This window comes from Lepus europaeus, chromosome 5 (genome assembly GCF_033115175.1).
Source record: "Lepus europaeus isolate LE1 chromosome 5, mLepTim1.pri, whole genome shotgun sequence".
Classification (NCBI taxonomy): Eukaryota; Metazoa; Chordata; class Mammalia; order Lagomorpha; family Leporidae; genus Lepus; species Lepus europaeus.
This window is the reverse complement of record NC_084831.1, coordinates 126402166-126461332: the sequence shown is the minus strand read 5'-3', so window position 1 is coordinate 126461332 and position 59167 is coordinate 126402166. Positions and strand designations below refer to the sequence as shown.

General features: G+C 53.2%; 4 protein-coding genes across 8 annotated transcripts; all 4 read left to right on the top strand.

Moving 5' to 3' along the window:
• Window positions 1-2172: 2172 nt before the first annotated feature.
• On the top strand, window positions 2173-18388 carry NECTIN4 (nectin cell adhesion molecule 4). Its single transcript, XM_062192583.1, has 9 exons — window positions 2173-2248; window positions 10836-11195; window positions 12432-12722; window positions 13677-13797; window positions 15076-15224; window positions 15453-15609; window positions 15989-16064; window positions 16420-16494; window positions 16832-18388. Exons 1-9 carry the CDS (start codon window positions 2173-2175, stop codon window positions 17054-17056), a joined length of 1530 nt encoding a protein of 509 aa, XP_062048567.1. The 3' UTR covers window positions 17057-18388.
• Window positions 18389-19464: 1076 nt separating this feature from the next.
• ARHGAP30 (Rho GTPase activating protein 30) lies at window positions 19465-38032 on the top strand. 2 transcript variants are annotated; one of them, XM_062192581.1, is made up of 12 exons: window positions 19465-19582; window positions 22842-22944; window positions 28210-28354; window positions 30174-30256; window positions 30395-30502; window positions 31071-31198; window positions 31681-31852; window positions 31932-32035; window positions 32112-32189; window positions 32642-33031; window positions 35438-35703; window positions 35796-38032. In XM_062192581.1, the coding sequence occupies exons 1-12, from the start codon at window positions 19486-19488 to the stop codon at window positions 37407-37409; spliced, it is 3288 nt and encodes a 1095-aa protein (XP_062048565.1). In that variant the 5' UTR covers window positions 19465-19485; the 3' UTR covers window positions 37410-38032. The 2 variants fall into 2 exon arrangements, with proteins under 2 accessions (XP_062048565.1, XP_062048566.1); XM_062192582.1 differs by lacking the exons at window positions 19465-19582; window positions 28210-28354 and having other exon boundaries at window positions 22887-22944.
• A 1072-nt stretch (window positions 38033-39104) lies between these two features.
• USF1 (upstream transcription factor 1) lies at window positions 39105-45307 on the top strand. Of its 4 annotated transcripts, none has more exons than XM_062192578.1 (11): window positions 39105-39231; window positions 41042-41134; window positions 41512-41561; window positions 41717-41832; window positions 42164-42265; window positions 42357-42468; window positions 42794-42881; window positions 43728-43786; window positions 43934-44028; window positions 44277-44405; window positions 44560-45307. In XM_062192578.1, the coding sequence occupies exons 2-11, from the start codon at window positions 41127-41129 to the stop codon at window positions 44647-44649; spliced, it is 849 nt and encodes a 282-aa protein (XP_062048562.1). In that variant the 5' UTR covers window positions 39105-39231; window positions 41042-41126; the 3' UTR covers window positions 44650-45307. The 4 variants fall into 4 exon arrangements, with proteins under 4 accessions (XP_062048562.1, XP_062048559.1, XP_062048560.1 ...); XM_062192575.1 differs by having other exon boundaries at window positions 42357-42552; XM_062192576.1 differs by having other exon boundaries at window positions 40988-41134; window positions 42357-42552.
• Window positions 45308-45411: 104 nt separating this feature from the next.
• On the top strand, window positions 45412-46824 carry TSTD1 (thiosulfate sulfurtransferase like domain containing 1). Its single transcript, XM_062192580.1, has 4 exons — window positions 45412-45645; window positions 45859-45981; window positions 46430-46592; window positions 46678-46824. The coding sequence occupies exons 1-4, from the start codon at window positions 45570-45572 to the stop codon at window positions 46727-46729; spliced, it is 414 nt and encodes a 137-aa protein (XP_062048564.1). The 5' UTR covers window positions 45412-45569; the 3' UTR covers window positions 46730-46824.
• The last annotated feature ends 12343 nt before the right edge of the window (window positions 46825-59167 follow it).

Genomic DNA, 59167 nt, shown 5'->3' with positions numbered 1-59167 from the left:
ACTTAGGAGATAAACAGGATGGAGGGAATGAGGGGACAGGATTTGGACGTAGGTGTTTGTGAGAGGAGAGAGAGCTCTCTACCTCAGTATGGGGTGGCTACCTGACCTGGCAGCTCCCTCTTAGGCCCCCACTTCAGAGCCACCTCTGGTGCTTACCAGGACCTAAACACACCCTTGAAAACGGGCATGGCCATTGCTGCAACACCACCTGTGGGAGTGTCTGCCTCTGCGCCGGGCTTGCCAGGGCTCCAATTGGCAGGGCTGAAGGCCTCCTCCAGCACTTTGCTGGGAGGGGTCTGTTGTGAATGGAAAGGCAGAAGAAGACCGACTGAACTGCTTTCCCACCCCCGTGCCTCAGTTTCTCCTGTGGTTTCCTGTACCCGGAGGGGTGAATCCGTGGGAAGGAGAGGAGCTCCTCTGAAAGCAGGTGATAGGATCCAAGGTGCGATAATTATAATTATAACACAGGATGCTTCTCCCTCCCATTCCCCCGGCCCTACTCCACCCCTACCAGAGTGGATCTCAAAGCAGCATCGGGGTGGGGCAGTTCCCCTGGCAGAGATGGGGACCTGAGCCCTGAAGAGGGGAAGGGGTTTGCCAAGGTGAAGGTGGAGAGAAATAGGGGACTCATGGTGTCCCGCTTGGCTCTTGAGACTATCCCTGACCTACTGAAAATATCACCCAAAAAAAAAAAAAAGAGTCACTGTTGGGAGTTGGGACCTAGAGCTGGATCTGGGTCACGGTCCAGAGGCAGAGTTAAAGTCCAGGTTGCAACCCAGGTTGAGATCTCTGCTTTACGGACCCTACCTCACCACCTTGCCATGCCAACACTTGTTTATTCAGAAATTCTTGACTTTGACAAAAATGTGTCACGTGCCAGTGGGGTGCTCTGGACTGTCCCAGCATGTGTGACTGAGAGGATTATAAAGCAACTTGCAGAGAGTTCACAGACCATGAATCTCGTCTTGCCCCTCACTTGAACAAATTCACTGAATCCCTGGCACACAGCAGGTCTCAATCAATGTTTCTTGAATTGAAGCTTACAATTTAATTAAGGAGATAAGATGTGCACAAATTATGAGTGCATATGCTATAATAAAGGGACTTGCAAGGACTGAGGAAGAATGGAAGAGAAAAGAAGATTAATTCTGGGTGGGAGGAGCAGCGAAGGCTTCCTGGGAGCCATGGCATTTGAGGTCAGCTAGAAAAGGGGTGCAGGATTCTGGCAGGTGCAGCTGATGGAGTGGTGGGCACTCGTCAGTCAGTTGGCCTCTTATATAGGACTGGGGCTGGATTGGGGTGGGGGGCATCACTTAAACTCTTTCTCAGAGGTCTCTGACCCAGCTGCCCACCTGAGGGACAGCGCCATCTGAGCAAGCTGTGGCTCCAAGCTGTGCGTCCCTTTCCCTTTCTCGGCCTCAGTCCTCCCATCTAAAGGAGGAAGTATATGGGCCAGCACCGCTGGGATCTCAGTTCTGGCTGTCTCTGATCCTAGAGCTCCAAATCGGAGCCCCTCCAGGAGACTGGGGAATTCGTCAAGACCCCCAGGAGGCAGCAAGCCTGGCTGGGGTGCGGGATGCTCGGGTTCCTTCCCACCCACAAGGGCCTTGCCCTGTTTATCCTGGCCTGGCCCAATGCCTCCCTCTCTGAGACACCCAACATCTCCCCCCACCTCTGTGCCCTCGCCTCCCCCTTCAGAGCCCCTTCTACACATGCATGGGTGAAGCCTGAGGCCGAGGATGGGATCCCACAACCCACATTAGGTCCTTCCCTCCTCCCTCCCTCCTTGGCGCCCATTAGCCAGCCCAGGCCGTGGGGGCGGTGGCTGCCGAGTCTCCGTGCCAGGCCCAGCCCCCGGAGACGCACCTGTTCTGACCTGCTGAGCAGGTTCCCAGGTTTCTGCCGTCGTTGTTGGCCACAGCGTGGGAAGCAGCTCTGGGGGAGCTCGGAGCTCCCCGATTACGGCTTTTTCGGGGGGCAGCTACGGCTGGGTGGGTAGAACGGGGCTGGGTCCCCTAGTGGAGACCCAGGTGGGAGAGGCAGGTGCCTCAGTGCCTCGGGACTCTGCAGCTTCCTGCCTTCTGGGTCAGCGCCTTATCCAGCGCTAGAGCCGGCTCCCAGGGAGAACTCGGCGGAGCTTCAGAAACGCTGGGCAGGTCTGCCTTTCAACCAATGCCCCTGTCCCTGGGAGCCGAGATGTGGGGGCCTGAGGCCTGGCTGCTGCTGCTGCTCCTGGCATCATTTACAGGTAGGACTTGCCTGAGTCATCAGGACCCTTGCTTCTGAGCCCAACCTGGGACAGACACGCACACACACATTCTCTTTTTCTTATACTCTGGACAGAAGATCTAATCCTTCTCCCACCCCAGCAGCTACCAGCTGTGCACCCGGAAAAGCCAATGTAGCTCTTCCCCTTCAAACCCTCTCTTAGCCCCAGGCCAGGTCACTCTGTCAGGTAGTCCCCGACTCCCTCTGCCAAAGCCTTGCCTAGGCCCAGGCTGCCTCTCGGGGAATGAATACGGTGACCCTGGTGCAGGCGGGCAGGGAGGTGGAACCAGTGAGGACCCTGCTCAGTGCAGGGTTTCCAGGAGGCCCCTTGGCCTACCCCCTGGGCTCCAGAGCTGCTGTGTGGACTTGGGGCTGACTCAGGGCTGAGCTGGTCTCAGCAGTCATCGGGGTGCAGGAAGCCTGGAGCTCAGGGAGTGGCTGGGGGTATTTCTCTCCCCTTCTTTCTCTCCCTGATGCTGCGGCACACCAGGTTCAGCGGCACCTGTTTGGGGACTATAGGAAGACTGGGATTCCTCTTATTCTGGCCCCTTCCTTTCCCTGGGAACCCTGTTAGGTGCCAGGGTGCTAATATGGGGGTCATTTACATAGCTGGGGGTCTAGGGTAGGGAACTTTCTAGATAGGGTGTGGTCCTCTTTTGTTCAACTGCTGTCCCTCATTTTCTCAACTAGATGCCTGTATTGCTCCCCACCTCCTGCTGGCCTAATGCATATACAGCAGAAACAAATTGTCGGAATTTATAACCTTCAGAGTGAGGAAGTGTGTGTGTGTCTGTACACTGAGACCCCAGTGAGCTGTATATAGACCGATACCAGGGTAAGGTGTAACCGAGAGCTCTTTCTCCTGGGACGGATGAGGCCCTGAATGGATAGGACAGCTGACTCTCAGCACCAGGAGCAGCAGCAAGAGAGAGGCTCAGCTGTCCAGCAGGCCTCCCGCTGTGAAGCCCCCCACCCCCGCCCCGGCTGGGGTTCACAGGAGGAGAGCAAGGCCTAGACGTGCGCATTGGTGGGGGTAGGGGCTGCTCTCATTCTGATCCTCTCATGGAAGAGTCACTGGCCCAGCCGCTAATCATAGGATATTGAGCTCCAACCCCTTCCACCACCAGCCCCATCCACCTGATCCCATGTTCCAGACAGCTTTTCTTAACTTGTTTAGATCGAGTGTGAGGCCTGGTGGCTGGGACCAGGGACCCCAGCAGTCGCTTTGCTGTAGGATCTACCCACACCTAAGGAAAGGAGCCATGCTCTCTCAGAAGTTGGCAGGGATCAAAGAGATCACTGCTCCGACTCCCTTATTTTATGGATGGGAAAATAGAGAGAAATAGATAGGCAGTGAGATCTGCAAGATTACTCGGTGTTAGAAGCATAACCGGGATTAGTGTCTTGGCCTCGTGGCTCCTGTGTCATTAAAGAATACTACAGCTGAGGGCTTACCGGGTAGAGCCAGGCTGCCAGATTCAGGAGAGACGGTGGTGAATCAGACAGGGTGCCCACCTTCCTTTTTCATGCCACAAAACTGTTCTAAGGAGACCCTCTTCTGGGTGGGAAGGGACCGTTGAGCTCACTCAGTGCCTGACTGGAGGGTGCTGTGGGGTACATGGAGAAGGAAGACTGGTTCCAGGAGTTCCCCAGGAAGCTGCTACCTCCTGAGAGCCACTCTGCTGTTGCTGCTGCTACCATCCACTCAAGGCTGCTCCAAGGGCTGGAGGCAGACCCCAGTTGCTAGCCTGAGGATGAGACGGTCCCAACTCCACTGCATCCGCTATTCTATTTTGTGTAGGCGTCTCCTTAATGGCCCCCCAGGAACCTGGTATGTTTCATGTTTGAAAAATCCTTGGACTTGGAAGTCAGGAGTCTTGAGCTCTGACCTCATTTCTGCTATTTATTTGCTAGGTGACGATCCTAGGCAAGACCAAGGTCTTCGGTAGACCAAGGTTCTTTGGTAGACCAAGAACTAGGATGGGAGGGGCTCCAGGAGCCTTCCAGCTCTGCAGTCCTGACCATGTGTGCAGCCTCTGGCTGAAGTGGGGTGCTGAGGTGTAGGAAGAGGTGGTCACTCTGACTGAGAGAGCAAAGGGGACCTTTCTGCAGGATCTGACCTTCCCGGCCTTCTCCAGACTAGTACACCCCCCCCCCCAGACTCCCAGCTCCTGTGAGCCCCAGGGCCCTGCCCCACCCTTGACAGGGAGAGGAGCCCAGCTTGGGAGGCGCCTGCGACACCACAGCTCTTTGTCTCTCCTTAATGGGATGAGTTTCCGGGTGAGGTCTCACCCTCCTCCCTCTGCTGCCCTGGGGCTTTTGGACCCAAATCTATGAGATAACTGCCCCCCACCCCCACCCCAGTGCAATCCTGGGCACTGCAGATCTGTGAGTGCTTCTCTAAAGTCTGGGGTCTGTCTTGGGAGGGCTTGGATCAGCTTTTGCCTGGGGTTGGTTTCCTAGAAAGGGAGGGGCCCCATCTCTGCTTTTCTACTCCTATTGACAGAGAGAGGCAGGCCCTTTCCTGTAGGAGCTACCCAAACCCAGGGAAGCCAGAAGGGGAGGCTACCTTCCCGCCCAAGGTGGCAAGGACTAGAAGAATCCCAGGGAAGCCCCATGGCCTTAGTGACCTAGGTCCCAGAGCCCCTGGTCACAAAGCTGGCGGGGAGGAGCTTCCAGTGCATGTGCCCGCTTTGGGACCACAGCCTCAGGAGCCCATCCCCCAGGCAAAGGGAGTGGGTGCACACTTCTAGAGGCACAAGCCCAGCAAGGGGAGAAGGAGAAGACCTATGTTTTCTGGCCTCCAAACCTTGCCCTTGCGTTGACCAAAGCCTAGGTGGGGAAAACCAGTGGAGATGATACGGGAAACTGAGTCAGGAGGGAGGGGAGCAGAGGGGCCTAGGGTCTGGGTCCCGGAATGGAATCTAAGATGAGGGGTGACGTTCAGAAGCAGGGACGCGTCCCCTGTGTCTCCTGGAGGAAGGCTGTGGAGAGGGCAGGTGGGATGGAGCTTTCACTGGAACAGGGAGCTGCTGGCCTCAGATTTTCCCATAGGTTTCAGGCCGTCTCCCACCTCCAAGGCTGATGTGTCCTGGGAGCTAGGGTTGAAGGTGTGATTTGGGGCGGGGCAGAGCTGGCCACAGTAGGGGAGGGGACCTCATTGGTGGGGAGAGGAGCTCAGGAGTTTGAGAGAAGCTGAATTCTGGGTCTCCCACCCACAGTGTGGCTGTGGTGACTCAGCCAGGCTCAGACTCTGGCTCCGGGGGGTTTAGGGGACTTATCTGTGCTGGGAGCTTTGTCTGGGCCAGAGCCGGGGCTGCCTCAAGGCCCCGTCCTCCCTCATTGTTCCCGTCTCTCTTTGTGATCCGTGGCATGGCCCCCCTCCCCAGACACTAATCTGCAGGTGGGCGCTTTGCCCGGGCTGGGAAGCTCTTGCTAATCTGGGGGGCTTAGGACAATGGGGGGTAAGTGAGGGAGGCAGACAGAGGGGGAGGGAGAATCTTCTGGTTTTCAAAGTTCGTTAGCACTCCAAGGCCAAGGTTACGGGGGAAGGGTGGACCAGGCAGGCTTTCTTAGCTGTCTATGTCTCCTGCCCTGGCTGGCAGGCAGACTTCGGTGCTGCCTTCCCAGGGTCTCCCCACGCTCTCCTGAGTGGAGGCTGCTGCTGTGGGGTGCGGGGAGGTAAGAGTTAACAAAGGAGAATGAGACCCTAGAAACTTGGCCCCCTCCCCCTAGCCCCAGGCAGCCCTCCCCCCCTTTCCCACCAAACCCGCACCAGACAACCCTTACCCCAGGCCTGGAGCTGGAGCTGGTTTTTCTGGTGGTGGCAGCAACAGAGCCCTGACAGATTCCCAGGGAGAGGCCTCCTTGGGGGGCCAGAGGTGCTGGGGGGCCTAGGGGAGTGGCTAGAGGAGGGTGCGCAGGTGGGAGTCTCTGAGGAGGCAAGGCAGAGGGAGCCCTGGTTCTGCGCTGCTGTGGAGGCTTAATGGTAATTTCCCATCACCCGGAGGTACGTGACCTCACCTCGCGGTACCTCTGCCTGGAGCCTGAGACAGTGTGCCCTCAAGTCTCGGGGTGAGCCGAGGAGGGATGCTGGGCGAATCTCCAGACAGGGTGCAAGGGCAAAGACTCAGCCACGCACACCAGGGACCAAAGGCAGCTGAGACAGGCAGACAAGCAGAAGCCAAGATAAACCGACTTGAAAATATTTACTATGTGTGCAGAGTTCCGCAGCACCGGGACGCACACCGTGCTCACAGAGGGTGTGAGACACTCATGTAATGATGCGTGCAAGAATGTTTGCACGTAGACACAGACACATACCACGCACTTCCCTGAAGGTACATCATGAACATATATATATATATATATATATATATATATATATATATATATATGAAGTTAACCTCACATGCACAGGAACTAGAAAGAGTGGCCACACCCTCGCCCAAAGGGACCCATAACGCAGACCATCCCGTCCGGATGGCCTTCATCTCCGGGTCCCCTTCTGGGACTGCTATGCATACTCTTCCCTCTGGGTGCTGGCAGACCAGGAAGGTCCCTCGTAAAGAAAAGATCGGCTCTCTGCAGGTGCCAGCCTCCGTTCCCTTTCTGAGACCAGAGGCCAGGCCTTATGCAGAAAGGGAAGTTGAGACCCAGGAAAGGGTAGGGGAGTAGCCAACCAGCCCAAGCCCGGAATGGAGGGCCTGTCTGGGAGCAGGCGGGGTACACAAAGGGCAGGGCCCCAAAGAGGCCCGTGGGGGCCTGGCCAGGGGTGGGGGGAGGCCAAAGGCAGGGATCCCGTCTGGCCAGTTGGGCCTGTTCTTTCCCTTGCGCAAGGTGGTGGCGGCTGTGGCTAGGCCCGCTGCTGTGTGGCAGCCTCTGAGTCACCAAGGCTCCTGACCAGCGTCCGTCCTGGTGCTCCTGGGAGGAGGGGTGGGGTAGGTCAGAGGGAGGAGTGCAAAGCTAGCCAGAGTCCGCCAGCCTCAGCCAGCAATTTGCAGCAGAAGGGTCTATGGGCTTGGCCCGGCCTGGCCACCACATGCCCGCGGGGTGACCTCAGCAGGCAGATGGTGTGTCTCCTTCAGGCTGGTGACATCATCATGCTGACGCCAGGCAGGCACTGGGTGGGGGAGAGGAGGAGGAGGCAGTCCTGGCCTGCCCTGGCTTGGGAGCCTGGGCTTCTGGGTCCATCTAGCCCAGGACAGGGGTTCCAGGCCCAAGCTCTCTTTTCTCTTCTCTTGCAGCTCAGGGACAGGGTGTGTGTGTGTGTGTGTGTGTGTGTGGAGGAGGTGTTGCCCAGGCTGAGCTGCTCCTACTGCACCGTGAATTTGGGGCAGTGCGGGGGGGGGGGGGAGCTGGGGGAAAGATCCAGTTTTACTGGGTTCTTCATTCTGTAAAGCTTGACCTTGACCCTTGGGAGTTGGGTTCTTGGACTCCCAAGCGGGAGGACATGGTAAATGGGGTCTCAGGTATGTGCTGGGTACCTCACATTCCTGCTGTGCCCTAAGAAGGTGTTTTGTTTGTTTTTCGAAAGATTTATTTATTTGAAAGGCAGAGCCACACAGAGTCCTTCTATCCACTGGTTCACTCCCCAAATACCTGCAAGGGCTAGTGTTGGACCAATCAGACACCAGGAGCCTGGAACTCCCATAGCGGTAACAGGAACTCACGTACTTGGGCCACATCTGTTGTCTCCCCCTTGCATTCGCAAGAGGCTGTATGTGAGGCAGAGGAGCCGAGACTCTATCCCAGGCACTCTGATATCGGAGTCGTAGTGGCGTCTTAACCTACTGCACCACAGCACCCAGCACAAGATGTGTGTGTGTGTGTGCGTGTGTGAAATATGAGTGATTTGTGGTGGTGAGGAGGCAGGTGCTTGACAATGATAGCGATGGGGATGGGAAACGTGTCATCTGATGTTGTCCCAGAGATAGTCTTCAGAAGGCTTTGAGTGTCTCACTGGAGCAGGGCTTGGGGTCCCTGTCACCTGCAGAGACACCAGTGCTCGAAGCAGAGGATGTGGGGAGCTGTCCGAAGCACGGCTCCAGCCTTTCTTTGCAGCCCTGCTCCCTGCTGGGAGGAGGTGCCTGGGAGGGGTAAGGTGGTTAGCTGGACTCCCAGGCTTGGGCAGGGTGGGACCAACATTAGCTCAGGCAGGTCAGGGCCCTGGTATCTGGCCCTGCAGGTCTGTCCCGTCAGGTTCAGGCCCTCCCAGCTTCCAGCAGCATCCTCTCCCCTTCCCTCCCTCTATTCCTGCCAACAATGCCCCGGGATCCCTTCCTTGGCCTCACTGGACCCTCCTGGGACGCTCTGGTGGAGCTTCGATTCCTCCCTCCCTTCCTTCTTTCTCCATCCGTCGTCCGGAGCTGCTTGCTTTGGCAGTGAACTCAGCCAGCCAGCCTATCCTTCCTCCACCCCAAGGTTGCCATGTCAACGCCCTCCCTGCCCAGCCCAACCACGGACTGCTCATTCTTCCTCGTTCTGCCCTTTCCTTCTGCTGCTGCTCATCTTTCTCAGTCAGTCAGTCAGTCAGTCAACAAACATGAATTAAGCACCATTATGTGCCAAGAAGGGAAAGCACAGATCACGGAGTGTTAAATCATAAACTATGTTTCCACGTGTGATGTGAGACCCCTTTATGGCACTCGGTCTAGTTTGCAGTAGACAGGACAGTAAGCAAATGCCACCAGTGGGATAAAGCGTTATGATGGGAGCCAAAGCCAGGCTTTTTAGGGGAGTATGGCAAGAAAGGGCACCCCAGGCTGCCCGAGGTGGGGGTGAGGCGAGGCGCCTTGAGGAGGAAGTGCCCAAGCAGGATGAGTAGGAGTTTTCCAGACAATGATGAGTAGGAGCTCCCAGACACAGGGAGCAGGGCGTTCCAGGCTGGGGGGACGGTGTGCGCAAAGGTGAGGAACAACAGGGGTGTGTGGCGCACTGGCCACAGGCTGGAGGGCACCTTCCAGGCCCCGAGCGCTCGCCATCCCAGAGCACGCCTCGGCGCTGCTCTCTCACGCTCTGTGCCACAACTCCAGGTACAGTTCTTCCCAACTGTGAGCTTCCCCAGGCCCTGCCTCCCTCAGCTGTGACTCATTGGAGAAATCCAGGAGTTATCTCCGAGCCTTTCCTCGCCCTCATCTCTCTTTCTGGTCTTACAGAATTCCTGTCAAGGTTCCCCCAGGAACCGCCTCCTGCTGTCCAGCCCAGTGCCACCACACCAGGGCTGCCCCTGCAGCTTCCTGGTGCGTGACCCTGTCTTCAGGCTCCCTACTTGCTGCACATTACGCCTTGCCTCCGCCACTCCCCGGCTAAGGAACCTTCAGTGCCTCCCCCATTTCCTCGTGACCAAATCTGAATTCATTTGCTTGGCATGGAATGGCCTGGGTGATTTGGCTCCACCTACCCAAGCCATATTTTCACCTTGCTCAACACACACACACACACACACACACCTGGCCACAGGCTGGGTCCTGTCCTCTCTGCTTCCTGAGCCAAGCAGCCTCCCGACCTCTGCAGTGTTTGCTCACTTTGATCCCTTCCTTGGAATGCCTTTTCAGCTCTCTACCCCTCATAATCCCGGCCAGCTCATGCATGAGGCCCTCCCCTGTGACTCGGCCCGCAGTGACTGCCCCATCCCAAAACTGGCCTGCAACACAGCACTGAGCACTAACCCAGCACCTGCCATGCCTCTCTCCGTATGCGGTTCTTGCGACCAGAACTCAGCGTCCGTTACCTGCAGATGAGGTTCTGTGATGCACAGCTTTGATTCCAAGTTCCTGAGGGCTACATGCGCTCCTCGTCCATGCACCAAACACCAGCCCTTCTTCTTCCCTGGTCCCTGGGCCTCTGATTCTACCTCGTCTCTCTGGGCCTCTGACCTGGGCCCTTTTTGTCTTCAGTTACTTGCTCATTCCTGTCTCCGAGCCATTCCTCCCACATGGAATACCTTCTTCTCTCTGGGAATCCATGTCTCTCATCCTGAAGCCATGAAAAGAATGTTCTGAAGTCCTCCCGGGATGGACCTCTCTCACCCTCCGTGCCCCATCCCAGACAGTGGCGGTTCAGGACACTTGCTGTGGCTCCTGGCCACTCTTCTTGAAAGCACCTGCTGCTACCCTGTGGTAGGCTGAGCCTCCTGTGAAAGTTTGCTCACGGTTGTCCCTGGTCCCTGTTTCCGGGCGCTTCAATTTCATTTCCCTGACTATGAGCTCCCTGAGGGCAGGGGCTGGGGCTCTGGGCCTGTTACTACCTTCCACCTTGCAATTGCTCAGGATACAACCCTCCTGCAAGAGGGTGTGAGTCTTCCATAAATCGTCTGTGTGGCCTTAGGCAACCCACTTCCTCTCTCTCTGGGTCTCAGTTTCCTCATCTGTTAAATGGCGATAATAACGCCTACCTCTTGGGAATGTTTTGTGGATCTAATGAGGTAATGAACTGAACGCGCTTTGCAAGCATAAAACGCTCTAGGAGTTCCGGTGGCCTTCGCAGCGGTCACGGTCATTAAGGCGTGTGCTCCCACTGTTCCGGCAGCGCCCCTAACCCTGGCTGCCGTTGTCTGCCCCCTGCAGGTCGATGCCCCGCAAGTGAGTTGGAGACCTCGGACTTGGTAACGGTGGTGCTGGGCCAGGATGCAAAGTTGCCCTGCTTCTACCGAGGGGATCCGGGCGAGCAGGTGGCGCAGGTGGCATGGGCTCGGGTGGACGCGAACGAGGGCCCCCAGGAGCTGGCGCTCCTCCACTCCAAATATGGGCTGCACGTGAGCTCGGCCTACGAGGGCCGCGTGGAACAGCCACCGCCGCCGCGGGACCCCCTAGATGGCTCCGTGCTCTTGCGCAACGCCGTGCAGGCCGACGAGGGCGAATACGAGTGCCGGGTCAGCACCTTCCCGGCCGGCAGCTTCCAGGGCCGGCTGCGGCTCCGAGTGCTGGGTGAGTGGGGGCCGGAGCTGCTGTGTGCGTGCAGAGCTACCAAGACCCACGCCTGGGGTCGTGGGGCGGGAGAAGCGGGAGGCAGGGCGAGCGGAGATGGGTGGGGCGGAAGCAGAACAGGAATGAAAGAGGCTGCCCTGGAGGGGTGGGGGCCCCACCGGCCCACCCAATCTAGATGTCCTCTCCCGGTAACCCCCAAAAGCTGAGGACGAATCTGTGATACAGCAAGTCCTTCCTTCCGATGGCCTGTTACTTTGGCTCCCTGGAGAAATATGGCCAGGTCTTGCTCTGTCTCTTCCGCACCACTGCTTCCCAGAGCTGCAGACCCTTGTCTTGGCCCTCCTCTTCCACGAGCTAAACCACCACTTCCTGCAGCCCAGACACTGCTTCAAAGCCTCGGCGGCCATGGTGGGCTGCATGGTTTTCTTTTTTCTTCTTTTTTTTTTTTCTCAGCAGCCTCCCTCCCTCTGGTCGGGCACTGCAAAACACACACCCACTTCTGTCCCCTGTGTTCCTGGAGGCCGCAGCCGCATGGTTTTCAAATGTGGTGCGCACACGTGGCCCGGGCAGTGAATGTGGTCTCAGATCCCAGTCCCCTTTCAAACCACCACTTGGCACTTGTGGGCGCTTGTGGTCAGCCCTGGGCCTGTGGTCAGCTTATGTCTTTTCCATTCTGGGCTCGGGCTGCTGGTGTTTCCAAGACCAAGGCCTTTCCAGTTTCCCTTCATCCACCTGGCCGGCAGTCACACCAGCCTTGGAGCAGAAAAACGAGTGTGAATCGGGGCTTTGTCACCTGGGAGCTGATGACCTGACACAGCTCCTTTAATCTGCCTGAACTTCAGTGTCCCACCTGCAAAGGAGGGATAATAATACCTACCGCACGGGTTTGTTGACAGACTCAGCTGAGATAACGTTTATAAAGCGCTTGGCTTTCGCAGTTGGCACATAGTAAGTGCTTACTACATGGTGGCTATTATCGTCATTACTATCATAGATGATAGCTGCTTAGTTTTTTTAATTACTTCATTAGTTTTGTTTTAAAAATGACCCATGTTCATTGTAAAAAAAATTCAAATAATGGAGAAAGATGCACAAAGTCACCTGAAATCCCGCCCCGACTCTTGCGTCTTTGATGGTGGAATAGGAATAGAAGCTGGAGCCTGGAAGCTTGCACTTGTAGGGGACTGGGACGGGATGAGGCGGGGCCTCCTGACTCACACCGTTGCTTCTCCCCAGTGCCTCCCCTGCCCTCCTTGAATCCTGGTCCTCCTCTGGAAGAGGGCCAGGGCCTGACACTGGCGGCCTCCTGCACAGCCGAGGGCAGCCCAGCCCCCAGCGTGACCTGGGACACGGAGGTCAAAGGCACCGCCTCCAGCCGTTCTTTTGCGCACTCGCGCTCTGCCGCTGTCACCTCGGAGTTCCACCTGGTTCCTAGTCGCAGCATGAATGGGCAGCCGCTGACCTGCGTGGTGTCCCACCCTGGCCTGCTGCAGGACCAGAGGATCACCCACACCCTCCAAGTGGCCTGTGAGTACTTGGCTGCTTGGGTGTGGAGGCACCGTGGGTTCCGAGAGAGCTGGGGGCAGACACTCTGCAAGGCCCTGAGCCCGCCCGAAGCTGGCCAGCTTGGATCCTGGAGGTCATACTGTGTGAGAGAGCACTTGTCCCTGGACAGCATCCTGGGATGACCCCAGCAAATCACTTGGGCCTCCCCCCAGCCAAAAGAGCATGCCCAGCTTCACCTGTTGTTGAGAGAATCAACTACAAACACGGAATTGGAAGCACTTTGTGAAATATGTAGTTTAGAGTTTGGAGACGGATAGACTTGGAACGAGCCCGCCTTCTACAGTTTGCCAGCTGTTATTTAGTCTTGTTAGGCTTCATCAGCAAAATGAGTGTAATTATACCAACTTTACAGGGTTTTGATGAGAATTAGAAACCGCGAACGCACAGCGTCTCTCGCAGCGCTTGGTGCATGTGCCAAGGGCGCTTGGTGAACGGGAGATACAGTTTTCCCAGTGATAGACATAAGCCCCTGGGGAGAGCAGACTGATTTCAGCTGAGACTAACCCAGCCTTTGGCACAAAGCAGGTCCTCAACCTATAGCCCTTAAGGAAATGAATGAACCAGGAGGATCATTAAGCCTTCCAGGAATCAGGTGGCAGTTCTGAAGCGCCTGTTCTGCGGCTACCACAAAGCTAGTGCCTAGCTAGTGCAGGAAGAGTGTGACTCATCACCATGCTGGGGGACCCACGGGCTCCCTGCCTGCACAGCAGATGGACCGAGACTCTTGGCACTTAGGGCAGGGGACCCGTGTGGCCTGATGCTGTGATGAGGAGGGGGCTGAGCTGGGTTTGGGATCGGGTGAGTAGGAGTGTTCAGGGCAGTGGGAGGCCGAAGCAGGCCGCGTAGGGGCGCTTAGAGGAGCCACGTGATCACGGGCATCCTTCCCATTCTTTCTCTTCCCACCTCCTGTTCCAGTCCTTGCCGAGGCCTCCGTGAGGGGCCTGGAAGACCAAAAGCTGTGGCACGTTGGCAGAGAAGGAGCCACGCTTAAGTGCCTGAGCGAAGGGCAGCCTCCTCCCTCATACAACTGGACGAGGTAAGAGCCTGGCCCGCCCCAGGGCCTAGCTTGCAGCTAGGGTCCTTTCTGCTCAGGGCCAGGATGTCCTCATTCTGAGCTGGGCTAATATATTCTGAACATCAGATACATTGTCACACATGTTCAGACCAGTGCAAAAATGTGCATGGTCACCAAATATGATTGGCTTGTCTCAGGGACTCTGGGCCACGTGGTCATTGGTAGGGAATCCACCCACAAATAAACCTGACTCTTCCAACGTTCACATTGTGAACCATAATACAGTCTTTTTTTTTTTTTTTTTAAAGATTTATTTAAAAGGCAGAGTCACAGAGAGGCAGAGGTAGAGAGAGAGAGGTCTTCCATCCGATGGTTCACTCCTCAACTGGCTGCAATGGCCAGAGCTGAGCCGATCCAAACCCAGGAACCAGGAGCTTTCCCCAGGTCTCCCATGCAAGCCCAAGGACTTGAGCCATTTTCTACTGCTTTCCCAGGCCACAACAGAGAGCTGGATTGGAAGTGGAGCAGCCGGGACTTGAACCGGCGTCCATATGGGATGCCGGCACTGCAGGAGGTGGCTTTACCCACTACGCCACAACGCCAGCCCCCACAGTATTTTAAGTATTAATATTTTGTCTATATGTGAGTGTAAAAGACAAAAAGATACAGCTGACTAGCTGCTGTTAAGCCAGCACTCCTGTATCCATTACAGTGTTGCCAGCTCCCCAGAGACACCCACCCACCACCTCTGCCAGTTCCTTCAAGGAGTCTTTGGCTTTTTTCCAGAGTCTGAGAGGTCCAGAGAATCCGAGGGAGGTCAGGTGCACATGTGTGCCGTGCCAGACGTGTTCTCACATGTGAGCATGTGAGCGATGCATGTGGCCTTGTGCCTGGGGCTGCGTTCATGTGCTCTGCCGTGCAACACCACAGGTGTCGGAGCACGAGCCAGGTTTTCCCAGTCGCCTGTGAGTCAGCTAGGAGTGGAGTGTCCTGTTGGGTGGACTTTATAACACGCAGCCCTGGTCCCCAGTGCTGGATGACGTGATGCCTGTGGGAGCATGTGGGATGGCACGCGTGTGTGTTCTCCCCGAGTGTGTGTGGGGGGTGCCCGGGTCAGGCTGGGCGGCAGGGAGAAGGGCCTCTGCCTAGACCTGCCCGGGGAAGGAGGGGCACCGTGGGAACAGCCGGCGGCTCCGGGTGACGTCATGGGGGTGGGGGGTAGAGAGCTGCCTGGGCACGTTGGGTGGTGGCAGCCTCAGCCTGTCCCAGCGGGCACCCTTCAGCTTCCCTGTCTTCCAGGCTGGACGGGGCTCTGCCCAGTGGGGTGCGAGTGGAAGGGGACACCCTGGGCTTCCCTGCGCTGACCACTGAACACAGCGGCATCTACGTCTGTCACGTCAGCAATGAGCTGTCCTCCAGGGAGTCCCAGGTCACTGTAGATGTTCTTGGTAAGCCTTGGAGGTGGCAGCCAGGCCTCTGGGCAGAGGGCTTGGTGGGGGCAGCGGGCAGCAAGGTGGAAAGGAGGACATGGGAAGGAAGTGGAGGGGGCAGTGTTGTGTATTCTGCTCAGGGGTGGGGTGGGTGTGTTTTGTTAGGACGTTGTTTGGGGGGCTGTGGGCTCTGGGGCGGGTCAGGGGGTCTGGGAGTCCACCTAGACAGCCGCCTGTCTCCAGCAGACCCTGAGGAAGCCCCGGGGCAGAAAGTGGACCTTGTGTCGGCCTCGGTGGTGGTGGTGGGTGTGATTGCTGCACTCCTGTTCTGCCTGCTGGTGTTGGTGGTGGTGCTCATGTCCCGGTATCATCGGCGCAAGGCCCAGCAGATGACCCAGAAGTAGTGAGTACTGGCCGCTCCTGGGTGGGTGGTGCTAAGCCAGGAACAAAGAGGAGGCCGGCAGGAGGGAGACCTCTGCCAGCCAGGAGACAGGGGGCAGGGTGGCCTGACAACTGGGGAGCTTACAGACCACAGGTGAGCAGGGTCTTTGGGGAGGAGAGAAGGGGCCTGGGGTCTGTACCACAGCTGGGTAGGGGGACCGTATGCCCTGAGGACCAGATCTGAATGCCCAAGTGTCACCAAGTACACACACTCACTCTTGCACATGCCACACTCATGCCCTTTGACCACAGCGCCCCCTGTCAGCATAGCCTGGGCCAGGCCGGGCTCACCCTGGGCAGCTGCTGCTCCCTGACCCCTGACAAGCAGGTGTCTTTCCTAGTGAGGAGGAGCTGACCTTGACCAGGGAGAACTCCATCCGAAGGTTGCATTCCCATCACTCGGACCCCAGGAGCCAGGTATGTGCCAGGAGTGGATGAGTGCAATGGGCATGGCCATACTGGGGGGTGGGGTTGCTTGTGCCCGGCCCCTCTGCAGACCCAGGAACAGAGCCCTCCACCAGGTCTGGCCATTGACTCCCAGCTGGTGCTGGGCTTGGGTGGAGGTGGGAGGGTGTAGCTACTTCCGGGCTGCCAGGGTCTCGGGGTTGCACTGGGAAGCCAGCATCGGACCTGGGGCAGTGGTGGGGGAATGAGCAGGTCTGTGTGAAGGAGAGACAGGACCTGTGGGGCTGGGGGACAGGCGGTCAGGAGGACCCAGGAGAAGAGGTGGAAGGGCGGAGGCTGAGCTCCGTTCTGACTCCTCCCCCTGCAGCCGGAGGAGAGTGTAGGGCTGAGAGCCGAGGGTCACCCTGATAGTCTCAAGGACAACAGTAGCTGCTCTGTGATGGTGAGGCCCCCGGCCCCACCGGTGTCCCCTCTACTCTCCTCGGGCCCCTCTCCTGGCCCCAGATGTGGTGCGTCACCAGCCCCCTTACCTCTCCCTGTTGCCTCCGCCCCGGCGCCCACGGCCCAGCCCCCAGCTCTGCTGTGCCTTTGCCCTCCCGTCTCCCCTTCCCTGTGCCTGGCTCCTGTGCCTCTGAGACAACCACAGCCCTTGCTTGTGCCTGACCTCTGACCCCACCACGACCCAACCACACCCCCCCCCCCCCCCCCGCCCTAACCCGTCTGGCTGCTCCTGCCTGGCTGGCTTCCTGACGGGCCCTCTGCCCTTCCTTGGTCGCCAGAGTGAAGAGCCAGAGGGCCGCAGCTACTCCACGCTGACCACGGTGAGGGAGATTGAGACGCAGACGGAGCTGCTGTCTCCAGGCTCTGGGCGGGCCGAGGAGGAGGACGATCAGGATGAAGGCATCAAACAGGCCATGAACCACTTTGTTCAGGAGAATGGGACCCTGCGGGCCAAGCCCACGGGCAACGGCATCTACATCAATGGGCGGGGACACCTGGTCTGACCCAGGCCTGCCTCTTGCGCCCAGACCTGGCTCCTTCTGCTGACACGGGGGGTTTCGGCTCATTTTGAGGGAGGGGGCCTCCTGGAGTGCCCCCCTATCTTGAGGAAGATGCTTCCCACCCCACTGACTGCTCCACCTTTTCCTCCAACCTTTCTGTTCATGGGGAGGGCTCCCCAGTGAGCGCCTCCTACCGAGTGAGTGTGTGTGTGTAGGTCACCGTGTACGTGTGTGTGTGCGTGTGTGTGTCAGTGCTCATCAGCGTCCAGGTGAGCGGCCGCGTGTGGACCACAGGTGCGGGAGACTCCTGGGGCTCGCCAGCTCAGTGTGACTTGAACATCACGTGGCCGTGTGACCTCTGCCTGTCAATGCAGACATTTTCCGCAGACCCCAGAGCAGTATTAATGATGCAGAGGTTGGAGGTGAGCGGTGAAGGGTGGGCCAGACCCAGGTGTGTGGGCGTGGCTGGAGCTGGAGTCTGGCCCGCCCCAGTCGGGGAGCCGGGCTCCCGCTACTTGGGGAGCCCTGGGGCAAGTGTGAAGCAGCTGCCCAGGGGTCTGCTAGAGGTTCGGACTGTTCCAGAAGAAGCCCTCTGCCCTCTGGTGGCCTGTGCAACTGCTGCATGTACGTGTTTTCTGTAAATAGGTTTTCCCAGGGGAGCAGCTTTCCGGACCGCTGCTCCTAATCCCCTAACACGAGAAATGACTTTTGAAAACCTTTGCTATCTCTCCACATTTGTTACTGGGGTCGCTTCAAGTGAGGCCAGCCTCCAAGGGAATTCAGCAGAGCTGCCCTCACTGGGGCCCCACCCCAGGGGGTTCATTCCTGTGCCTGAGTGGATGGGGTCTGGAATTAGGTGTGTGAGCCCCGTGGTGTTTGGCTAAGGGAGGAGGAGCCCGCTGGGCTTGGAGCCCTGGCCTCCTCTCCTGTTTTAGTTGCATCCACAGTTGTTTGCGGTCCCTTGGGGGAGTTGCTGGGACGTGGTGACAAGGGCTCCTGGTTTGCTGTGTGTAGGAGGGAGAGGGTAGTGACTGCAGACCAAGGGGGTGGGGTGTTCAGGCCAGGTGACCCAGGTGCTGGAGGTGAGGCTGTCCCTCCCCCCCCCCGGGGGGGGTGGTTTCTAGGTCACTGATTCTGCCCTCTTCCTGCAGGTTCTCTGGGGTGGGGGCTGGGGCTCTAGAAGGCTTGTTTTTACCCAGGCCACCCAAAGACACTCAGCCAGTGTTTCAGGCCCTGCTTGGCCTGAAATCGGTGGGGTTTCTGGACTGAGGGGGAGGCTCGCATCCTCCCCTGGGTCCCCAGGCAGCCCAGGACTCCGAGCGTGGGACACGCAGATCTGGGGCCCTTGTGTGTACATTTTGTGTAAATATGTGCATATTTGTACATAAAATGATATTCTGTTTTTAAATAAACAGATAAAACCTGTTCTGTCTGGCTCCTGTTTGGTCCCTTCAACCACGTGAGCCCTGACTCCTATACTTTCCGTGTCAGTCCCGTCCTCCCTGTGGTCCCAAGCAGGGGAGGAGTTAGGATGCCTGTCACCTGTCGCCAGGAGGAAAAGGGACAGCACCAGCCTCCATGAGGCCTCCAGCGTCTCCAAGTTCCCAGGTAGGAAGTGGGGCCAGGAAGCTCTCCCAGGTGGCCAATGCGTGAAGACTCCCAGCAACAGCTGTGTGGGCTCTTTCTACAGAGCAGATACAGAAACTGAAACCCAAGTTCAGTGAGTTCTACAGACCGTTAGAGCCAGCAGGACCGAAAGCGCTTCTCATCTACGCCCTTCATTTCCCCTCGTGTGGAAACTGAGGCACAGCGGAGTCACATGGCAGGCCCCCGAGAGGCAGACCCCGGAGCCCTCCTCTTGGGGTGCGCAGCACAGCCCTGTGCCCCCTGCTTCCATGGGCCTCCACCTCCGACCCAAGAATTCTGGTCTCTAAGGGTGTCGGTCACCTGCCCAAACCCTGGACGCCATCACCCCACCCCAGGGCTCTGACATCATCTCCCCTTGACCAATGAGGGAAGACGCAGCCATGAGTGAGGATGTGAATGTCAGCTACCCCCCCCCCCCGCCGCCCGCCCCCCCTCCCGCCCATGGCCCTGTGGTTGCAAAGATGCTCTAACAGGAAGCGGGTTTGAGGCGCTGCACAGCTTCCTGCTCCCGCAGAGCAGAGTGGGGCAAGAAGGGCGAGTGCCAGGCTGGGCCACGAGACAGGGTCCTGGCAGCTTCCCCTTCCCCAGCCACTTCCGCGTGGCCGGGGCCCCAGAGGCAGGAGCCTCTGCCTTGTTGCCCAGGCCACCCTCCACCCCCAAGTTGGGAGCCCTGCCCCCCTGGGGCTGGGCCAAGCCCAGTGGCTGGCTGAGAGCTCATGGGGGACTGATAGGGCAAAGGTCTTGGGGGACAGACGTGGCCGGGCCAGAGCCCTGGGGCTCCGGCCATGAAGTCTCGGCAGAAAGGAAAGAAGAAGGGCAGTTCGAAGGAGCGAGTGTTTGGGTGTGATTTGCAGGAGCACCTGCAGCACTCAAGCCAGGAGGGTAAGGAGGCCAACTCAGAGCTGCTGCTGGGTGGGTGAGGAGGCACGGAGCTTCTCCAGGAGGATCTGGTCTGAGGGGCGGAAGCAGCTTCTGGGTGCTTCTGGGGAAGGGGCAATGGCCTGGGGTCACCGCCCCAGAGACCTCTGAGTTGGCGAGACCGGAAACGTGGCTCAGCGAAGAAGGCAGGGTGTCTCCCTTGGGTAACTCTCTGAGGTTGGGGTGGCTGACCAAGGGAGCGGTGAAGAGAGAGGATGGAGAAATTGGAACTCCAAGGAGGAGCGGACAAAGGAGAGGAGAGGAGGTGGCCACTAGGGACAGGAGAGGTGATGGGAGAGGAGTGGCTGAAGGGGCAATGGGTGGTCCTTGTGTTTGAATGGAAGGAGGCAGGAGAAAGGCTCTGGGGTCCAGGCTCCAGGGAGAAAGGGGCTTCCCAGCTGGAGGAGAGCACCCAGGGACAGACGCCTCTGCGGTCTCGCTGGGCCCCGGTGGCGTGTGGGGTGGGACAGCCTCCTCCCCACTGCCTCTCTGAGTCTCCTCTTCTCCCAGTGCCAAGGAGGGAGAACTTCACTGGGGAGGGCAAGGGGACAAGCTGCTGAAATTCGGACCCTGGCCAAGTGAAGGAGATGGCCTGAGGCCTGCTTGGAAGCTGGGCATGGGGGGTGCGAAGGTGGGGCGGTGAGGGAACTGCTTGTGTGCTGGCCAAGCTTCCTCACTGAGTTGCCTTGGAGTGGGCTTGGAAGCCAGCAGGACCAAGGACATGGGGCTCATGGCCGCTGGGTCTGGAGTGGGGCAGTCACATAAAACCGTCTCTTGGTTGGGTTTGAAATTGAATCCAGGCATGCTGGCTGCCCAGCTTGCCTTGTTTTTTGGCGCTTGGAGCTCCTCCCAGACAAGGGCACGGTCCTTCCCTCACTGCCGCACCCTACCCCAATCTGTCATTTCCTCTTTGTCCCCTCCTCTGCTCTGTGCTGTGGTGCTGCAGTAGAGGGAGGGTGATGGTGGTTCCCAGCTCATTTCCTGCTCTTAGCCCTGCCCCTGCGTCCCCAGACACCTCCTTCCCCTTTTCTCCTCCCCTGCCTCCCCAGAGGGCCCCCATCGCCACCAGCTTCAGTTGAGGGAAAGCCCTGGGCCCCAAGGCGGAGTGCTCAACGCCCGAAACAGGCTCTGCACCTTCCTCTTCTCCCTGGGCAGAGTGGACACAGCCCAGCTGTCAGTGTAGGCTTTGCTCTTTTACAACAGACTGCTCCTGAGCGGGATCACCCTCGGCCAAGGACCCCAAGGTTTAATTAGGGATGATGAGCTTCTTGTGGCCCACCACTAATCCTGACTTGAAAGGTCCAAGCCATAGCTGGCCCAGACCCTGTTTTGGCAGCCCTCCTGACCTCTGCCTGCCTTCTCAGTGGGTGAGGTGTGTGCTCCCCAGAGGGATGGACCTTGGGGATCCTTGGAGTGGCACAGGAGCCCCCTTGTCCCCATTAGAACCTCACCTGGGTCCAAGGTTGAGTGATCTTGGACCCTGGAGCAGCGGTGGTGTCCTCCCCCACCATCTCCTATTACAGAGAAGTGGAGAGGGAGAGACAGGGAAGGGCAGATGATGGCTTTCTAGCAAGAAAACGAAAGCCCAAGCCAGAGAGATCTACTCCGTGTTAACTTATCCCTCTAATCATCTTGGTTCCCCCATCCTCACAACCTTGCCCTCTCTCAGGCCTCTATCCCAGGTCTTTGCCCCCCTAATGAGTCTCTTCCTTCTCCAACTCTCCGTGCATCAACTTCTTCCTTTCCCTAATCTTCATTTCTTTGCTGTTACCTTGCTGCAGATTCCGTTTCTCCAGGTCCCTGAGCTTCGGGTTCTCACCACTGATGCCAGCCCAGTTCTTTGCCTTCATCAGCCCAACCATGACTCTCTTATCTTGTCTCCCTCATCTCTGTCTCCCCGTCTGCCCCGCCTCTGACATTCCTCTCCCCTTCCATCTCCTGAGCCCATTTCCTCTATGGCACCGACTCCTGAAGGCTCTTGAGTGCCCTGTTTTAAGGGCCTTCTCTGAAAATCTAAAATCCGCCAAGAAGGACAGGATGAAGAAGACCTATTTTGGTCACTGTTCAAGTGATAAGGACCTGGGGGTTCAGGTGATGGCAGACTATGAGTCACCAAAATAAGGTGGTGACCAAATGAGTTGGTATAGCATTAAGTACGCAAGAACAGAACAGAAACTCAAACCAGGAGGACCTGCCCCATTTCTGCATCCAGTGCTCGCAATGGAGGTCAGGCAGGTTCTGGCAAGCAAGAACAGGTCCTAAGGGATGGACAGTGAACATTGAGGCTGGGGCTAGAGTGAGGCAAGAGAAGGGACTAGGGTGCACAATTTAGGAAGCACCAACTTTCAAGGCGTGCAAGTGCCCCAGGTGCCTCATTCTTAAGGAGTGCACTGTTGGCACTTGCACGGTCCCAAGAGTGAGCGCTTCCTTAAACTTTGCACCCTAGATGCCTCCCTTATCTTACCCAATCATTGGCTGTGGTGTGCAGGAGGGCAAATGGAAACCAGGCCATAAGAGAACAGTTGAAAGACTGAATGATAGTGAGTGATGAATTTTTTAAAATTGTTTCCTTCATTCTGTAGGGTTTTTTTTAAAGCAAAAGGAATAAGTTTTTTTCAATTTTTATTTATTTGAAATGCAGAAAGAAAGAGAGAGAGAGAGAGAAAGAGAGAGAGAGAGAGAGAGAGTTCTCATCCCTGCTTCACTCCCTAAGTACTGCAATGGTTGGGTCTGGGCCAGGCCAAAGCTGGGAGCTGGAAACTCCATCGAGGTCTCCCATGAGGGTGCAGGGACCCAACTACTTGAGGCATCACCTGTTGCCTCCTAGAGTGCACATTAGCAGGAAACTAGAGCTGGGAGCAGAGCTAGAACTTAGACCCATGCACTTGGACATGGGATGGGGGCATCTTAACTGCTAGGCCAAATGCCTGTCCCTGAAGGCAAACCTTCCTAACAAAGCAATGAGCAACTAATCTGGAGAGACAATGATTCCCAACCCCCCTCCCCTACTGGAAGAGTTTTTGCCAAGGCTCCAGGACCCAAAGGATGGAGAAATTGTAGAGGAATTGGCAGGTTGGAGTTGATGACCTGTAAGCGTCTTTCTGACGCGTTTGTATGCAGTGAGCTTTGCCCAGCTCCCCATTGCCTGATGCTTCTGCTTCTCAGATCCTCTGGAGTCTGACCTCCCAGACCTGACTTCTCTTCCTCTGTCCTGTGTCCCCAGTGCCCCAGGTGCTGAGGAGCTGTGCAGAGTTTGTGGAGGAGTATGGAGTGGTAGATGGCATCTACCGTCTCTCGGGGGTCTCCTCCAACATCCAGAAGCTCCGGTGAGTCAGACAGAGCAAGAGGGCTCTGTGGCCAGTAGAACAGGGGTGCAGAGGATCATGGGGAGAGCTGCTGGGGAGAGCAGAGGGGGGATGGGGGAACTGGGAGGAGCAAGGGTAGATGCCTGGGACTGTCTTGAGAGGAGCTCTAAAGCCTCCTTGAGAAAAGAAGAGACCATGGGCTCTACTCCCCCATCACACATACACCCTCCACCTGCACCTCTATGCAACATTTAAAAAAAATTTAGATACAATTAATGTACCATGAAATTCACCATTTAAAAATGTACAACTAAGTGATTTTTAATAGATTCATAAGGTTGTACAATTATCATCACTATCTAATTCCAGAACATTTCATCATCCCAAAAAAGGAGTCCCATACCCATTAATAGTCACTCCATACTTCCTCTCCCCCAACGCCCGGAAACTGCGATCCACTTTCTGTCTGTGAATTTGTCTGTCCAGGACATTTCATATAAACAGAACCATAAATGCATGACTTTGTGTTACTGCCCCTTTTCACCTTGAATGTTTTCACAGTTTGTTCATGTTGTAGCATGTCCCAGTCTTTGTTCCTTCCTATGGCTGAATTAATATGCCACTGTATAGCTTTGTCATGTTTTGTTTATCCTTTCAGCAGGTGATGGCTATTTGGCTTATTTCCACACTTTGACTATTGTGAATAATTCTGCCATAAACATTCATGTACCAATTTTTGTGTGGACATATAGCTTCAGTTCTTTTGAGTATATTCCTTAGAGTAGAATTGCTGGGTCATATGGTAACTGTTGAACTTTCTAATTGCCAAACTGGTTTCCATAGCAGCTGTATCATTTAACATCCTAAACAATGTATGTAGTTCTCCATTTCTAGTTTCTCCACATCCTCATCAACACTTGTTACTCTGCATCTTTTTCATTATAGACATTCTGATGACTGTGAACTGATATTTCTTTTTTCAAAAAATATATATTTTCCAAAAGCTGTACCTATGAAATTTATATTTCTTAAATAAAAATTTTCTAAAAATATATACTTTTTAAAATATTTGAGAAGCAAAGTCACAGACACAATGAGGGAGAGACATAGAGGTATTCCATTTGCTGGTTCACTCCCTAGATTGCTGCAACGGCCAGAGTCAAGCCAATCTGAAGCCAGGAGCCAGGAACTTCTTTCAGATTTCCCACGTGGGTGAAGGGAACCAAACATGTGGACCATGTTCCACTGCTTCCTCAGGCCATCAGCAGGGAACTGGATCAGTAATAGAGCAGCTGGGACAAAAACCATTGCCTATGTGGGATGCTAGCACTGTAGACAGAGGCTTAACATACTATGCCACAGTACCAGCCCCTGTAAACTGATATTTCATTGTGATTTATATTTGCATTTCCCTAATAACTAATGTTGAGCATTTTTTTCATGTGATTATTGGCTATCTGCTTATATTCTTTGGAGAGATATTTATTCAAATCCTTTACTCATTTTTAAAAAAGATTTATTTATTTATGTGAAAGGCAGAGTGACAGAGAGAGAGAGGCAGGGAGAGAGAGAGACCGACCTTCCTTCTGCTTGTTCACTTCCCAAATGGCTGCAATAGCTGGAGCTAAGCCAGGCTAAATCCAAAAGCTCAGAACTCCATCTGGGTCTCCCACATGGATGATAGGGTCCCAAGTACTTGGGATATCTTCTGCTGCTTTCCCAGGCTCATTAACAGGGAGTTGGATCAGAATCAGTGTAGCTGGAACTTGAATTGGTACTCCAATATGCTGGTGTTGCAAGCAGCTGTTTCACCTGTTCTGTCACGATGCCAGCCCTTGTCTTCACCCTTCCTTTATTTTTTTTTCTTCCTTTCTTTTTTAAGATTTATTTATTTGTTTGAAAGGCAGAGTTACAGAGAGAGAGAGACAGAGACAGAAAGAGAGAGAGAGAGAGAGAGAGAGAGAGAGAGAGAGAGAGATCTTCCCTCTGCTGGTTCACTCTCCAAATGGTTGCAATGGCCAAGGCTGTGTCAGGCTGAAACCAGGATCCAGGAGCTTCATTTGGATCTCCCACACGGGCACAGAGGTCCAAGTACCTGAGCCATCTTCCACTGCTCTTCCAAGCGCATTAGCAGGGAACTGGATTGGAAGTGGAGCAGAAAGAATTAAACCACATGGGATGCCGGCGCTGCAGGCAATGACTTAACCTGTTGTGCCACAGCTCCGGCCCCTTCCTTCTTTTCTTCTTTCCTTCCTTCCTTCCTTCCTTCCTTCCTTCCTTCCTTCCTTCCTTCCTTCCTTCCTTCTTTCCTTCCTTCTTACCTCCCTTCCTTTTTTTTTTTTTTGAGGATTCATTTATTTATTTGAAAGTCAGAGCGAGAAAGAGAGAGAGAGAGAGAGACAGACAGACAGACAAAGCTTTTCCATTGCTAGTTCACTCCCCAGATGGCCATAACAGCCAGGGTTGGTAAGGTTGGGGCTAGGCTGAACCCAGGTGCTTCATCCAGGTCTCCCATGTGGGTGCAGAGCCAGAACACTTGAGCCATCTTCCACTATTTTCCCCAGGCCAATAGAAGGAAGCTGGATTGGAAGAGGAGCAGCCAGGACTGGAAATGGTGCCCATATGGGATGCCAGTGTCTCAGGCAGAGGCTTTGCCAGCTATGCCATCAACACCAACTCTCACTTTCTTTTTTGTTTGTTTGCTTTTAAGATTTATTTATTGGGGCTGCTCTGCTTCCAGTCCAGCTCCCTGCTGGTGTGCCTGGGAGGGCAGCAGAGGATGGCTCGGGTCCTTGGGCCCCTGTACCCACGTGGGAGGCTTGGAGGAAGCAACTGGTTTCAGGCTTTGGCCTGACCCAGCCTTGGCCATTGTGGCCATCTGGGGAGTGGACCAGCAGATGGAAGACCTCACTCTCTGTCTTTCTCTCTCTCTCTCTCTGTAACTCTGCTTTCAAATAAACAAAATAAATCTTTTAAAAAAAAAACTCACCTCAGTTCTACATTCATCTCACTCTCAGTAATTCTTTAAAAAAAAAAAGAAAAGAAAGGGCACTGTGGCGCAGTGGGTTAACACCCTGGCCTGAACACTGGCATCCCATATGGGCACCGGTTTGAGACCTGGCTGCTCTACTTCCCATCCAGCTCTCTGCTATGGCCTGGGAAAGCAGTAGAGGATGGCCCAAGTTCTTGGGCCCCTGCACCCATGTGGGAGACCCAGAAGAAACTCCTGGCTCCTGGCTTCGGATCAGCACAGCTCTGGCCGTTGCGGCCATCTGGGGAGTGAACCATCAGATAGAAGATCTCTCTCTCTCTCTCTCTCTCTTTCTCTGCCTCTTCTTTCTCTGTGTAACTCCGACTTTCAAATAAATAAATAAATCTTTAAAAAAAAAAAAAAAAGAAAAGAGAAGAGGGGCCAGCCCAGTGGTGTAGTGAGTGAAGCCACCATCTGCAGTGCTGGTCCCATGTGGGCACTGGTTTGAGTCCTAGCTGCTCCACTTCCAATCTAGCTCTCTGCTGTAGCCTCGAAGGTCAGTAGAGGATGGCCCAAATCCTTGGGCTCCTGCACCCATATGGGAGACCTGGAGGAGGCTCCTGGCTCCTGGCTTTGGATCGGCCCAGCCCTGGCCATTGCAGCCATTTGGGGAGTGAACCAGCAGCAGATGGAAGACTCTCTCTCTCTCTCTCTCTTTCTCTGCCTCCCTCTCTGTAACCCTACCTTTCAAATAAGTAAATCTTTTTTTTTTAAATAAACATTTATTTATTTATTTATTTGAAGGCAGAGTTAGAGAGAGAGAGAGAGAGATCTTCTATCTGCTATTATATTCCCCAAATGGCTGCATCAGCTGGGACTGGGCCATGCTGAAGCCAGGAGCCAGAAGCTTCGTCTGGGTCTTCCATCTGGGTTTGGGGGCCCAAGGACTTGAGCCATCTTCTGCTGCTTTCCCAGGTGCATTAGGAGGGAGCTGGATCAGAAGTGGAGCAACTAAGAATTGAACCGGCTCCCATATGGGATGCCAGCACCGCAGGCAGCAGCTTAAGTTGCTACACCACAGCGCAGCCCTCCTCCCCCTTCTTCACAGTGCTTTTTTTTTTTTTAAGATTTATTTATTTATTTGAAAGTCAGAGTTACACAGAGAGAGGAGAGGCAGAGAGAGAGAGAGAGAGAGAGAGAGAGAGGGAGAGAGGTCTTCCATCCGATGGTTCACTCCCTAATTGGCCGCAATGGCCGGAGCTGTGCTGATCTGGAGCCAGGAGTTTCTTCTGGGTCTCCCACGCAGGTACAGGGACCCAAGGACTTGGGCCATCTTCCACTGCTTTCCCAGGCCATAGCAGAAAGCTGTATTGAGCCGGCGCCGTGGCTCAACAGGCTAATCCTCCGCCTTGCGGCGCCGGCACACCGGGTTCTAGTCCCGGTCAGGGCACCGATCCTGTCCCGGTTGCCCCTCTTCCAGGCCAGCTCTCTGCTGTGGCCAGGGAGTGCAGTGGAGGATGGCCCAAGTGCTTGGGCTCTGCACCCCATGGGAGACCAGGAGAAGCACCTGGCTCCTGCCATCGGAACAGCGCGGTGCGCCGGCCGCAGCGCGCTACCGTGGCGGCCATTGGAGGGTGAACCAACGGCAAAAGAAAGACCTTTCTCTCTGTCTCTCTCTCACTGTCCACTCTGCCTGTCAAAAAAATTAAAAAAAAAAAAAAAAAAAAAAGAAAGCTGTATTGGAAGTGGAGCAGCTGGGGCTCGAACCAGCACCCATAAGGGATGCCAGCACTGCAGGCGGCGGTTTTACCTACTATGCCACAGTACCGGCTCCTTCATGGTGCCTTTGACACATAAAAAAATTTTAATTTTGATGTTTACTTTTCCTTTGACTGCTGTTCTTTTAATGTCATATCTAAGAAACTATTACCTAATCCAAAGTCCCAATGCTTTCTACTCAGCTTTCATTCTAAGAGTTTTACCCAAACATTTCATGCATTCCCAGAAGCACATGTCAGGTCCATTCCCCTGCTTCTACTGATTCCTGTACCTACAGCTATATCCCTGACAGACCCCTGTTCAGGCACAGGTCCACTTACTGTGCATGTGTCTACCCCTATATCCACATCTAAATACCAACAATGCCATAAGCTTGCTACTATACACACACACACACACACACACCCCGGCTTTGTCTGCCCAGAGCCCCACAAGGTGACCTACGACCCTGCCTGGAGCCCTGGAGCTCTCCCCTCCATCCCCCGAACCCTACCTCCCTTGATCCTGACCCTCCTGACCACTCTGCCTCTCCCCAGGCAGGAGTTTGAGACCGAGCGGAAGCCAGACCTGCGGCGGGATGTTTACCTCCAGGATATTCACTGCGTCTCCTCCCTGTGCAAGGCCTATTTCAGAGAGCTTCCAGATCCCCTGCTCACCTATCGGCTCTATGACAAGTTTGCTGTGAGTTGAGAGGCAGGAAGATAGGGCTCGGGGTGGCAACTCCGGTTTTGATATCCCAGGCTGTCACATGCTGAGTGGAGTCCTGGTGACTCTGAGTGACAGAGACCACAGTATAGCATGCCTGGGAGAAAAGACCCCTCCTCTCCAAATCTCCTAGTTCCTGCTACCCTTGCCCTCCCCTGTCCCCCTTCTCATCACTCTGCCTTAACTGTGTCCTGAGGCCTGCAGACTATGCACAAGGCACTTGTCAGACCCAGGAAGGGGTGGGCGGGTGATCAGGGCTGTGAAGGTGCTGAGAAAGCACCTACACTAGAGCTTGTCTATGCTTAGGAGAATGAGAACACGTGTTAGAAGTCTAAACTTTTTCAAGGATGCGCTTCTGTGAACTGTAATTGGATGTAGAACATCTTTTGAATAAGAAGACAGCTGCCAACAATGCTATCCTGAATTGAGTAATACTTTTTTAAAAAGATATTTATTTTCTTATTTAAGAGGTAGAGTTATGGCCAGCGCCACGGCTCAATAGGCTAATCCTCCACCTGCGGTGCCAGCACACCAGGTTCTAGTCCTGGTCGGGGCGCTAGATTCTGTCCCGGTTGCCCCTCTTCCAGGCCAGCTCTCTGCTATGGCCCGGGAGTGCAGTGGAGGATGGCCCAAGTCCTTGGGCCCTGCACCCCATGGGAGACCAAGATAAGCACCTGGCTCCTGATTTCGGATGAGCGCGGTACGCCGGCCACAGTGCGCTGGCTGAGGCGGCCATTGGAGGGTGAACCAATGGCAAAGGAAGACCTTTCTCTCTGTCTCTCTCTCTCACTGTCCACTCTGCCTGTCAAAAAAATAAAATAAAAAAATAAAAAGAGGTAGAGTTATAGACAGAGGGAGGAAGAGACAGAGAGAGAGGTCTTCCATCCACTAGTTCACTCCCCAAATGGTTACAATGGCAGGCGCTGCGCTGATCTGAAGCCAGGAGTCTGGAGCTTCCTCCAGGTCACCCACATGGGTGCAGGAGTGCTAGCATTTGGGCCATCCTTTACTATGGCTTTCCCAGGCCATAGCAGAGAGCTGGATTGGAAGAGGAGCTTCTGGGACTCAAATCAGCACCCATATGGGAAGCCAGCACCATAGGTGGAGGCTTAACCTACCACATCACAGTGCTGGCCTAGACTAATACTTTTTTAAAAATATTTTTAAATGTTTATTTATTTGAGAGAAAGAGAGAGAGAGAGAGAGAGAGAGAGAGAGAGAAAGCTTCAATTCCCTGCTTCACTCCCCCAAATGATTGCAACATCCAGGGTTGGGCCAGGCCAAAGCCAGGAGCCAGGAACTCCATCCTTGTCTCCCACATGGGTGGCAGGGGCCCAAGTACTTGGACCATCGTTTGTTTACTTCCCAGGAGCATTAGCAGGAAGTTGGATCAGAAGCAGAGCTGCTGGGATTTGAACCAGCATCCCATATTGGGATGCTGTCATAGCAAGTGGTGGCTTAACCCACTCTGCCACCACATAGATCCCTTCCTGAACCCTTTGAAACAACACTTCAGTCCCTGGGGCACCCCCAGCATGGGACCACTGATGCATCCAGTGGCAGGGAGCTGCCCAAGACCACTGAAGCTGCTAGGTGGCATAACCAAGATTCGGCTGCTGTTTTCTGCGAGCCCCAACTTCTTCCCACCATGTCAGTGTATCTCGGAAGAGCCTGGGTGCAGGCAGTGTGGGATGCAGCCCAGGTTGTTTCTGAGAGTGGTTTGGAGCCCCAAGGCGTAAGCAGAGTCCTGGCTGGACTGCTGACCCCAGCTTCTCGGACCTTACTCTCCTATCAGGAGGCGGTGGCGGTGCAACTGGAGCCCGAGCGCTTGGTCAAGATCCTAGAGGTGCTTCGAGAACTGCCCATCCCAAACTACAGGTGTGTGGGGCTGTACCTGAGGGTCCTGGCTGCCCCACATAGCCAGGTCTCACTCCACCGAGAGCCTTGACTTGTCCCTGCCCGCCACTCGCCTGGGTGTCCCCTGTGTGAGCACCGCCTCCTCTCCCCTTTCTGCAGGACGCTGGAGTTCCTCATGCGGCACTTGGTGCACATGGCCTCGTTCAGCGCCCAGACCAACATGCATGCCCGCAACTTGGCCATCGTATGGGCCCCCAACCTGCTGAGGTGAGCAGCCTTGCAGGGAACCTGGGCGAGACTGGCCTCTGGAAGGCTGGTCCCAGGATGCAGTGTGGCTAAGTGCGTACACTGGAGAAGGGCATGGGGTCTTACACAGCTCACTGGGAAAGGCAGGCTCAGGCTTACATGGAGAGGACTGGGGCCCACCCACTAGAGGCCCTTTTCAGAGCCTTTGTGTTTTCCTGGACCACGTTACTGAGCACAGAGACAGGAACGTAAGTCTGCCATCTGTTTGTTGAACAAACATCTTGCAGTTAGTTGGAGGTCTAGGCCTGTGTCTCACTCACTGTGGTACAAGGAGGACTATAAGAAGTCCTGTAACTCATTATTATAAACAAACACCCTCCTGTACAAATGGAGACAAAGTAATCCTGAGGAGGGTGTCCAAGAAGGCTTCCGAGAGGAGGTGGCATTTGACACTTGGATCATGCGTCAATGGTTTAAGAGGTGGAGATGGGGTTAAGAGCATGCAAGGGAGAGAGTATAAGGGATTTGGGAGAAGAGTTTGGTGGAGAAGTGATGGGACTGAGGGAAGAATCCCTCCACCTCTCCACAGGTCCAAAGACATAGAGGCCTCAGGCTTCAACGGGACCGCAGCCTTCATGGAGGTGCGTGTGCAGTCCATCGTCGTGGAGTTCATCCTCACCCACGTGGACCAGCTCTTTGGGGGTGCCTCCCTCTCTGGTCAGTGTCCTTCCTGCCCACCACATCGCTGTTCTCCGGCTAGGGAGGCGTGCCGGAATTACAGAGGTCCTCCAAGACCAACTAGTTCAGGTTCTGTTTCATGGATGAGAAAAGTCAGTTTTACAGAAGGGACCCCAGAGAGACAGAGGGGACCCCAGAGAGACAGTGGTGCAGTCAGGACTCGAGAGGTGACTTCCGGAGTCAGTCTAGTGCATAGCTTGATCTCTAAATCACTGCCCTGGCTCCCAAGGCTAGTGATGACACACACCTGCCCCAGCCCACCAGGCCAGTGTCCTGGCATCCTTTGGCCCTCTTTCCCTATAAGGACACCATCTCGAGGAGCTGGAAATGGAGGGCCTGTCTCCAGGGCCATTGGAGGGTAACCCTAACCTGGTTGTTGGTGAGGGAAGAAGAAGGGCTGGACGTCCAAAGTTCTCCTTTTGGCTCTGTTCTTGGCTGGCCAATTCCTTTTCTTTCCCCAGGTGATGAGATGAACAGTGGATGGAGATCACTTCCAGGTGCCCGAGCGTCGAGTAGCTCTGAGGACCTCATGCCCAGGTCCCTGCCCTACCACCTGCCTAGCATCCTGCAGGCTGGGGATGGACCCCCACAGATGCGGCCCTACCACACTATCATTGAAATTGCGGAGCACAAGTAAGGCCCCTTCCCACGCTCTCCTTGCCTGCACTGACCACCAGCCTCCAGTCTCCAATTATTTCTCTATCCCCTGCAGGAGGAAAGGGTCTTTGAAGGTCAGAAAGTGGAGGTCTATCTTTAATCTTGGTCGCTCGGGCCATGAGACAAAGCGTAAATTGCCACGGGGTGCTGAGGACAGGGGTAAGTCTAGGGAGACGGGGGAGCTCTGCTGAGGGGGTGCAGTGCCCTGGCTCCATTACACATCCCTGTCTTGCAGAGGACAAGTCCAGTAAGGGGACCCTGCGGCCAGCCAAGAGCATGGACTCTCTGAGTGCTGCGGCTGGGACCAGCGATGGTGAGTATAGGTGTGTGTTCCTGTGCATGTACGTGTGTGTACTGTGTGGCCAGTTGCATGGCCAACTGTGTTCAATAATTTCAAAAATATTTAATGAGTGCCTATCATACAGCAGCCATAGTGCCAGATGCTAAGCAGGGCGTGGTGAGTGCATCGGGTAGTCTGTGAATGTGTTTGTTAAACGTCTGTACTTGGAGAGACACCACAGGATGTGTGTGAGTGCGTGATAGGGGTAGCCAGTGACCAGATCTGCAGGGAGGAAGTGGGCTCCATAGGGATGCACAGGTAGGGTGACCTGTTGTTCAGGTGGTGCGTTTGTAGCAGGGTTTGAGGGAAGCTGGGGCTGCCACTCAGGCCTGAGAGAGCAGAACGTGTTCTCCAGGGCTTTGCTGAAGTGTGTAGGCCCCTGGAGTTAAGCCTATTGCCTACTTAGTCCTCTTTCTCCTCCACAGAGCCAGAGGGGCTGGTGGGATCCAGCAGTTCCCAGCCGAGCTCATTGCTACCTGAAAACCTGGAGAATGATTCCATGGAGATAGCAGAGGGTGACCATGAGACAGAAGCAGAGGCACCGGGTGGCACCAACTCCGAGCCAGGCACACCGCGAGCTGGGCGGTCGGCCATTCGGGCTGTGGGCGGCAGCCGTGCCGAACGCTGTGCTGGTGTTCACATCTCAGACCCCTACAATGTCAACCTCCCGCTGCACATCACCTCTATTCTCAGTGTGCCCCCCAACATCATCTCCAACGTCTCCTTGACCAGGCTCACCCGTGGCCTTGAGTGTCCGGCCCTACAACCTCGGCCAAACCCTGCCTCTGGCCCAGGCCCTGGCCCTGGGCCCCCAGGTGAGGACCCAGGGATGCTCAAGGACTGTGCAAGGGTACTAGAGCTTCAGGCTCAAGCTGTGAAGCTGGAAGATGCACTGTTGGAAAGGCAAAGGCCTCGAGCCTTATGCTCTGGGGTGGTTACCTTAAGCTGCCTTCCTGGATACAGGGTTGGGGGGGATTTACTAACATTCTCTAGTTATGTGAAAACCATGGAGAAGGGCTCTTACCAAGTCTTCAGATCACTGATGTGCCCAAGAGTGTGGTCTGCATCAAACTAGTAGAAGGGAACTTCAGACAGCTCGTGGAGAATGGAATTGAAAGATAATGCAGGGCCTGCACTGTGGTGCAGTGGGTTAAAGCCCTGGTCTGCCGCGCCGGCACCCCACATGGGCATTGGTTCAAATCCCAGCTGCTCTACTTCCGATCCAGCTCTTTGCTATGGCATGGGAAAGCAGTAGAAGCTGGCCTAAGTCCGTGGGCCCCTGCACCTGCCTGGGAGACCTGGAAGAAGCTCCTGGCTTCAGATTGACACAGTTCCAGCCTTTGCGGCCATCTGGGGAATGAACCAGAAGAAGGAAGACCTCTCTATCTTTCTCTCTCTGCCTCTGCCTCTCTGTACTCTCTGCCTTTCAAGCAAATAAATAAATCTTTAAAAAATAGAAAGAAAGAAAGTGCACATTTCCCACCAATTTCTTGAATTCCCCTCATACAGCAGGGCTTGCTAAGTACAAGTGTAGGAATATATGATAGATGATGAAAATAATAATTGTCACATTAGCACTAAATGCTAGCATTTTAAAAAAAGATTTATTTATTTATCTGAAAGAGTTATAGAGAGGGAGAGACAGAGAGAGATGGATCTTCCCTCTGCTGGTTCATTCCCCAGATGGCCACAACTGCCAGGCTGAAGCCAGGAGCCAGGAGCTTCTTCTAGGTCTCCCATGTGGATGTCAGCAGCCCAAGAACTTTGGCCATCTTCCACTGCTTTTGCAGGACATTAGCAGGGGAACAGGATTGGAAGTGGAGCAGCCAGGACTCGAACCGGTGCCCATATGGGATACCAGCATTGCAGGAGACAACTTTATCCACTATGCCACAAAGCTGGCCCCTAAATGCTAGCATTTATTGAAAATTTATTATGTGCCAAGGGCTCTGTCAAGCACTTTGCAGGCAACAGCTTTATTTTCTCACAATCTTATGATCCAGAAATGTGGTTATCCTCATGTTACTATGGTGGAAAGCTGAGAATTAAGAGTAAGCGATTTGCTATTGATTTAGGTAGGGAGTGGCAGGGCTGGGATCAGATCCTGCTCTGACCCCAGTTGCCAACGTGTCCCTGATGAGAAGTCCTGAGGCAGCACAGGAAAGTGCATGGGCTGTAGAGTTGAGTAGATGTGACTACAAATTTTCCCTAGTGGGGCCAGTGTTGTGGTGTAGGGAGGTAAACTGCCCCCTGCAGTGCTGGCATCTTATATGGGCACCAGTTCAAGTCCTGACTGCTCCACTTCCAATCCAGCTCCCCGCTAATGCACCTGGGAATGTAGTAGAAACCTGGAAGAAGCTCCTGGCTCCTGGCTTCAGACAGGCCCAGCTGCTGCCCGTATGACCATTTGGGAGAATGAGCTAGCTGATGCAAGATCTGTCTATCTCTTCCTCTCTCTGTAACTTTGCCTTTCAAATAAATCTTCATTTTTTTCTTTTTCTTTTTCTTTTTGCCTAGTGGCCCCTATTGGCTGTGTGACCTTGGGCAAACTGCTTAATATCTCTGAGCCTCAGTTTCCTCCTATGTAAAATGAGAATAATGCCCTAGTTTGTTTTGCACATTAAATAATCACATTGTTGGGCCGGCGCCGTGGCTTAACAGGCTAATCCTCCGCCTTGCGGTGCCGGCACACCGGGTTCTAGTCCTGGTCGGGGCACCGATTCTGTCCCGGTTGCCCCTCTTCCAGGCCAGCTCTCTGCTATGGCCCGGGAGTGCAGTGGAGGATGGCCCAGGTCCTTGGGCTCTGCACCCGCATGGGAGACCAGGAGAAGCACCTGACTCCTGCCTTTGGATCAGCACAGTGTGCTGCAGTGTGCCAGCCGCGGCGGCCACTGGAGGGTGAACCAACGGCAAAAGGAAGACCTTTCTCTCTGTCTCTCTCTCTCATTGTCCACTCTGCCTGTCAAAAAAAAAAATAATAATAATAATCACATTGTAAATAGTAAGTAATTACATTGTGTATTAAGTAAATACATTGTATAATGTATGGCGCAGGGCTTGGCTTCTGGAAGGGGTTCAATAACAGTAGCTATAAGCCAGCAGTCAGGGATAATGCTCTGATGGCATCAGCCATGTGCAGTATCTATTCTGGGAGTGCTAGGAAGAAAGGGTCAGGGCTGGCCTTGACCTCTGTGTTCCTGGGACTATTTCTCTCTTGACAGATAAGAAGTTGGAGGCACGTCCGGTCCCAGGTCCCCTGGCTGACTCAGTCCCAGTGGACGAGGCTCCTGTCCTGGAGGACTCCCTGTCCCAGGAGGTGCAGGATTCCTTCTCCTTCCTAGAGGACTCAAGCAGCTCAGAGCCCGAGTGGGTGGGGGTGGAAGATGGGGAGGTGGCCAAGGCAGGAGCAGCAGGAGCGGCCTTCTCCCCTGGGGAGGACGACTCTGGGATGGGCTACCTGGAGGAGCTCCTGGGAGTTGGGCCTCAGGTAAGGAGCAGCTGTGCTGGGTCTGGGGGTGGTAAGGGGTCCAGAGAGTAGACAAGGCCATGTGGTCCTGAGCCTCCATGCTTTGCCTACAGGTGGAAGAGTTCTCTGTGGAGCCACCGTTGGATGACCTGTCTCTAGACGAAGCGCAGTATGTCCTGGCTCCCAGCTGCTGTTCCTTGGACTCTGTGGGCCCCGGGCCTGAAGTAGAGGAAGAAAATGGGGAGGAAGTTTTCTTGAGTGCCTATGATGATCTAAGTCCCCTGCTGGGGCCTAATCCCCGCTCCTGGGAGAGCACAGAGAACCTGCAGGATGAGACGGCAGGGTGTGGAAGACAGACTCCAGGACCGACCAAGGAAGAGCAGGCACGTTTGGAAGTTGAGGAAGACAAGGGAGCTGAGCCTGGAAGGAAATGGGACATCAGGACACAGGCTGCAGGGGGCCCAGGGGCTGGGACAGAGGTTGGAAAGGCTGGTGAGGAAGGAAAGGAGGCTGCAGGGAGCCTAGAAGGGATGGTCAGGTTGGAGGAAGGGAGTGGGGAAGAGGCAGAGGCCAAAGGACATCAGGAGGCTGAAGGCGTGGAGGAGACTAAGATTACGGAGGAGCCAGGAGGAGAACAGGATACAGACAAGGAGCAGGACAAAGAGGCTGAGAGAGAAGAGGCTGAGGGAGGAGAGGCGGCTCAGGTAGACGCTGGAAGGTATCCAGAGAGCGGGGCCCGGGAACACCTGGCTGCTGAGAACTGGGAAGTTGTACACAAACAAGAGGTTGATGGAGGCACAGAGGATGAGGTCAAAGGACAGAAGGGGAATGGAAGCCATGAGACAAGAGAAGACCAAGGAGATGGCGAAGATGGCAGAAATTCAGCAGCGGCAGCCAAAGGAGGAGACAGGGAGGTTAGCAAGGAACGGGAGAGTGGGGATGGAGTGGCTGAGGGAGCTCAGAGCGCTGGAGGGGACTGTGTAGAAGAGGGGCCCCTCTCTGGGGGGTCAGGCATGAAGTTCTTGAGAGATGATACTGCCAAAGAGGGCAATGCTCAGTCTTCTGACGTGGAACAGGTAGCCCCCCAGCCACCCCAGCCAGAGGAGCTGGAGCCTGATGGTCAGCCCAGTTCTGAGGGTGATGCTCTGTGTGCCTGCTCCCTTGGCTCAGCGGGCGGTGTGGGCATGCGCCTGGCTTCCACCCTGCTTCAGGTCCAACAGGTCCACTCTGTGCCTGTGGTACCCCCCAAGCCACAGTTTGCCAAGATGCCCAGTGCAATGTGCAGCAAGATCCATGTAGCCCCTGCAAACCCATGCCCAAGGCCTGGCCGCCTTGATGGGACTCCTGGGGAAAGGGCTTGGGGGTCCCGAGCGTCCCGATCCTCTTGGAGGAATGGGGGCAGTCTTTCCTTCGATGCTGCTGTGGCCATGGCCCGGGACCGCCAGAGGACTGAGGCTCAGGCAGTCCGGCGGACCCAGACCTGTACTGGGGGTGGGGACTACAGCCTCATTCCCAGAACCTCCCTCTGTAGCACGATCCCTGCCCATTCTTCTCGGCCCCTTAGCTGCTTGGAGCACCCACCTGAAGGCACAGAAGGGCCTGGATCCCGGAGTCGGCTTAGTCTGCCCCTCAAAGATCCCCAGCCCCCTGATCTCCTTATGTGCCCCCAGCGTCGGTCATATGCATTTGAAACACAGGCTAACCATGAGAAAGGTGAGAGACTGTGATTAGGACCAGAACATTGGGCCAAAGGGACCAGGAAATTGTCTGGAATCTTTGGGGTCCCTGGCTAGCTGTCTCTTCTGTAGCCTGAGCAGCTGTAGTGCCCCACTCTACAGAACTTTGGTCCTCCAGCTTCTGTTTCTGACAGTGGGAGGCACTTTCTCAGCTGGAATACCTGAGCTCGTCTCAGACTTTGAGCACTTACTTTTCTCTCAGGAGATTTCCCAAAAAAGTCACCAAGATCCTGTTCCCAGGGAGTGGGGTCATTGGCCAAGGGGAACACAACGGTAAGCAGAAAATTTAAGAAGTTCTTCAAAGTGAAGAATGGAGGGGGAATTCCAGACAAGTTCCTGCTCTCCTCGGAGGCTTCTTTATAGAAGCCCAAGACAGAGGTGAGGACTGGGTCATGTCAAAGCTTCTCTCTCTCTTACACACACACACACACACACACAAAGTTGTCCATCCCTACATCCTTGGATACTTCCTGACCTTCTTAGCTCCAGATTAACAGCATGTCCAGGAATTTCTTTGAAGTCCTCAGTGTTTGAAAGATGGCCTGGACCCCTCCCTTCCCCTCCATCTGCCTCTCCGTATATTACAGGAGAAAGGTCTTGTGCACATCTCTCTGGCCTCTGGCCTCTCCTTTTTCCTTTGGAATAAAGCCCTCCTATTTCAGAAAATGGGGATGGCCTCACTCAGGCTCTTGGACTGCTCTCCAGACAGGCGGCGGGCACAGGTCTCACTCTAGAAGGGGTTGGTATCTCAGAATAAAAGTTGTATTTTTACACATAAACATGTGGAGTCTCATTATTCTGACTAAAACCTTGGGTGATAGGTATCACATTTTCATACATTTGGCCAAACTCCCCCCCCCCCTACTTTGTTCAGGGCTGTTTCTCAGTTGTCACGGAGACTAGGCTAAAAACCAGCGCTGGGGTCAGTGGTCGTCAGGAAATGGGGAAGGGAAACTTGTATTTACATAATGTTCATTATGCGCCAGGAACTGGGCTGGGCAGTCTTGTGTATAGAATCTATGTCTTTTATTAATTCCACTTAGCAATTCTGTAAGGTAGGTACACTTAGGTGGCTCCATCTTACGGATGAGGAAACTAAGGCTCAATTAAGTAAAAATGCTTGTAAGATCCCAGCGGTAATAAGTAGAAGAGATGGATTTGAGAACCAGGTTTAAATGGCCTGGTTTCTTTATTTTTCCCATTATACCATCCTACTCCAAACCCATTAGGAAGAATGGGAATCAATCCTCTCGCAAGATGTAAGCCTCGGGTGAGTGACTAGCGACGCTAACAGAAAGGAGGTATGCTCAGATCTATCTATCTATGCCCAGAGTTGTCTCCATCTCCCGTAGCAAACCCTTAAAAAAAACTGCCCTTATCCAAGATGGCCTCCCAAACAGCCCTTGTTAAAGATGGCGCCTCCGCCTGGCAGCCCTCCCTCCATCCCCGCCTGCCGCCCCACTCCCTTTTCCCGGAATCAAAAAATCCCTGCCCGGCCCAGAGATGGTAGCGCACGCTAGCCGTCCTTCTCCCGCTCCCGCCCAAAGCGGCCAGGCCTCGAGCGACATTCGCCAGCGGCACCCCTCCGAGCCTGCCCCCACGCCCCCATCCCTCCAGCCCAAGATGGAGCGAGCGGAAGTGGAGCGGCGCGGGGGCTGTGAGTGGGCTGGGCGGGTCGAGAGAGACACTTCCGCCCCTCACCAACATGGCCCCGGGCCGGGAGTGCGCATGAGCAGCTGTCTATGGAGAGACTCGGGTCGGGAGAGGGAGAACACGGTCGGGGGGAGATCGGCGGCTGAGGCGGCCTGGGCCGGTGAGTGCAGGGCCGCACGGCAGGGTGGAGGCGGGATGGGTCGGCAAGGCGGGGCCGCTTGGGTTTAGTTTCCGTTTTCCAGGATGGGAAACTCTTGGGGGAGGAAGCCTTTGTTTTGGGGGAGGGGACCGTGCCTGGTTCTTTTCTTTGCCATCCCGCTTTGTGGGCCAAAGCCGCTCCCCGGCCTCCTGCGCTGTCCGGCTGCGGGCCCCCGAGCCCCCGGCGCCCCTTCGCTGCCTGCTCTGCGAAGCAGCCGCGGCTGGGCTGGCCGGGTCGCGGCGCGGGCTCCCGGGCGCGCGCCTGGCGGGCGCTCAGCTCGGTGAGCGCCTGCAGCTTGGTGGGCCTTCGGGGAGACGCCTCGTCCTCAGGCCTGGTTTCTTTCCGGGCTGCATCCCCCACCCCCACCCGCTTTGTGTCCAGACTCGGCCGGGGGTCTCGCTGGGCCCTCGTTTGCCTGAGCGTGCACAGCGCAACATCCTATCCCGGCTCCCGTGTCGCCCATCTCCCGAAGGCTCAGGAAATGCTTCCGGATGTCCAGCTCGGGGTTGAAGAAGTAGCGCGACCCCGCTGCGGGGCGTCCTCGGAGGCCGCCCTTGGCTGACAGCTGTGGGCGATAGAGGCGCCTCCTACTCCCTGCCTTCTCTTTCATTGCTTCCTCCTGCAGTCGGCGCGACGAGCCTCGGAGGGGCACTTTTCCCACTCAGGTTGGAGGATGGAGACCTGGGTGGTCCCAAAACACCAGGGCTACTTCTCCTGCGGAGCTGGGATCTCCTTGCAACATTACTTCCTTCGGACAGTTTCGCTTTCAGTTCCTTTTTGTTGTTGTTGTTGCCATTTTCCTTGGCCACGGGCTCTCCAGGGCTTCTCCGCTGAAGATTTTTCCTGGGATGGAAAAGGCCAGGAGAAACTCACGGATGCAGAATTTACAGAAATCTTGCCCCTTTCGTGTTGGGATTATTTTACTGCTTTGGACCGGCTAGCTGTTTCTTTTTGGCATCTGCCCGCTTAGCCCTTTGTTTTTCCTGTCGTCTGGCTGCATGTCGGGGTCCTAAGGCAGGCACCTCCTAGATGGATTCCTCCTCCATTGTCTCTTCTTCGGAAGCCTAAGCCTGGGCTTTTTTTTTTTTTTTTTCTTTCCCTCCTTACTGAGGCTCAGTTGATTTGGAGTTGTCATGGCAACGTTTTAGCAACTGTGTTGTTCTACAGGAAGGCTTAATGAATAATAATAAAGAAGGCTTGAAGCTAGTGCACTTGGATGTTAGGTTCTCTAAGGGATGATACCAATCTGGGCACCCCCTGCGCCCAGATAAGAGCCCTTTCAGTTGAGTGGAGCCCAAGGGCCAGTCTTTGTTGTTAGCATCCGTTTTCCAGTGGTGTGGGCTTCCTGTGTCCCCTCCCTGGATTGATGCAGCTGGAGGCTGAGAACCTGCAAGAAGCATGGCTGTCCATGGCCCTGTGTTTTGGTAATGCTGGTCTCAACACAGCCCTCCCTAATTTCCTTGAAGCTGCTGTTGTGGGAGATCATGATAGCTTTAATAATAATCCTTTGAGAAATGTGTTGTTTCTCAGCCTTCCAGTATAATGACCCCTTCTCCACCAAGAGTCGGGGTGATAATGAAGGGGTGAGGAGCTTGATATGTAGGGTTGCTTTTTCCAACAGACTGGCCCTCAGCATTGGAATGGGGGAAGCTGATTGTCCTTTGCAGGTGACTGGGTTCTTTTCCTGGCTGTGTGTTCATGGAGCCTTGGTCCCAAGTCTAGGGAGGCTGTTCAGCCCAACACTCACTGCAAACTCCGTGATTTCTACCAGGACTTAGTATTCAGGCCTGTGAATCAGGAGATACGAAGACTCCAAAAAAAGGACCAGTTCCTCGGATGTGCCCCCTCACAGAGAGATGAAGGGGTGAGTAAAGCAGAGGTAGGGTCTGGGGTGAGAGATGGTTGGCCTGGGAGAGCATCAGACGCTGAGAGCACTGGCTGTGCGGTCAAGCAGACCTGGAGTCAGGTCCAGTTCTGTCCCCTACCAGCTGTGTGATCTGATTTCCCATTTGTAGAACGGAGGTAGTGCCACCTGCCTTATAGTGCTGTTAGTATTCACTAAGACAGGACATGTTAAATGCTTAGCTTGAAGCCTACTGCATAGTAAGTACTAGTTGTTATTCTAATGTAACCCAGCATCTGTTGTGGATGCCAGTGGATTTGGGAGTTCTTTGCCACTGGGCAGTAGCTTCTCACTCCCTTCTTCCCTTATTCTTTCTTTCGCTCTTTCACCACAAACAGGCAGCAGAAAACAGCTGAAACGGAAGAGGGGACAGTGCAGATTCAGGAAGGTGAGTGTTAGAAACGGAACCGAGAGCCCTGATGGCACCTGTCCCTCCACTGGGCCACCTCTCGAGTGCCCCTCCTCCTTCCACATGTCGTGCAAGTGGAACAGAAGGAGAAAGGCAGTTAACTCAGGGACCTTTCCTGTGCTCTCCTACTTCAGGTGCAGTAGCTACTGGGGAGGACCCAACCAGTGTGGCTATCGCCAGCATCCAGTCAGCTGCCACCTTCCCTGACCCCAACGTCAAGTACGTCTTCCGAACTGAGAATGGGGGCCAGGTAAGGGGAGGAGCCAGGTGGCTGCAGGTGTTACTTGGGGTTGGGGTTGAGGGAGGTTTGGAACATGTGTTGGGAAGATGTGGCTTGGAGGATGAGGGGGAAATGTGGACTCTTAGGGTGGGAGGGCTGATATGAGAGTTGGGGTAGAGCCTGGTGTGGGCCAGGGGTATGCTGAAGCCTTGGGACAGGGAGGGAAGGGAGAGCGGCTGACTGTGTCTCTAAGAGGGTGTTATCTTGGGGCATTCCCCAGGGAAAAGTTTGCGAGGTGCCCTGGGAGTCCCAGCATTTACTCCTCTCTCTTCTTCTCCCGCCCCCTTCCTCTCACTTTTAGGTGATGTACAGGGTGATCCAGGTGTCTGAAGGGCAACTGGATGGCCAGACTGAGGGTACCGGCGCCATCAGTGGCTACCCTGCCACTCAGTCCATGACCCAGGTACTGCGGTCTGGGCTGGGCTGGTGACCGGATCTCTGGGCAGTGAGAGGAAGAAGGGAACTGGACTCTGTCCTCTTGCTCTCCTCTCCAGGCCGTGATCCAGGGTGCTTTCACCAGTGATGATACGGTTGACACAGAGGGGACAGCTGCTGAGACGCACTATACTTACTTCCCCAGCTCTGCAGTGGGAGATGGGGCAGGAGGTACCACATCGGGGAGTACAGCTGCTGTTGTTACTACCCAGGGCTCAGAGGCACTACTGGGGCAGGCAACCCCTCCTGGCACTGGTGAGATATCGCGTGAGGATGCTGGCTGGAGGGGCTAGGAGAGGCCATGGGACATGGCTGGTGGGCAGTGGGCCTTCACTCTTGACCCTTCCTGATTCCTTAGCCCCGGGCAAGGCAGTGAGTTGGCCCCCCTCCTAGCAGGAGGAAGCCTGTTTTCAGAGGAGGATCCCAGGGTCGTGGCCTCAGGGCATGGTCATGTGGCCGGCCTTTGTCGGACACAATCTATCCTACGTCTTCACAGGTCAGTTCTTTGTGATGATGTCACCACAGGAAGTGTTGCAGGGGGGAAGCCAGCGCTCCATCGCCCCTAGGACCCACCCGTATTCCCCGTGAGTGATCCCGTTTCTTAATCACCAGGAGTGGTGGTGGTTTTTTTTTTTTTTTTTTGAAAGATTTATTTATGTATTTGAAAGGAAGAGTGAGAGGGAGCAGAGTGACAGAGAGGGGGAGAGAGAGAGATCAACCTTCCATCTGCTGGTTCACTCCCCAAATTCCTGCATCAGCCAGGGCTGAGCCAGGCCAAAGCCAGGAGCCTGGAACTCCATCTGGGTCTTCACGTGGGTGGCAGGGACCGAAGTACTTGGGTCATGATTTGTTGCCTTCTGATGCCAGGTGCATTAGCAGGAAGCTGGATCGGAAGCAGAGTAGCTGGGACTTGAACCTGTACCCTGACAAGGGATGGGGGTGTCCCAAGAGGCAGCTTAACCTGCTGTACCACAACACCCTCCCTGTAAGCCATCTTAACACCTGCTGAATCTTGTTTAATGCCTTACCCCAAATTCTAATCTTAGTTTTATTTTTAAAAAAAAATTTTTTTTTTAAAGATTCACTTATTTATTTGAAAGGGAGAGGGAGAGAAAGAGATAGATATCTTCCATTTTCTGGTTTATTCCCCAAATAGCCACAACAGCCAGGTCTGGGTCAGACAGGAGCCAGGGGCCAGGAACTCCATCCTGGTCTCCCATATGGGTGGTAGTGGCCCACAACATCTTGGGGTGTTTGCCCAAGTACATTAGCATGAAGCTGGATTGGAAGCCAGAGTAGCCTGGCATCAAACCAGCACTCTGATAAGACATGCTGAAGTTGCCAGCGGCAGCTTCACCCACTGCACCACAGTGCCAGCCCCTAATCTTAGTCCTTGTCCTTACTCCGGCCACCCTGGGTTCTGTTGGCAGGAAGTCAGAGGCCCCCCGGACGACTCGGGATGAGAAACGCAGGGCTCAGCACAACGAAGGTGAGCTGGATCTGAGTGTGAATCAGGGGGCAGTCGTGTGGGAGTGGGGGCAGCAGGGACATCTGGCGGGTGGGCGGGGGGAGGGGAGGTTAGGTAGTTTTCACCCTAGGCTGTGGTGAGTTTTCACGGAGTCACTTTGCCCCGCAGTGGAGCGCCGCCGCCGAGACAAGATCAACAACTGGATTGTGCAGCTGTCTAAGATCATCCCAGACTGCTCCATGGAGAGCACCAAGTCTGGCCAGGTCATGGCAAGGCCCTGGTGGTGGGCAGGCCGCCTGAATTCTGTCTCCTGGTATCGTTTCCAGAAATGGTGGAGAGAGGGACACAGCGTGGCAGTGGTCTTCCCTTCCCTCTCTCCGAGGGTCCTGTACCTCTGGGAGGTGTCACGGTGCCATCCTTAGGGGACAGCGAGGTCCGAAGTGTGAGCATGCTTTTGGACAGGCCAGATGTCTTCAAGGCTAGGCCTCATTTGGTCGGCTTTGTCTTGCAGAGTAAAGGTGGGATCCTGTCCAAAGCTTGTGATTACATCCAGGAGCTTCGGCAGAGTAACCACCGGTTGTCTGAGGAGCTGCAGGGGCTCGACCAGCTGCAGCTGGACAATGATGTGCTTCGACAGCAGGTCCGACACCCCCCGTGCCCTCGCAGCCGCTGAGCTGCTTTCCTTGTAGCATCTATGGAGAGGGCCTCACCAGGGGACCCTCAATGAGTTCGGGGGGCCTGGCAGTGTTCCCTTTGTTTCATCCGTTCCCCTTACTGCCTCTTTCCTGTGTCAGGTGGAAGATCTTAAAAACAAGAACCTGCTGCTGCGGGCTCAGCTGCGGCACCACGGATTGGAAGTCGTCATCAAGAACGACAGCAACTAACCATGGGGATGTGGGGGCTTTGGGCCCGGGAACTGCAGCTAGCCCAGGAGCAACAGGCCAATCCCACGCCCCTTTCCTTCACTGCCCACTTCCCGGCCTGGGCCTGGGGGGAGTTCGGAAGCCGTGTCTCTGAACTGAGGCCCTGCGCCATGGCAGACCGCAGTGGTGGGAAACACACAGTGTGGACCTGCCCTGACCGCCTTGCCCACCCCCTCGCCATGCAGCCCCCCGGGCCCTTGTGCTCCTCTTGCACAATGCATGTGCTGTCCCCACGCCGGAGACTGGACACACGGAGCCGGGGGGAGGGGGCCTGCCCTGCGCTTGCCTAGAGTGCCCAGCAGAGGACCTGCTGACCGAGAGCTCTGGTTTGCCACGGGCCTCGGGCGCTTCCATTGGTCCCTTTCCTGGAGCTGAGGTTCAGCTTTGTACTCGGCGGCTCTGAGGAACAGGCTCAAGTAAGAAGTGGGGTTAGGATGCTCAGCAGTGGCTGCTGTCCCACAAAGAGGAGGCTAGCCAGCAAGCAGTACGGCCTATGCAGAAGTCTCTGGAGCCAGGGAGGACAGCAGGCAAGGCCCACTTAGGGCCTTCCCCCTCGTGGGGTGGTTTTGTTCCTTTTTTTTTTTTTTTTTTTTTAAAGATAAAATTGTTCAGAGCCACAGTTGTCTTTTCTCCTCCTTTTGCGGGCCCCGGGGCGGAAGGGAGGGCATTCCTGGGCCGGGTTTAGGGTGGGATGCTGCTTTTATGCTCATCACCTAGTGCCTCTACTGCTGCCAGACTAATGAGTCGTTTCCTGCCCACGCTGGGGACTCGCTAGATATCCGGTGGACTGGCGGCAGGCACCACTAACAGGTGCTGCGGAGGCGGAGCGGGAGGCTGTCCCTCCGCTTCCGGTTCCGGTTGCCTCCTGGAGGGAGGGAGCGATGTTACCGGTACTGAGGGGGAGTGCCTTGGCCTTATTCCTGGGATTTGCAATCGCGGCGCGCACCATGGCTGGAGGTACCTTCAGGGTAGACCTGGGACCTCGCCCTGAGAAGTGGCTGCGGGGGGGCGCGCGCGCGGAGGCCCCCTGGGTGGAAGTGGGGCAGCGGGGCTGAGGTGCCCCCAGCCCCGCTTGCCTCAGTGGATTGGCCGGCAGCCAGGGGAGGGGGCGCCGCGCTGCTGTGCTTTGGGAACCCTCTTCCCTGAAGGCGCCCGTGCTCCCTTCCTCAGCACCCACGGTCTCGCTCCCCGAACTCCGATCACTCCTAGCCGCTGGCCGCGTCCGGCTCTTCGATGTGCGATCTCGGGAGGAAGCAGCAGCGGGGACCATCCCGGGGGCGCTCAACATCCCGGGTACAAGATGGAGAAGGGAGGTCCCCGCGTCGGACTAGGACAGCCCGGGAAGGGCTGGCGCAGCGATCGGGGTCCTGCGTTCCTTTAAGGCAGCCCTCAGCCTCACTAGCCAAGGGCTGATTGGAGGCGGGTCCTGGCGTCGGAACTGGCCCATCCAGTTTGAGGGGACAGCAGGCAGTGAGGAGGGGGGTGGGCCAGCCACTTTCTGCCCGCCCCGCCCCCTCCCGCTGGGAAGTGGCTCGGTCGAAGGCTGTTTGGCTGACCCGAGCTAAACTAAGCGCTGGGCTGCTGCTAGTCCTTTAGATGGGGCGAGGCAGGGTGGCGTGGGGGAACACCGTAGGTTGTTTTGGGGCCCCCTGGAGATTGGTTCCACCACTGGGACTCCAGGCCCTGCTTCCAGGGCCCCCAGACTGCGGGCTCTGCATTGTGTCCTCTCCACCCCTGCCAGTGTCAGAGCTGGAAAGCGCCCTGCAGATGGAGCCGGCTGCTTTCCAGGCCAGGTACTCCGCTCAGAAGCCCACGCTGGAAGAGGAGAACCTCGTTTTCTTCTGTCAGATGGGCCGGCGGGGCTCTCAGGCCGCGCAGCTAGCCCGGAACCTTGGATACACAGGGTACGGGACAGGCCTGGCTTGCTGTGGGGAAGGCCCTGGGGACCACCTGCTGGGGCTGCCCTTCACCCCCTCTTTGTCTCCACAGGGCACGAAACTACGCTGGGGCCTATAGAGAATGGCTGGAGCAACAGGGTTAGGTAGGAGGTGGCTGCTCTAGCCGGGGGTGCTGAAGGGACTGACCTGCTGAGTTGGGCAGCACACACAAGCCTGCAATAAAGAGCATTTTCTAAAAGCATCGGAGCACTGAATTTGTCAGGTGGACCCGAGACGGCTCTAACGGTCATCTCGTTCTTTGGACCTTGATCAATGAAGTCCTGAATCATTTATCCTTCCAGCACTCGCCTACCCCTCACCCCCCACCCCCAAATTCTAGAAGTTCCCTGAGAGCGACTACAGTTCTAGAATTGTTTTCTGCCCAGGATGCACATCAGTATCATCTAGTATCTTGACCCCCAAAACAAACAAAAGCACAAAACAAAAACTTGGGCTTTATTCCAGATTGAGAACCTAGGGGGTGGAGCTTTGGGGTCATCAGATGATTTTTTTTTTTTAAAGATTTTTAAATTTATTTGAAAGGCAGAGTCAGAGAGAGAGAGAGAGAATCTTCCATCCATTTAACTCCCCAATTAGCCGCAACAGCTGGAGGTGGGCTGATCTGAAACTAGGAACTTCTTCTCGATCTCCCATATAAGTGCAGGGGCCCAAGCACTCTGGCCACACTCTGATGCTTTCCCAGGTGCATTAGCAAGGAGCCAGATCTGAAGTGGAACAGCTGGGACTCAGTGCCCATATGGGATGCTGGCTTGCAGGTGATTCTTATGTGCAATCAGGAGCCAATGCCACTGCTCTAGACCAAACAGTAGCAAACTATGGCCCTGATCGGTCACACCACCGCTGCCATCTGTTTATGTGTTGTCTGGCTGCTTTGTACAAAGATGGCAGACTAATTGCAACAGACTCTATTTAAAGCCTTTTTAAAAAAGAACAGAAAATATTTATTTGAAAGGCAGACAGAGGGAGAGAGATTGGTCTTCCACCCACTGGTTCACTCTGCAAATGGCTGCAATGACCCAGGCTGGGTCAGACCAAAGTCAGGAGCCTGGAACTCCATCTTGGTCTCCCACGGGGTGCCAGGAGCCAGTATTGCAAGCAGCAGCAACTTAACCTACTGAGCCACAACACTGGCCCCCTAAAATTGTTATTAATTGACTTTGTACAGAAAAAGTTCACCTACCATTGCTCTAGAGCCCAGGGGTGGGGAATCTTTTTTTATAAGGGCCATTTGGATATTTATAACATCATTTTTGGACCATACAAAATTATCAACTTAAAGATTAGCCTGCTATAAGGGCCAGTGTTGTGGCTCAGTTCGTTAAGCTGCCGCCTGCAATGCTAGCATCCCCTGTGAGTGCAGGTTCTAGTCTCAGTTGCTCTGCTTCTGACCCAGCTCCCTGCTGATGTGCCTGGGAGGACAGCTGAAGATGGCCCAGGTACTTGGGCCCCTGCCCCCATGTGGGAAGCCTGGCTGGAGTACCTGGCTCTAGGCTTTGGCCTGGCTCAGTCCCAGCCGTTGTGGCCATTTATGGGAGTGAACCAGCCGATGGAACAGCAATCTCCTCCACTGCCCTGCAACTCTGCCTTTCAGATAAATTATTTTTTTAAATAGTCTGCTATAGATTTGCTGACTTTAAATACTGAATTCCAAGTTCTGCTTGCGGTTGCCTCAGCGGGATCAGACCAAATGATTTTGTGGGACCTTATGCAGCCCACGGGCCAGACGTCTTCCACCCCTGCAAGACCTTCTGTTTATGTATTGTACAAAGATAGCAGAATAATTGCAATAGACTATATTTAAAGCCTTTTTAAAAAAGAAAATATTTATTTGAAAGGCAGACAGAGAGGGAGAGAGATTGGTACCCAGTTCCTCAGTTGCAATCTCACTTTCCTTCACGGCGTCGCTGAGTGGAGGAAATGAAAGGTCATTGGATGAGGGAGTGGAGAGTACCCTTCATCCCTCCCAAGTACCCCATAGAGATTCTGGTGTGAGGAGTCCTTCCTGTGCCACCTGAACACCTTCCTGCTTTTCTCAATACTGATCTCTGATCCCTTGGTGGGTTTAACAAATAATAGTTGTTTCACAATAATGAAATAGGGGCCGGCACTGTGGCATAGCAAGTAAAACTGCTGCCTGCAAGTGCTGGCATTGCATATGGGCACTGGTTCGAGCCCTGGCTTCTCCACTTCCGATCCAGCTCTCTGCTATGGCCTGGGAAAGCCCAAGTCCTTGGGGCCCTGCACCTGTGTGGGAGACCTGGAAGAAGCTCCTGGCTCCTGGCTTCGGATCAGTTCAGCTCCAGCCACTGCGATCATTTGGGGAGTGAACCAGCGGATCGAAGACTTCCTCGCCCCCGTGTCTGCTCCTGCCCCCGTAACTCCGCCTTTCAAATAAATATTTTTTTTAAAAATGAAATATCTCATACTTATTGAAATAAAACTCAGCATTATACAGCAGGTATATAACTTCTCTCTAGCATGGTGCAGTTTCATGCCTACCCTTTATGACCTTTTAAATATTTTATTTAAAATGTTTATTTTGGGGCCAGCGCTGTGGCACAGTGAGTTAAAGCCCTGACCTGAAGAGCCAGAGTCCTATATGGGTGCCAGTTCTAGTCCTGGCTGCTCCTCTTCTGATCTGGCTCTCTGCTGTGGCCTGAGAAAGCAGTAGAAGATGGCCCAAGTCCTTGGGCCCCTGTACTCATGTGGGAGAGTGGGAAGAAGCTCCTGGCTCCAGATTGGCACAGCTTTGGCCTTTGTGGCCATCGGGAGTGAACGCAGAGGATGGAAGACTCTCTCTCTCTCTCTACCTCTCTCTGTAACTTTTTTTTTTAAAGATTTATTTTATTTATTTGAAAGAGTTACACAGAGAGGAGAGGCAGAGAGAGGAGAGGTCTTCCATCCGATGGTTCACTCTCCAGATGGCTGCAACGGCCAGAGCTGTGCTGATCCAAAGCCGGGAGCCAGGAGCTTCCTCTGGGTCTCCCACGTGGGTGCAGGGACCCAAGGACTTGGGCCATCTTCCACTGCTATCCCGGGCCATAGCAGAGAGCTGGACAGGAAGTGGAGCAGCCGGGTCTCGAACCGGCGCCCATATGGGATGCCCGCACTTCATGCCAGGGCGTTAACCTACTGTGCCACAGCGCCGGCCCCTGTCTTTCAAATAAATAAAATAAATCTAAAAAAAATAAATAAAGTGTCTATTTTGTTTTATTGGAAAGGCAGAGAGAGAGAGAGATCACTTTTTTTGATACTATTTTTTGAGATTTATTTATTTGAAAGAGTTACACACAGAGAGAAGGAGAGGCAAAGAGAAAGAGAGGTCTTCCATCCAATGGTTCACTCCCCAGTTGGCCACAATGGCCAGATCTGCACCGATCCGAAGCCAGGATCCAGGATCTTCCTCCAGGTCTCCCATACGGGTGCAAGGGCCCAAGGTCTTGGGCCATCCACTGCTTTCCTAGCCGATAGTAGAGAGCTGGATCAGAAGTGGAGCAGCCAGGACTTGAAGCAGTGCCCATATGAGACGCCGGCACTGCAGGCGGCAGCTTTATCAGCTGCGCCACAGTGCTGCCCACCCCCCCAGTGAGTTTTAAGTATTCCCGCTTGTAACTCCTAGTCTACAGGAGTTCTGAACATTGAAATCCCCAGGATTTCTCTGCTCCTTTGCAGTCAGTTCCACTGCTACTCCCTTTCCAGGCACCACTTTCTGTCTTCTTTCACCATAAATTAGTTTCCTGGCCCCCTTGCTGGCCTGCCACCCCTTCCATACATTTGGCTTTACAGCTGATGCAGATGATTAGAGAAAATCCTGGAAGTACACTGAGCTGGCCCACGACACGACCATGCCCTCTGGTTTGACCATTGTTAAGCACATTCCTCTTTCTCCCTCATTAACTTGTTTGGTTCATAACCCTGACAGGCTGTTCCAACCCATTACCTTGCTTTTGAAAGTTCCCTTTTCCTCATAGCTGACTTTCAGCAGGTGAGGCTCAAATCCTAGGGCTTTCCGGCTATGTTCACTTTCCTGGCTACTCTCTGCCCTCCTTTTCATGCTGAGTTAGCCTCCCCTTTCGTCCTCCTCTGTTCCTGGTTAGCGTTTACCACATACTGGTGTCATCATATCTGTTATGCTACATTTTTGTTGTTCATTTGTTTGTCTCTCAGTTGATGGACAGCGCCACAAAGGTTGGAACTGGCTTTTGTTTTTTTGTTTTTGTTTTTGTCCTCCAGTGCTTGGAACGTGAGTTCTCAGTAGGTGTTTGTCAAGCCTCACTAGTCTTCCGACCTTCAGAATCTTCTAGTTTCAGCCTTTCCAAGGCATCGCTGCCTGTCCAATCTTAAACTACCATTTCAATCTTATCAGTAAGAGCAGATAATTTACAGTCGGTCCTTGTTGCCTAGTGACCAGGCTCCTGGCTCAGACACCCCTTTGACCAATCTCCATCTAGATCTGGCCTCACCTTGGTGTTCCAAAGTTACCCTCCCCTGCCCGCCCCCAGCAGGCCGGGTTCCTGTCTGACCCTGGCCTTTACCCACCGTTTTCGCTGTTTGGGAAGCTTCCAGTCCTTTGTACCACTCCGAATTTCACAAGAATTAGAAGAATGTATTTGGCAGAGATTTGCTGTTCTCATCAACAGGGCTTTCAAACTCAAGGAGAAGGAGAAAAATACCAGATAAAAATTATGTAACTGAATTCCATGAAAGACGCAAGGCACAGAACCATGGGTAAAGTGCACAGCTGTGCTGTGCATACTGTACTTACACAATTGTTCTGTGTAATGTACTCTGCATTAACACTTGCTTGCTTCTTCTTCAGATGGAGTGCGTTAAGAGGTGGGGCCGTTTTTTATGGTTGTATGGCCCATGTTGAACCCAGAACCACTTGTTAAGGAGGTACTTGGTAGATGTTGACTATTTATTGAGGTGTTTAGTAATCCCCAGGGGAAAAATATGAGAGAGAAAGTTGGAAATAGCACTCATGAATGGTAGCATGTTATTGTAGAAAGCGCAAAGGTTATGAGAGTTCTGAGTTGCATTCCACTGCAAGTTAATTTTAATGCAAGAGAGTTATAAGATTTATCTCAAGTTGTTGTAAGAGATTAATACCTGTAAAGTATCTGTTATATAGAATGGATTCAGGCTCTTACCTAGGAGTATAAATATAAGTACAAGAAAGTAAATACAGAGAGACAGCACAGATATTGAAATTTGATGGGGGTCTGGTTCTGTGGCATCCCATATGGGCGCCAGTTTGAGTCCCGGTTGTTCCACTTCTGATCCAGCTCTCTGCTATGGCCTGGGAAAGCAGTAAAAGATGGCCAAGGCCTTGGGCCCCTACACCCATTTGGGAGATCTGGAAGAAGTTCCTGGCTCCTGGCTTCAGATTTGCGCATTTCCACCAGCAGATGGAAGACCTCTCTCTTTCTCTCTCTCTCTCTCTCTCTCTCTCTGCCTCTCCTTCTTTCCGTGTAACTCTGACTTTCAAATAAATAAATAAATCTTAAAAAAAAAAAAAGAAATTTGATGGAAGAAAACTTGTGACTGGCAGTGGAAAATATGCAGTAATAAAAAGTATATTTAATAAAGTCAGATGTCATAAGTTTTTAGCTTGATAAATTTCTACAAAGTGAACATACTCATTTAAACATACACTGTATGATCTGAATGATTTAAAATATGTGAAGACTTTCTTTATGGCCATTTTTTGTAAATGTTGAGGAAGAGACATCTTTCATCTGCTGGTTCATTCCCTAAGTGCCCACAACAGCCAGGGATGGGTCAGCATGAAGCCAGGATCCAGGAACTCAATCTGGGTCTCCCACATGGGTGGCAGGGGCCTAACTACTTGAGCCTCCCAGGATGCGTATTAGCAGGAAGCTGGAATGGAAAGTGGAGGCGGGACTTGAAGTTAAGCACTCTGATGTGGGATGCAGGCATCCCAAGTGTGGCTTAACTGTTGTGCCAAACGCCTACCTCTATGTCCCTCTTTAATTATGCTTCCTATCTTAAAATCTATTTTGCTGCTACAAGTACAGTTATACCAGCTTCATATTCACTTGCGTTTCCATGGGGAATAGTAGGCCATACCGCCTAGAATTCACACACAAACACAGACACAAGAAGTAGACTATGGGAAAGCAGATTAAAACAAAACAAAAAAAAAAAGATTTATTTATTTGATTCAAAAGGTAGAGTTACCGAGAGAGAGGGAGAGATCTTCCATCCACCGGTTCATCCCCCAAATGGCTGCCACGGTCAGGGCTGCATCAGCCAATACCAGGAGTCAGAACCTTCTTCCAGGACTCCCATGTGGGTGCAGAGGTCCAGGGACTTGGTCCATCTTCCACTGCTAGGAAAGCAGATTTTTTTTTTTTAAGATGTATTAATTTTTTTGAAAGGCAGAGAGGCAGAGGCAGAGGCAGAGAGAGGTCTTCCGTTCACTGGTTCACTCCCCAAATGGCCACGATGGCTGGAGCTGGGCTGAGCTGAAGCCAGGAACCAGGAGCTTCTTCCTGGTCTTCCACATGGCTGCAGGGGAGTCCAAGCACTTGGGCCATCTTCTACTGCTTTCCCAGGCCATGGCAGAGAGCTGGATAGAAAGTGGAGCAGCTGGGACTTGAACTGGCACCCACATAGGATGCTAGCACTGCAGGTGGTGGCCTTACCTGCTATGCCATAGTGCTGGCCCTGCAGATTTTTAAAGTTCAAGGAAAACAGTTCATGGCCAGAGACTCTAAAGAGAACATGAAGCAAGAGAATGGGAAGTCCTCAGAAATTAGACCTGATGATATTTCCCAGCGAGAAATCCTTCCAGCTGACTCATTCTACTGGTATTTCCATTCCTGTCATATTCCTCAACATATCAAGTCCTCCAATTAATTGAAGTTTTCAAATTTCCACAATGTATTACTTTCTTCATGTCTTTATTTTCCTCCTAATCCAATTTAGATTCCAGGTATGGTTCATTATCATTATTCCTTTGTAAAACGAGGAATCTACTTATCAAGAAAGTTCTATACCTATATGAAGAAGATGTTGACAATGCACTGAAAAGACCTTAAAAGGAGACTTGTACAAATGAAAAGGTTTAAATGGTTCTTGGATAGGAGGACTCGCTTCAAAAGTATGTCAGCTTAATGAGAAACAAGAACGGCCCAAAAAGTTTGAAAAGGGGTATCAATGAGGGGAGCAAGTCCAACAAACTATTAAAAATATCAGCAGTTATTAGTAATGAAAGATACAATGTAAGCAGAGGGAGAAATAGGCTCCTTACCCTATATGTTTACAAAGATAAATTTTAGATGGATCAAAGATTTAAAGTGAAAATGAAAACTACAAAGAAGAATGTTTTCATTACCTTAAAGCGTTAAAATCTTCTAATTATGAGTCCAAATTTAGAAGCCATAAAAGAAAAGGATGAGTACAAAATAAACAAGAGAAAACCTTCTGCATCACACACACACACGCACACATACACACACGAAAGTCAAAAAGCAAGCAGTAAATGTGGGGGAAAATTTAACTTTGATCCTACATGAAGGGATAGTTTCTTGAATATATAAAGAGCACAAATAAATGAATAAGAAAAATATAAGTATCTCAATTAAAAAAAGGGGGAAGGGGGCTAACAGGCACAGTGGGTTAAGCTATGGCCTGCAGTGCCAGCGTCCCACATGGGCACCAGTTCCAATCCTGGCTGCTCCACTTGCTATCCAGCTCCTTGCCAATGTGCCTAGGAAAGCAGCAGAAGATGGCCAAAGGGCTTGGTCCCTGAACCCACTTTGGAGACACAGAAGAAACTCCTGGATCCTGGCTTCAGACTGGCCCAGATCAGGCTGTTGTGACCATCTGAGTTGTGAACCAGTGGGTGGAAGATCCTTCTTTTACTGCCTCTCTGTGTCACTCTGCCTTTCAAATAACTATGTAAATATTTTAAAATGAGCAAAGCATATGAATAGACAGTTCAGAGGATATGAAGGTTCTTACGCCATGGAGAGGCTCAGCAGACTCATAAGAGATACAAATTAAAACTAAACAAGTATCAATTTGCCTTTATCATATTGGCAACAATTCAAACATTTGATAAAAGTTTGGCAAGACTGCAGGAAAACAGGCATGCTAAAAAATTATGCAAATATCAATTGATGCAATCCCTATGGAGGGCAATTATCAATGTTAATCAAAATAGTACCTTGAGGCCAGCGCTGTGGTGTAGCAGGTTAAAGTCGCTGCCTGCAGTACCAGCATCCCATAGGGGCGCCGGTTCAAGACTCAGAGGCTCCACTTCTGATCCAGCTCTCTGCTGTGGCCTGGGAAAGCGGTAGAAGATTGCCCAAGTCCTTGGGCCCCTGCACCCATGTGGGAGACCCAGAAGAAACTCCTGGCTCCTGGCTTTGGATCAGTGCAGCTCCGACCATTGCGGCCAATTGGGAGTGAAACAGCGGATGGAAGACTTCTCTCTCTGCTTGTCTTTCTCTCCCTGTGTAACTCTGACTTATAAATAAATAAATAAATAAATCTTTAAAAAAATAATACCTGAATATACACTCGACTCAGTCTTCACAGTTTTGGAGATTTACCCGACAGATGCGCTGCATCCATGTAGAATGGTCTGTGCATATGTTACACAATTTAATGATTTATGCATGTGTTTATTCATTATGATGTTATTTTAACCACAGACTGGAAGTAACTCAAGTGTTCATAGATTATAACTGACTAAATAAACATTATAAGCATACAATAGGATGTTATGAATGAGGAAGCTCTTGGTGTACTCATAAAAGGTCTCTAAGATACAGTATTAGGTGAGAAGATTGTAGTATGCTACCTTTTGTGTAACAAGAAAAGTAAGGTTACATGGATGTATACTTATAATTGCTCAGGTTAGCAAAAAGAAGCTCTGGAAAGAAAACAGAGACTTAGAAAAAAGTCATTCCCTTGCAAACCTATTTAACATCCTTGTTGTTCCCTTTATCACTTGCTTAGGCAAACTCTGGCTATGATCAAACCCAACTAATGGGGTCGGCACTGTGGCATATCTGGTAAAGCCACTTCCTGCAGTGCTGGCATCCCATATGGGCACCGGTTTGAGTCCTGGCTACTCCACTTCTGATCCAGCTCTCTGCTATGGCCTGGGAAAGCAGTAGAAGATGGCCCAAGTCCTTGTCCCCCTGCACCTGCGTGGGAAATCTGGAACAGGCTCCTGGCTCCTAGGTCTTGTAATGGCCATCTGGAGAGTAAACCAGAGGATGGAAGACCTCCCTCTCTCTCTCTGCCTCTGCCTCTCCTTCTCTCTCTGTGCAACTCTTTCAAATAAATAAATAAATTTAAAAAAAGTAATTTGGTTAAAAACAACTACATGGGGCTGGTGCTACGGCCTAGTGGGTTGAGGATCTGCCTGCAGTGCTGGCATCCCAATATAGGTGCTGGTTCAAGTCCATAGTGCTTCACTTCTGATCCAGCTCCCTGCTAATGTGCCTGGGAAAGCAGTGGAAGATGGCCAAAGTTCTTGGGCCCTTGCACCCACATGGGAGACCCGGAAAAAGCTTCTGGCTCCTCGCTTCAGATTGACTCAGCTCTCATCATTGTGGCTATTTGGAGAGTGAACCAGTAGATGGAAGACTCTCTCTGACTCTCCCTCTCCCCCTCCCCCCCATAACTGCCTTTCAAATAAATAAATAAATCTAAAAAAAAAAAAAAAAACAAAAAACCAAAACTGCACAAGCATGGTGTATGGGAGAATGGTTTAGCTGCAGTTCAAGTAAAAATAAAAAGCTATGTGTTTTTGTTTGTTGCAAATTGAATATAACAAATTCAATAGTGTAATATGGCTACTATATTTGGGAATGTATTTTTATTTTATTTTAAAGAGTTATCCACCTATTTGAGAGGCAGAGTCACAGAGAGAGGAGAGACAAAGATCTTCCTTCCATTAGTTGGTTCACTCCCCCAAATGGCTGCATTGACTGGGGCTAGATCTTCCAGGTCTTCCACATGGGTGACTGGGGTCAAGTACTCAGGCCATCCTCCACTGCTTTCCCAGGGTCATTAACAGGGAGCTGGATAGGAAGCGGAGCAGCTGGGACTCAGATTGCTGCCCATGTGGGATGTTGGCACTGCAGGCTTTGGCTTAACCCGCTGCACCACAGTGCCAGCCCCTGGGAATGCATGTTTAGACAGTAAGTAAAAATGATGAAGATAGCTTTCATTTCAATGCTTAAAATGTGGTTGGCACTGTACTTTGCTTTTACATTATTACATATAATTTAATCATCATTTTGCTATAAGATAAGTGATATAACTGCAGAAAGTTTCAGAGAGATGTGAACCGGCCAATGACAGAAAGATAGAGATTAGGGAATTGCGTCTGACTTGAGATCTGTCTATCTCATGGGGAGATGTCTTCGCCAACGCCTGGTTCCATTCTTGGTATGGTAACAAAACAAGGGGTTGTCCAGAGGAGGGAGAGTCCTTCTGGGAGGGTTATGCACCTGTGTCTCATGAGGACAACTGAATGGATATAAAAATGTTTGGCTCAGAGAAAGAAAGGTTTACGAGGTTCATAAGTGTCTCAAAATAGGGACAGGCATTTGGTGGAGCTTGTGACGTCCACATAGCACGTCAGAGTGCCTCGGTTCAAGTCCTAGCTCTACTCCCAGTCCAATTTCCTGCTAATGCAGACCATGGGAGGCAGCAGGTGATGGCGCAAGTAGCTGGGTCTCTGCCACCCACACAGAGACCTGGATTGTGTTCCTGGCTCCTGGCTGCAGCTTAGCTCAGCTCTGGTTATTGTGTGCTCTTGCAAAATGAACCAGCAGATGAGCAATCTGTTTCTTTCTCTTCCTGCCTTTAAGTATATAAATAATTGAAGACAGTGGGGCTGGCATTGTGGCACAGTGGGTTAAGCTGCTACTTGCCACACTGGCACCCCAAATCGGAGTGCCTGTTTTGAGAGCTGACTTCTTGGCTTCCGATCCAGCTTCCTGCTACTGCATCTGGGAAGGCAGCAGAAGATGGTCTAAGTGCCTCGGCCCCTGCCACGCGCATGGAAGACCTGGTTGGAATTACTGGCTCCTGGCTTCAACTTGAACCAGACCTGGCTGTTGAGGACATTTGTGGAGCGAACCAGCAGGTGGAATATCTCTGTCTCTTTACCCCCCTTTTCCTCTTGTTCTGCCTTTAAATCAATCAATCAATCTAAACAAAAACAAAAAATGGAAGAAATTGCTCTCAATGGCCAAGAATTCTTAGACATTTTGTGTTAACTCCAGAGAGGAATGGTTGGAAGTTCTTAGAGGCAGGGTCTAATTGGTTGAGAGGATGTTTTAACAATTAAGATTTGTGAAAATGAATCTTGATGTGAATGGAAGGGGAGAGCGAGTGGGAAAGGGGAGGGTTGCGGTGGGAGGGAAGTTAAGGGGGGGAAGCCATTGTAATCCATAAGCTGTACTTTGGAAATTTATATTCATTAAATAAAAGATTAAAAAAAATTAAGATTTGGATATAGGGGCCAGCACTGTGGCGCAGCAGGTAAAGCAGCCGCCTGCAGTGCTGGCATCCCATATGCTCCACTTCTGATCCAGCTCTCTGCTATGGCCTGGGAAAGCAGTAGAAGATGGCCCACATGCTTGGCCCTGCACCCACGTGGGAGGCCTGGAAGAAGCTCCTGGCTCCTGATTTCCCATTGGCTCAGCTCCGGCTGTTGAGGCCATCTGGGGAAGTGAACCAGTAGATGGAAGACTTCTCTCTCTGCCTCTGCCTCTTTCTGCAACTCTACCTCTCAAATAAATAAATTAATAATAAAAAAAGACAGTTGGACATAAAGCAGAATGGTCTGCTTCAAGAATTTTAGGAGTTTACACAGAGTATGTATAATCGGTCAGTGGTTGTATGAATCTTCCTACATGGGGTGAGAGCTTGGCTTACATGATCTCTAAGATTACCTCTTCTTATCTAAAGACTGTGATCAGCCTTTGAGTTCTTTTAAAGCCACAAGTTGCCCCACCTTAAAGTTTTCTCTGACAATCAGTTGGCAGTGATTCCTTCTCCAATCTCTTCTCTCTCCCTACTCTTTACTAGTATACTTTGTATATATGTCTCTCTTTGCAGGACTTTAAATTTCCTTGAGGGTAAAGAACAGAACTTCCCCCTTGGCAGGCACCCAGATACTTGTTTCAATGTAGTTATAGGATGTTTCTCTTTGGGTTACTTATTGTCCTGTTTCCTGTATTAGCCTTGGAAATAGATCGTCAAACCTTTGAAGTCAGGAATTGTCATTTATATTTATTTGTATTTCCCTACAGCACTCAGTAGATGCTTGACAAACACTGCTTTTAGTTGGGTGGAACTGGAAGTGAACTTTCATCATAAGACGTGAACAAAGGAATGTGAGTAAAGGTTAAGTTGGTACTTGGCACACTCATATCCCAGAGGTAGTAGTTCTGATCCAGCTTCCAGCTAATGCCGCCCTGGGACACAGCAGGTGATGGCTCAGACACTTAGGTCCCTGCCATCAA

What these genes read in the sequence shown, in the direction of transcription:
- NECTIN4 (XM_062192583.1), top strand. Translation starts at nt 2,173, where the DNA reads ATGCCCCTGTCCCTGGGAGCCGAGATGTGGGGGCCTGAGGCCTGGCTG. An exon ending in CCCTCATACAACTGGACGAG is followed by an intron (nt 13,798 to 15,075) that starts GTAAGAGCCTGG and finishes CCTGTCTTCCAG; the next exon opens with GCTGGACGGGGCTCTGCCCA. An exon ending in ACAGTAGCTGCTCTGTGATG is followed by an intron (nt 16,495 to 16,831) that starts GTGAGGCCCCCG and finishes CTTGGTCGCCAG; the next exon opens with AGTGAAGAGCCAGAGGGCCG.
- ARHGAP30 (XM_062192581.1), top strand. Translation starts at nt 19,486, where the DNA reads ATGAAGTCTCGGCAGAAAGGAAAGAAGAAGGGCAGTTCGAAGGAGCGA. An exon ending in TCCAACATCCAGAAGCTCCG is followed by an intron (nt 22,945 to 28,209) that starts GTGAGTCAGACA and finishes GCCTCTCCCCAG; the next exon opens with GCAGGAGTTTGAGACCGAGC. An exon ending in TGGGCCCCCAACCTGCTGAG is followed by an intron (nt 30,503 to 31,070) that starts GTGAGCAGCCTT and finishes ACCTCTCCACAG; the next exon opens with GTCCAAAGACATAGAGGCCT.
- USF1 (XM_062192575.1), top strand. An exon ending in AGAGCACCAAGTCTGGCCAG is followed by an intron (nt 44,029 to 44,276) that starts GTCATGGCAAGG and finishes TTTGTCTTGCAG; the next exon opens with AGTAAAGGTGGGATCCTGTC. An exon ending in ATGATGTGCTTCGACAGCAG is followed by an intron (nt 44,406 to 44,559) that starts GTCCGACACCCC and finishes TTCCTGTGTCAG; the next exon opens with GTGGAAGATCTTAAAAACAA.
- TSTD1 (XM_062192580.1), top strand. Translation starts at nt 45,570, where the DNA reads ATGTTACCGGTACTGAGGGGGAGTGCCTTGGCCTTATTCCTGGGATTT. An exon ending in GGGGGCGCTCAACATCCCGG is followed by an intron (nt 45,982 to 46,429) that starts GTACAAGATGGA and finishes CACCCCTGCCAG; the next exon opens with TGTCAGAGCTGGAAAGCGCC. An exon ending in CGGAACCTTGGATACACAGG is followed by an intron (nt 46,593 to 46,677) that starts GTACGGGACAGG and finishes TTGTCTCCACAG; the next exon opens with GGCACGAAACTACGCTGGGG.